General features: G+C 30.2%; 4 protein-coding genes, 2 long non-coding RNA genes and 4 pseudogenes across 33 annotated transcripts; 5 read left to right on the top strand and 5 right to left on the bottom strand.

Moving 5' to 3' along the window:
• The first annotated feature begins 10176 nt into the window (after positions 1–10176).
• LOC149894340 (uncharacterized) lies at positions 10177–21889 on the top strand. Of its 25 annotated transcripts, XM_090085747.1 has the most exons (15): positions 10177–10353; positions 10643–10763; positions 11059–11172; positions 11599–11755; positions 19569–19591; positions 19675–19692; positions 19899–19922; positions 20251–20274; positions 20504–20527; positions 20617–20640; positions 20746–20766; positions 21169–21198; positions 21272–21292; positions 21494–21517; positions 21600–21889. In XM_090085747.1, exons 4-15 carry the CDS (start codon positions 11682–11684, stop codon positions 21797–21799), a joined length of 507 nt encoding a protein of 168 aa, XP_089941873.1. In that variant the 5' UTR covers positions 10177–10353; positions 10643–10763; positions 11059–11172; positions 11599–11681; the 3' UTR covers positions 21800–21889. The 25 variants fall into 25 exon arrangements, 24 of the variants coding, with proteins under 24 accessions (XP_089941873.1, XP_089941865.1, XP_089941884.1 ...); XM_090085739.1 differs by lacking the exon at positions 11059–11172 and having other exon boundaries at positions 10181–10353; XM_090085758.1 differs by lacking the exons at positions 11059–11172; positions 20746–20766 and having other exon boundaries at positions 10182–10353.
• Positions 11918–17901, top strand: LOC149894341 (uncharacterized). Its single transcript, XM_090085724.1, has 3 exons — positions 11918–17523; positions 17641–17733; positions 17824–17901. The coding sequence occupies exon 1, from the start codon at positions 12244–12246 to the stop codon at positions 16792–16794; it is 4551 nt and encodes a 1516-aa protein (XP_089941850.1). The 5' UTR covers positions 11918–12243; the 3' UTR covers positions 16795–17523; positions 17641–17733; positions 17824–17901.
• A 3685-nt stretch (positions 21890–25574) lies between the features above and the next one.
• On the top strand, positions 25575–43910 carry LOC149894342 (uncharacterized; annotated as a pseudogene).
• On the top strand, positions 29148–35438 carry LOC149894343 (uncharacterized). 3 transcript variants are annotated; one of them, XM_090092300.1, is made up of 16 exons: positions 29148–29792; positions 30107–30221; positions 30994–31214; positions 31320–31369; positions 31590–31644; positions 31839–32015; positions 32135–32280; positions 32377–32491; positions 32772–32864; positions 32986–33166; positions 33282–33371; positions 33540–33614; positions 33701–33770; positions 34071–34136; positions 34266–34453; positions 34635–35438. In XM_090092300.1, exons 1-16 carry the CDS (start codon positions 29301–29303, stop codon positions 35276–35278), a joined length of 2778 nt encoding a protein of 925 aa, XP_089948426.1. In that variant the 5' UTR covers positions 29148–29300; the 3' UTR covers positions 35279–35438. The 3 variants fall into 3 exon arrangements, 2 of the variants coding, with proteins under 2 accessions (XP_089948426.1, XP_089948432.1); XR_016453927.1 differs by lacking the exon at positions 34635–35438 and having other exon boundaries at positions 33540–33613; positions 33699–33770; positions 34266–34396; XM_090092306.1 differs by lacking the exon at positions 30107–30221 and having other exon boundaries at positions 29149–29792.
• LOC149894344 (uncharacterized) lies at positions 35397–35987 on the bottom strand. Its single transcript, XR_016453934.1, has 3 exons — positions 35899–35987; positions 35740–35805; positions 35397–35610 (listed from the first exon to the last, which is right to left on the bottom strand). It is a non-coding gene; the product is annotated as an uncharacterized LOC149894344 (long non-coding RNA).
• On the bottom strand, positions 39164–43781 carry LOC149894345 (uncharacterized). Its single transcript, XR_016453933.1, has 3 exons — positions 43471–43781; positions 42174–42253; positions 39164–39371 (listed from the first exon to the last, which is right to left on the bottom strand). It is a non-coding gene; the product is annotated as an uncharacterized LOC149894345 (long non-coding RNA).
• Positions 43911–44782: 872 nt separating the features above from the next.
• LOC149894346 (uncharacterized) lies at positions 44783–47528 on the top strand (annotated as a pseudogene). Its single transcript, XR_016449262.1, has 2 exons — positions 44783–44939; positions 45100–47528. The product of XR_016449262.1 is annotated as an uncharacterized LOC149894346 (transcript).
• Positions 47529–56312: 8784 nt separating this feature from the next.
• On the bottom strand, positions 56313–57550 carry LOC145199329 (CXXC-type zinc finger protein 1-like). Its single transcript, XM_090071036.1, has 3 exons — positions 57193–57550; positions 56820–56858; positions 56313–56626 (listed from the first exon to the last, which is right to left on the bottom strand). The coding sequence occupies exons 1-3, from the start codon at positions 57195–57197 to the stop codon at positions 56470–56472; spliced, it is 201 nt and encodes a 66-aa protein (XP_089927162.1). The 5' UTR covers positions 57198–57550; the 3' UTR covers positions 56313–56469.
• A 4606-nt stretch (positions 57551–62156) lies between these two features.
• LOC149894347 (uncharacterized) lies at positions 62157–64697 on the bottom strand (annotated as a pseudogene).
• Positions 64698–64780: 83 nt separating this feature from the next.
• Positions 64781–65344, bottom strand: LOC149894348 (uncharacterized; annotated as a pseudogene).
• Between the last annotated feature and the right edge of the window lie 6456 nt (positions 65345–71800).

Consider the following 71800-nt stretch of genomic DNA (forward strand, 5'->3'; position numbering starts at 1 on the left):
CTTACAACACAGACAGACAATTCTGTATGTTGTAATGGACACAACAAATGTTTAATTTTTTGTCCTTGTTGTGTCTATCAAACACAACAAGGACAAAAATTTTGATTGTGTCCTAAGATTGCTTAGTTAAAAAATAATTTTCACTTCATAAGTATACAAAGCATAATTTTTTGTCTATTTGGTGTCTATGATTTTGTCTAAATTTACTTGATTTCATAAAACCAGAAATATTGATTTTTGCCAATAAAATCTAAATTACCCAAAAAATCCCTTAGAAACAAAAAAGAAAATATACGATACATTATATTTGAATTTTATTTCATGGTAAAAATGACTATTATGGTGACAAATTTAAAGTGGTGACAAATTTTAGGACGGAATATGACAATAATGTTTACACAAATAGTTGATTTTCCAAAATTTAGATCCAATCATAGTCAGATTCACAGTCTGAGGATAGAATGTTAAGAAAATCAGGATTTATTAGATTCTTTTCCTGCAGGCCTGCCAAGGGCTTCCTGTGAATAAGTCCCTCCAGACCAGGTGTTGCTTCAAAAAATGAAGGAGATTCAGCTTCTTCATCTGAGGTTTCATCCTTCTCATTCATGTCACTTTTACTAAAGTACCATTTTTCCACATAGGGGACCAGAGTTGAGAAGTTAGTTTTCACAAAAATGCATTTGCTGGCAAGATCAGGAGACAAATTGTATCTTTCGTCTGTAATAACTTGCCCTGCTTGAGAGAAGGCTCTTTCAGATGGAGCTGAAGACACTGGCATGCCTAAATACCCTCTTAGGAGCTCTGTTAACAATGGTAGTTTTGGGGCATTGATCATCCACCACTTCAGAGGTGGAACTGAAGAATCAGGCCTAGGCATGGAGAGGAAAGTGTTGAATTCTTCTTGTAGTGGAGGAATACCACTGGAATGACGATCCTGCACAAATCCATCTAGATTATTTATCTCATTGATCATTAAGTCATATGCAGCCATCATACCATCCCTTGGCTCTGGTTGTGAAACTGGTGAAGGTGGTTCGGCAAGCAGGCTCTCAGACGAGTCAGTATCCATTGATTGTGATTGAAATTGAGCTGTAGTTTTGTGGCTTTACACCAAGGTTCGAACTACATTGTGAATCTCTGGTCCAAGACCCTTGAAGTATGGGTGCAGTAAATTTCCAACAGCCATAGGGAAAATTCCAACCCCTCTTTGAGGAAATTTTTCATGCAGGTTATTTAGAAACTCAGTAAAGAAAGCTTTAGCAGTGTTGCTGCTTTGTGATGAGGTGCACATCTTCTCAGCACATGCAAACAGACAGAAAACTCTGACCAAAGCTTGGTCCATCCTAGGCTCACTGTCATTTGAAAAACATTCACTGAGTTGTTTTACTTCTGTTAAGAATGGTAGGAGCTCCTCAAACAAATCCATTTCCTCAAGGCTGGGGACAATTTTTCCAAAGTCTTTGTTTTCAGAGCTGAGCTTCAGTAAAGGAACTCTCATCCTTATAACAGCATCAAGAATTTTCTGGTGACCATTCCACCGAGTTAGGCTGAGAGTTGGAATTTTAATGGCTCTTACATCACTTAGCCTGCAAGCTCTTCTCAGCTTTTTGTTTTTCTTTCCTGATTGATGCATGTTTGATGCCAAATTTCTGGCTTTGTCAAAAGCTTTTTCAAAAACAGGATCTTTAACAATAGATTTCCTCAGGCATGTGTTGAGCTTGTGATCCAAACATTGCATACTGCCATCTTCAAGAGACTCCACATATTTGCTTTTCCTTAGGCCAACTGCCATATTACTTGCTTGATCAACAACAGCAGTTATTGTGATATCTTGTAGTTCTTTTTGTTTTTCAATGATAGCATCAACTGTTGTGGCAATATTGTCACCAGTATGGTCCTCAGGAAAAAGTTTCACTTCATAAACTATCTTGTTCAATCTGTAATATAAAATAAACATCGATATAAAAATTATTTAAGGACCAATATAACCAGCATATAACTCAGTAAGAACGAATTTCGCGGACCAAAAACAAAAAAAAGTAAAAACTCGGACATAACTACAAGATGAATTCTATTTAGTGAGCATAACTGGCTCTGGTGCGAGCGCACCCGAGTTCGAGTCCCAGTCCATCCAAACTCGACCATTCATTAAAAACTAACAAAACAAAAATGCTTTTCAACTTACTTGAAGTTTTTGTCCATGTAATGCAAGGTTACACCAAGATAGGAATCTGTTGTCACTGAGGGCCAATGATCCATAGTCAAGGTGGCCATTTTGCAATCTTTCAGGTCTGTTTCCAGTTTTTTTTGTAATGCATTTTCAAGTGTCAGGTAAAGCAAGGGCACTTTATATTTTGCAAAGGTTGTAGAGTGCTTCAAATTTGCTTTTGGTGCTAAGTACGTCATCACCCTTTTATAGGCAGGAGTGTCCACAGCTCCAAAGGGATAGCCATCACAAACAAGCCATACTGTGATTTCCATGTCAAACTCCAACTGTTTTGCACTTTTAACAGGATATTTAGACACTTGCTTCAAATCAGTTTTAAGCGAAGTAATCAGGGCTTCTCTGGCTGCCTTTTCATCTTTTCTCTCTTTGAATTTCCCAATCAGATCAAGATATTTATTATTATGTTTGGATTTCAGATGATTTTTGATGTTGGTAGTATTGCAGTTCTTAATTTTAACACTTTTTTCACAGAGCAGGCACTGTGGGTCATTCCCTTAAAGAAAAATCATAAAAATATTTTAGATTTGTGTGGCAGGTATAAGTTAGTAAAGCTAATACTTTTGTAGTGGTGTAAAGTTTGCACATTTAGGGATACGAATCCTCTTTAAAAATAAAACTCTTCAATAATAGCCTGCGTTTGGCACTTTGATAAGCTAAATATCATTTTGATCTTTCATTACCGTATTATTTGAAGATTGTTATGTAGTAAATTTATAATATTAAAAAAATATTGAAACGACATCAAAACTCCAAATGACGATCATTGCTCATGATTAATTATTGTTTAAAACTTGCGTACATATTCATCAATAAAATGAAAGTAAAAAACATTTTTCTTTTTCACTATTGTTTTATTCACAAACCTAAATAAATTTTAACACCTATTGGAATCTTCTACTTACTAATCCACATTTTATAAAGGACAACTCCTTGATCACATATTTTTAAAATAATTTTATTGAAGGTGATAAAGATTTTAGTGACTAAGGAATATTTTTTAAATGATAAACTTACCTTCAACTTTTTTGAATTAATCCCAAACTGGAGAGGGCATTTTAAAAATAAATTTTCATGCACATTCACTGAGAATTGAAAAACAACTGAACTGAGTAATTAATGAACTTCAATTGAGCACAAAATAGTCCATTTTGAGGTTTTTAAATAGACATTAACTTTTTAATCAACAGCACACGCTGGACAAAAAATCAAAAAATGAACTTCTGTTAGAAAAATTGTATTTTTAATTTTGTGCTCGTTTTCAGTTTTTGAAACGATGCTGCAGTGAAAATTTAATTACTCGTTATAAGTCCAAATTATATATGAAATAGATCTTCTATACCTCATTAAAAAATCGAGATTGTTCATTTAGTGTCCGTTTTTAAAATGATTGTCTAGAAAGACAAACATTTTTTATAGACAATTCATTTTTGATAGTTGTAATTAAAATTGTTGCAATTAGTGCTTTGTCGAAGTCTATTTTTGTCCTTTTATGATAAGGCCATTAGAGATTGTCTGGTTGCTATTTATAGCTAAGTTTAGATTTTTTTAATAAATGTGAGTAATATGTCTAGTATTTTACTTTAGATGCAAGGAAATTACAAACAAATATCAAATTGGTAGGAGCCTAAACCTCATCCAATTAAGATGTTATTTTGAATCTGATAGTTATTCACTCTAAACAATATAGTAAAATATTTTAAAATCAAGTTAGCTGTGGAAAATCAATTTCAATAAACTGCTTGCACTGCTTATATTTTGACAAACAATGTAAGTATGTTATTAATAAGAAACACGAAGATTATGTCGACATATGTCTTCACCGAGCCTCTGCTATGAATTAAGTGTTAAAAAGAAGTCAAATTATAAAGTAAGTAGAATAAAACTTCTTTCAAAATTTTCATTTGTAAAAAGCATAGAGAATCTTCAACAAAAGCTTAAATAAACGATCAGATTCCAAATATTGGATAGGTCTCTCCATTGCTATAAAAAAATGCCAGCAAAAAGAGAATGCAAGCAACTGTTACACAAATTTATTTATTGTTTAGTTTCTTCTTGTGTATCTATTGTATATACTATGCCTATAATCATCTTTTATTTTCACATTTTTAGCATTTATTTGTTTATTCATTTAGTTGTGTTTTAGTTAAGATAACTTAGTATTTGAACTAAAAAAAAAAAACAATTAAAATTATTTTCCAAACTTAACCTTAACATTTCATTCTTGAAAAACCTGTAAAACCTCACTTTTAGATTTTATTTTAAGCTAGTTTTTATTTTATCCTAAATAACCATAGCTAATAAACACAAGCAAGTGTTTTTACTATCGTTCCAAAAATTGTTTTCAGCGCAATTATTACTATATTGTAATAAAATTACTAATAATTATCACTATATTGTAATAAAATTACTAATAACTATTATTATATTGTAATAAAATCACTAATAATTATTACTATATAGTAATAAAAAACATTTGCTTGTGTTTATTAGTTACGTTTATAAGTTATTTAGGATGAAATAAAAACTTAAAATAAAATATAATAAAGTAAAGTATTTGATTAGACTTTTAACTGTATGATTTTAATTATGATACAAACATTCAACTGTATGATTTTAATTATTATAAAGATATTTAGCTGTATGATTTTATTATGATACAAAAATTTGACTGTATGATTTTAATTATTATAAAAACATTTAACTGTATGAGATTAATGAGCTAGCAAGTAAAAAACTTACTTTGAATAAATGTAGTTACCTTTTTGTTATTATTAAGAATTAAGGTTTTTTTATTTATTTTTATGTTCAGTTTTTATTATCATCTTGTTGTTGTCAAAACTACTAAAATTTAGGTTTATTTCAGAATAATAAAAATGAATAAACAAGAGAAAAATCAATACTTGAGGGAATGGCGGCAAAGTAATTGAGCCTTAAACAATCTTCTTGTAAATGGAGAAATTGACAACTCATTGCATGTCAAATCCAATATTAATGAAGTGGAGAGTAGCGTTGATTTCCAAAACATTGATATTGAGAACTATAACGATTTTTGTGTGTCTGATCATAAAGATACTTCTGGAACTGAGAGTTCTGACCTTGACTCTGAGGTTCTTATGAGTGATGATAATGAAGATCTAAATATGTCAATATTGTTCTGTCTATCTCTTCTTCCTTATATATGTTTTGTATACTTAGATATATCTTAGTCTTGAATCTTAAAAGTTAGCGTTAAGAAAAAATCAAGCAACTAGTCAGTTATAAGAAAAATGTATTTTTAACTGTTTTTTTTAACATCCCATTAACAGTATCCCATGTTGTATTTTAGAAGTCATCCTGCTAATGCACGAGTCTTTGACGGAAGCACAAATAAAAGGTTAAATAGGATGCATCTTAAAGTTCTCACCATTTGTAAATGGATGCAAAAAAAACTATTTGAGGAAGCAAGTGATTGTTGAACAATTATTAGTTTTCAGTTTTTTTTGTAAATTTATTATATATGCTATATAATATACAAAAGAATACATAATACATCTTTAAATAAAGTCTTTAAAAACATTTATTGTATTTTTAGTTTGAGTATCGCCGAAACTGTTTTTCTAACGCCTTGTAAGGGATTAGAAACTCTTTTATTAACGTTGAATATTGATTGTAATTGTGTTAAACATTTAATGTTAGTATGTTAACATTAAAGGTATATATAAACCGTTTACATACGGTTATATTCATATAAAAAACATGACACGAAGCCATAGGCTTCGGCAGGTTTTTATGAATATATCAGTATATTAATATTAAATATTAAATACAATTACAATCAATATTTTACGTTAATATAAAACGCCAATAATTTTCCAACTTAAATTTATGTTAGTGTAACGTTAATCTAACATTAGAATTTAACGTTTGTGTAACGTTATTATCTAACGTAAATCTAACGTAAGAATTTTACGTTACAAAACCTTTCCATTTTGCCGAACCGGCAACGTTGTACTAACTTAAAATCTAACGTAAATACAACGTTAATACAACGTTGTGTGCCGGCTGGGGTGGGCCTGTTTCCCTCGTCAAAGTTACACCTTTGCCACAGGAATCTTGGTTTCTAGTTTGGGTAATGTAGAGACAGTTATTGAGAATATAACTACATCTAATAAGATAATACAGTCATTTTATTGACAATGCTTATTTAAAGTCTTAACTAAAATTAAAAATGTTGTTGTTACAAAAATATGATGATGATGATGATGCTGATATGATGATGATGATGATGATGATGATGATGATGATGATGATGATGATGATGATGATAGCGATGGGGCTGATTGTGCTATTATTAATGATTTATCAAGGCAGATGCACTTATAATTAATATCTAAATATATTCTTCGATTGAATTAAACTTTTTTTTACATATACATGAAACAGTCAACATGATTAATAGAGAATTTGTTTTAGTACTGGATATCAAATCTTCAGGTAAAATAAGCTGTTTATATTTTGTACATAACGTTTCATTGAGTTGGTTAACCTTTATATTTTCCACAAGACAGAAAAAAAAAAAGTGTTCACATTTTTTTGAGTTGCTGGTTGTTTTGGTATTTTACCACAAAAATTACACTGGTAAAGCTGTAAATGAGGATTGATTTCTTTTTTTAGTTCTTCAATATCTATTTCTAAGTCATGTGCTGTCACAATGCTTTTTTAAATGGTGGCAATCACGGAAGATGACCACATTTTTTTACCAATACTAGGGCGACCAATAAGCTTTTTATTTTTGTTTTAGTGATTTAGTAACATTAAAACTTTTACTGAGTTTTTCTACCGGCTGACAACAATAGCATTCATCACAATTAGTTTTCCAGTTCATATTTAAAAGAAGTGATGTTGATTTCATTCTTTTGATTACATCCTTTATAGTATCATTACGGTTTGAAAAACTTTAGATGAGTGTACATTTTCTAAATCTGGCAACATGACATGGAATACATATTTCAATGTTATTTTTTTGATTTATTCCAATAGGATACTATTTTTCCCTACCAAATAACCAGACCCTGTAAATAAGATTCAAATATTTGTAATGGATTTTCATCTAAAAATAATAAAACGATTTGGATAGTTCTTGTGAATAACCATAAAACTTAACCACATGCATTATTTAGTGTTTATAATCATGAAGTAAATTAAGCTAATAAATCAATAATAAACTGCATATAAAGAGAAAGATTTTATTTAAAATTATTAGAAACATTTAGTCAAATTTTTTACATAAGGACAATTTTTATTTCACAAACGATATAAATAAAATTTTATCAATTTAGGACAATTGTTAGATGTAAATTTTGAACAAGAAAAAAAATTGAGTGCTAAGATTTTTTATAAGTAAAAAAAAGTTTAAGGATTCATATAAGTAAAAGTAGAAAAAGTTTTAAGTTTTATCGCTCAAAAAAATTAAAAAAAGACTTCCGAATTTGTAAACAAATCAAAGAAAAAGTTTTTTTAGGTAGATCCTCTTCAGCCATAAAATAATATTCCCCTTTCACTTCTTAATAAAATTTTGTTACCGAAACACTGCTAACAGCCTAAAAGCTGGTTATCAACGTAGACGATTTTAAAAAACACGATAGGTAATGAAAAGTTGGTCGCTAAGTAAAAATTCATTCTGTAACGAAGGTCCGTAGCCATTTAGAAAGTTCTAAAATTTTCATAATCCAACTGCGCTTGCGCGCAATAACCTGTCGCTTATTAACAGAGTTTCAACAACCGTGAGTTAAAAACATCTATATCAGAAAGACCTGTATAAAATTAATTTTTTTTTGTTGTCTTTTATTAGTTTAAAAGTAGGCTCATCAATTTGATTTTTCAATATTTTGTTTTTCTTGACGAGTGCAGTATTTATGTCTTAAAGTTTTTTTATAATGTATTTAGATTTTATATTTTCCTTTTGAAAAAGTTCAATTTCTGCGTTACTGTCTTTTATTAGTTTTTAAATTGAAATTTTAAACTTCTTGTTTTCTTCTCATAACTCCTTTATAATTTTGACAGTTTCGGATTCTTCAACAATTTCTTCTTGTAAACAGCTGTTAATACTATTTTCTTCAATAAGCACTTTTTCAGCATTCCTCTTCTTTAAACAATTCGATCTTTCTGAATTTATTTTTGTTGATGAATGACATGTCATTAAATTCAATATGTATACTGATATTGTTTCTGTTAACTTTTTTAATGGAGGGAACAAAGTCAGCATGAGTTTTATTATCATTTTTTCTTCCTAAAAAATAAACATTTACATATATATATATATATATATATATATATATATATATATATATATATATATATATATATATATATATATATGTATATATGTATATATACATACATATATATGTATTGTTGTATATAAATATATATGCATGTATTTATATGTAAATTCATAAGTGCCCTTGTGTTTATGGAATTAACATTTAATATATCAGGCAAGAAAACTTGACTTACCAGTAATAAAATGTTCACCACAAATCTAAGCAAACTCCAAATTCCAAAACTCTTTCTATTTAAGAAAGCAATCCATAACCTCCGTTGCTCTTCTTCTTTCGGATACTTATGAAAAGGAATTTTGTTGCCTTTAATTTTTCTGTTTTCACAGTATGATGCGCAACAGCTTTTTACCGTTTTTACATTTGTTTACATCTTTTTGCCACCTATCATGGGGGATATAAAATTTTGCGGACGTTCGGCGCTCGTATGGATATCATGAATTTTTAATTTCTTCACTATTTTCTTCACAACCATTTTAATAGTTGTTAAGCTTAAAATTTAAAAAGTTAATTAGTGGTGAAAACGACGTTCATCTTCTAAACAAATTACTTTCACTTTTTAAATACGCCATCGTGTTGAAAAAATGGCGAAGTGCGCCAATGAAAGCAGTATGGCGGAAAATCCTAACCACTTGGAAAGAATCAGAACATGGAAGAAATCTGGAAAATATTCCAAAAGATATATTCCCTAGACTGCTAAAAGAGCTGATTGATAGACTTTATGCAGAAAAAGGAAACAATATTTATTCAGGATTTAGAAAAACTGGTATTTATCCACTCTGCAAAGAAAATGTTTTTAAAAGACTTCCACAGAAAGAAGTGGACTCCAGCATTGTCAGTGAAACCTTTATTGAACACATTTCTAAGAAAAGAGATGAGTGTAAAAGTAACACAAAAGAGAAGAGGAAGCGAAAGAAATTGAATGCACCACCTGGCAAAAGCATTTGCTATGAAGATTTGTTACTCGAGGAAAACGTCCCTTCAACGAACAATGGAGGCAAAAGTAAAAAAACCGAGAAAGATTATCTGTGAAGAAGAAATTGACAGTCCTGATAGCATTAGTGATAATGACTCAATTATGTCACTCCACGACATGTCAGATAATTTGAACTTTTCAGAAAGTGAAGATAATACTGGACTTGAAAGACAGGATTTTCCTACAATGAGCTTGGACGAAAAGAAGTGTTTGAAGGACGGCGATTTTGTAGTGGTGTTGTATGACAAAAACTACTATGCAGGACTCATTGACAAGATGTCTGATGTAAATGAAGAAGGGCCAACAATTGATTGCATGGAGAAGAAAAGCAAGTGCTGGATTTGGCCCCAGAAGAAAGACAAGTTAATTTACAGTTGGAAGGATGTCATTTCAAAAATTGAGCCTCCAAAACTATTGAACAAAAGAGGACATTTTAAAGTTCCTGAACTGGATGTTTTTTTTCCTTTTTAAGTTTTTAGTTTGCAACTAAAATCTTTTAGTTTAGAATTTACTTGACAGGTGTCAGTTTTACATGTGTAACCAATTTTTTCAATTAAGTTCAATGTCGTGTTTTTCTTCTAATGTTTTATTAATATAATTAGCACAGAAACGTTTAACGTTTAACGTTTAATGTTTAATGTTTAACGTCGTTTCGTCATTAGTTACTAGGCTTTGAAAAAGCGCGTTCTCTAAATGCACGCGGCCATTGGAGAAAGATCTCTTCAGCGAGTTGAAACTCTTTTCCTTTTGAAATCTAATCATTAGTTTAGATATATTACATAAAGAATCATATTAAGAGAAATGATAATCGTTAAGATCATATTATATTTGAAGTAAGTATATAAAATAGTTATATATACATTTTTATTAGCTAAAGTAGAAAGGATTTAAATTTTTATCAGAAAAAGTAGAAAGGATTTTAATCTTTTAAATCGTTTGTATTTTGTTTGTTTTAGCTTTTCTTTTAGCAGTTTTATTTTTGATATTTTATTTTTTAGAAGGAAAATAAGGGTATGGATGTTATTTAAAGTTATACTAATGCTATTTCCATAAATAAAACTTTGAAATCATTACTACTTTGAAATTTCTGTGATGCTATTAACTATTATTGTTCTTTTTTAGAAAATTTAGAAAAGTAAATTAAAATTTTGTGCCAACACTGACATGGCATGTCACATGTTACTGTATGTAAAGATTAAATTTTGTTGTGAGGATTACAGTTCTTATGAAAAAAAAAAAGAAGGTAAAGAGTATTGTTTGTAAATATATATTTTGTATCTTTTTTTAATTTTCTGGCATCATTTTTAAAATTTTTATTTGCACACTTATAGCGTTTTATCAATGTGTTTTTAAAATAATGTAAAGTGTTTTTTTATTGTTTGTGTATGTGTTGATATGTGTTATATAATTGTTTTAAAAATTTGTTTAAATATGTATATGAGGTATATATATTTAACTTTATATATATATTTAAACACATTTATTGTGTTTATAGTTGGTACATATGTTTATATTATGTTGTTTCCGTGTTTTCAAAGTGCTGTGACTTGGTAAACGTGTAGAGCAAGATTTGTCAACTTTGCCAGCCAAGTGATGTACTTTTAACAGAGGGTTACACGATAGTTATTAGTGTCAAACTGTTACTGCTTTAGGTCTTGCTGTTTTCAAGCCTTTATTAATAAAGATTAAGATTATTCTTTTATTAAGATTAATAAAGATTAAGATTTCTATTAAGATTAATAAAGATTAAGATTATTCTAAAAATACATAATAATGTATTTTAATAACATTTTGCATAATGTTGTTACTTATGTTTTGTTATATATGAATGTTATCTTACTTAAGTTATTATCTACATATATTATATTAACTTATGGTGTGTGCTATTGTTGTGTGCTGTTGCTGTGATGTTTTTTGTTATCTTTTGAGTTAGTAGACATTTGGCTTATCTTCATGTTGGTGTCTATTGTTAAAAATGGATAGGTAGTTTTATTAAAAATCAATAATCTAAAAGTCAATACAAATTATTTTGCCATATATACAATTTGATTTATCTCAATTTGATTTTTTGTCTTTAGCGCTGTTTACTACATGATTTTGCTATAAATATTCTGGAATCATGATGTTTCAGCATGAATTATTTTGTAAAAGCTAACATAAAATGTTAATATTTTACAACTCCTCTGGTAAATCATTACAGCTTTTCTCTATAAGGTTCATGGATTTTCATTTTTTGTATGTAATGTTTTTCTTATTTATTTACTTATTCATTACATTTTTTTATTTTAGATTTATCAGATGATGTATTTATGTGGTATAGAAGAACAAAATATTGTAGAGTTTTGTGAATTTTTAAAAAATGTTTGCTAATAATTTTTTTTGAAGAAATGTTTAAATTTGCAAAAAAGGGTTTACAATGTTTTGTTTTTTTTTTTTAATTTTTCTTTGTTAGCAGTATGTTTATTATTAGAATTGCATGTTTTTAATAATTTTTTTAATTATTTGCTAAGCTAATGTTTTTCAAACATCTCCCAGCTGATATATATATTTTTTTATAGTCATAAGATTATTGTATAATTTAATTTAAATGACAGTCTGTTATATTTAAAAATTATTTGTGTGTGCTATTTAGAGTAGAAAGGAAATTATATAGGAAAGATCGCGATCTTCAGGATTCGTTTCTTTTCTGATTCGTATAACTTTCAATTGAAAGTGAAGTTTAAATGGATGATATTAGGCTAGAAGCAGATATTAGTTTAGAAAATGGAAATGTTAATAGGCAAGTTAATTGTCGCAGAAATGAAAGAGATAGGCTCAGGCAAGATGAAATTAATAATCGACAAAATGCTAGAAACGCTGCTCGGCAAGCAGCAAATAATTCAAACCCAAATGAGGAGAGCTTAATTAGGCGAATTGAAAATAATCGTCGCAGAAATGAAAGAGATAGACTTAGGCGAGATGAAATTAATAATCGACAAAATGCTAGAAATGCTGCTCGGCAAGCAGCAAATAATTCAAACCCAAATGAGGAGAGGTTAATTAGGCGAATTGAAAATAATCGTCGCAGAAATGAAAGAGATAGGCTCAGGCAAGATGAAATTAATAATCGACAAAATGCTAGAAATGCTGCTAGATATGAAAGAATGTATTGTATAGCAAGAAGCAATACTATTCCAGATTATAATTATTTAGGAGAAATGAATTATGTTTGTCAGCATTGTGGTGCTAAGAAATTTCCTGATGAAACACATTTTTTATGTTGCCATAATGGAAAGGTAGTTTTGTCGCAACCTTCATCATTTCCACAAGATTTAGAAGATTTATTTAAAGGAAACTATGCAGATAGAAATGCAAATCTGAATTTTTTAAAATATATTAGAAATTATAATGCCTGTCTATCTTTTGCTTCATTTGAAGCTAATGTAGTTCAACCCATGAACCATGGGCCGCCATGTTTTAGAATATGTGGTCAAGTTTTTCATCGTATAGGTAATCTAAGACCAAATCAAGGTGTTCTGCCAACATATTGTCAACTATACATCTATGATCCACTTGCAGCAGTAAATTTTAGAATGCAACAACGTGGTAATGATCTTTGCTTAAATGATTTAATGTTTCGATTGCAAACTATTATTAGTGAAGAGAACCCATTTGCTCTTGCATTTAAAAACATGGCTGAAGTGGAAGATGAAGAAGTTCGTCGAGCAGCTCTAGAAGGGCGCTCAGTGTCAGTTGTAAAAATGTCTTTACTTGAAGGGCAAGATAGACGTCGCTATAACCTCCCTTCACATAACGAAGTTGCAGTTGTATTTGTTGGTGAAGATGGTGCACCACCTGCTTCCAGGGAAGTTGTTATTTACCCAAGAGGTCATCCTCTTAAAACTATATCAAGTTTGTCTGCCAACTTAGATCCTATGGTTTATCCTCTATTTTTTCCAAGGGGTGATGCTGGTTGGCATAATCAATTGGTTCACAACCCTGAGCGTGCTACATTGGTTAGAAATCATGTTACATTATCTCAGTATTACAATTATAAACTTTCAGTTAGACACTTTTTTTCTTCACTCTTTTATGGCAAAAAACTGTTTCAGCAATATGCTGTTGATGCGTATGTTAAAATTGAAGGCCAGCGCCTTGCTTTCATCAGAAATAACCAAAACAAACTGAGAAGTGAGCAGTATGATGTCTTACACGACCATGTAAACAACCTCAGAAATGATCATAATGTTAGACCAGGGCGTGTTGTAGTTTTGCCATCAACTTATGTAGGAAGTCCTAGAGCTTTAAAAGAAAACTTTGAAGATGCTATGGCTATAATTAAAAAGTATGGTAAACCAGATCTTTTTATTACTTTCACTTGCAACCCAAAATGGCGCGAGATAACTGAAAATTTATATCCAGGTCAGACAGCAAATGATAGACCTGACTTGGTTATTCGAGTATTTAAACTCAAATTAAATAACCTTCTTAATGACATTTTTAAGCATGGTGTATTAGGGAAAGTTGTAACACATGTTCAGGTTATTGAGTTTCAAAAGCGTGGTTTGCCACATGTTCATATTTTATTTCACTTTGCAAATGATGATAAGCTTGAAACAGCACATGATATCAATAATTTAATATCTGCAGAAATTCCAGATCCGATTGTTAATCGAGACCTTTATGACGTTGTTAAAACTTGCATGATTCACGGTCCATGTGGCATACTGAATCCAAATTCTCCCTGCATGAAAGATGGGGTGTGCAGCAAAAACTATCCTAAAGAATTTAATGCTAACACAGTACCAGTTCATAATGGTTATCCGCGATATAGACGACGTGATAATGGTTTGGTTATAAATATTAAAGGTAACAATGTAGATAACCGCTGGGTGGTACCTTACAATCCATGGTTATCAAAGAAATATCAAGCTCACATTAATGTTGAAGCTTGCATGTCTGTTAAGGCTGTTAAATATTTGTACAAATACATATACAAGGGTCACGACTGTGCCAATATTTTAATAAGTGAACAAATTAATCATGATGAAGTAAACACTTTTTTAGATTGTCGTTATGTTAGTGCACCTGAAGCATTGTGGCGAATTTTTGAGTATCCAATAAGTCATATGTCACACACTATTATACGCCTTAAAGTTCATCTACCTGAAAATCAGTTAGTGTATTTTAGAGAAGGAGCAGAACAAATGGCTTTAGATCGTGCAGCTCAACGTGATACGCACCTAACAGCATGGTTTAAGTTAAATACTGAAAATGAAAGAGCACATTGCTATTCGTATGTAGACATTCCTTATCACTTTGTATTTGATGATAAACATTGTAAATGGAAGATTAGACAAAGGGGTGGTGATAAGGTGATAGTAAGAATGTATAAAGTTAATCCAACTGGAGAATTGTTTTTTCTTAGACTGTTACTTTTGCAAGTAAAAGGAGCAACATCTTGGGAGGATGTGCGTACTGTTAATGGTATTGTCCTTGAAACGTTTCGTGAAGCATGTGTTTTGAAAGGTTTGTTGCAAGATGACACTGAATGGCAGAATACTCTTTCTGAGGCGGTTTTAACACATATGCCAAAGCAAATTAGACAGTTGTTTTCAATTATTTTAACCTTTTGTGAACCTGACAATCCTTTACATCTCTGGAATACATACAAAGCTTTTATGATGGAAGATTTCATTCACCGCTCAGTCCCACTTCTAATAGCTGAACAAGCTACTCTTCATCAAATTGAGAAGATTATTAATCAAAGTGGTAAAACGCTGGCTGATTACAATCTGCCTGTTATTGATGAGTTTATAGGCTTAAATCTAGAAAATTTTAATGAAAATGTTCAACAATCTATTGACGAAGCCAATCGAATGAGACTGTTGCTTAATGTCAATCAATTAAATGTATGTAATGCTATTCTTGCTGCACTGAATGAGCAACCAAGTGTAGAAAATCAACATTCTAGATTGTTTTTCATGGATGGACCAGCTGGTAGTGGAAAAACCTTTACTTATAATTATTTGATTGCTGAAACCATAAGTAGGGGCTTTAAATCTGCTACAGCTGCATGGACTGGCATAGCAGCAACTCTTCTTTCAAATGGATCTACATTGCATGGCTTATTCAAACTTCCTGTTCCAATATTAGATAATAGCACATGTAATGTAACTCCTAACTCTATGCACGGGGATTTTTTAAGACAAGTTAGTTTGTTTTTGCTTGATGAAACATCCATGATACCTAAACATGCCTTAAATGCAATTGATAGGTTGTTAAAAGATATTTGCAACAACAACTATCCGTTCGGAGGAAAAATCATTCTTTTTGGTGGTGACTTTAGGCAAATTCTGCCTGTTGTGAAAAGAGGACAACCAGCTGAAATAGTGGAATCGTGTATAAAATGTTCTTTGCATTGGCAATGGGTGCAGAAGTTTGCATTAACTGAAAATATGAGAGTACAAGATGGGGAAGGTGAATTTTCCCAATGGCTATTAAAACTTGGGAATGGAACAATACCTGTCAAAGAAGAGGATCCTTTTAAAGGATGCATTGAAATACCAAATCAGTGCATTATTAGAGAAAATGAATCGATTGTTGAAAAGATTTTTGGAGATGCTGATCAAAATGATTATTCTAAACGTGTGATTTTAACACCAACCTATTTTGATTCATTATCAATCAATGAAGAAGTGCTTGAATGTCTGCCGGGTGAGGTCAAAATTTATTTAAGTGCTGATCAAATTGATACTGATGACCCTAATGAAAGAAATAACTTTCCTGTTGAGTTTTTGAACAGCTTAACTCCTTCAGGTATGCCACCTCATTGTTTAAAATTGAAAATTGGTTGTGTAATTATGCTACTTAGAAATTTAGATCTCAAAGCTGGGTTATGCAATGGTACTCGAATGAAGGTTTGTGCTCTTCAAAATAATTATATTGATGCAGAGGTTTTGACAGGTGTTTCTGGTGGTAAACGGGTTTTTGTTCCTCGAATTCAATTGGCTCCATCAGATTCTAATTTACCTTTTGTTCTAAAACGTCGTCAGTTTCCTGTCAGATTGGCTTATTCAATGACAATTAACAAAAGTCAAGGTCAAACATTTGATAGAGTTGGGGTATATCTCAAAAAACCGTGTTTCTCTCATGGTCAACTATATGTTGCATGTTCAAGAACTAGAGCATTTAATAGTTTGTTTTTCAAAATTGATAAACATCTCATTCAAGGTATGGTAGGTGAAAAGTGTTACACAAATAATGTTATATTTTCTAATGTTCTTAATTTATAGTCTTTAGATTTTCATTTCGAAAATTTACTGTTTGTAGGTTGTGAGCATATTTTGTATGTATAACTTTATTTATTATTTTAATATTTTTTTTCATAGTTTTTGATAAATATATCTGTCATTTAATATTGTTATAAAATGTGTTTATATGTGTTATATACCACCATATTTGTTTATAGTCGTATATATGTTTAAATTATGTTGTTTCCATGTTTTCAAAGTGGTGTGACTTGGCATTATGTTGAGCAAGATTGATAATCTTGCCAGCCAAGCGGTGTACTTATAGCAGAGGTGTGACTTGGCAGCATTTAGTGCCAGGCGGTGTTACTGCTTTAGAGCTAGGTGTTGTCTAGCCTTTTTTAATTATTCTGGAAACACATAATAATGTCTGTTAATGTTTAGCGTAATGTGTATGAGAGAGTATGCAACCTTGATCTTTAAATCTAGGGTGTTTTAATGTCCTAAATTTGAAGTAATTGAATAACTAATATTGAACGTAAAAACAAATATACTTTTATGTAGTTATATGTTGAGTAAAAAGATAAATATATAGTTAACTTTAAATTGGTTTTCTAATTTTGCCTTTCATATTTTAATTTGGTTTGTTATTTTCGCTGGATTTTAGGATCAAGGGTGTAAATATTCTATTGTTATGTGTTATTGTTGTGCTGTTTTGTGTTGATAGACTACTTGGCTTACCTTCACGTTGGTGTCTATTGTTAAAAATGAATAGTAGGTAGTTTCATTATTGGAACTTACTGCTTTTGTTCATTTACTAAAAGCCAAGGCATCATTATGCCAAAAATGCAACTTATATCTTAATTTGATTTTTTTTTTTTTTTTTTTTAGAATTGTTAATCCTTTTGTACTTCGAAACAGATTTTATAGTTACATTTTCATGTTTAAAATGAACTGTTATTTCAATAAGGTTACTATAAATAGGTAAATTGATTTTCAGTTTTTATGTGGTGGTTTTTTTTTTTGTGTGTAATTATGGTATCATAATTTCTTTTTTTTTTTTTTTTCTTTAAGATTTACGATTGACGCTGATTTCTTTTTATTGTAAACTTTTGTCAGTTAAAATGATATAAATATATGCAATTAGTTCAATTATTTTAAAATTTTCTCTATTTTATCTCTAATAATTTGTTGTACCTAATTTAGGGGATCCTTTTACACGGGGGGTCGCAACTAAAAACCTTTAAAAACATGAATATGGTAGTTTTGCGCATTTGTCAAATATCGAGTTACTTAAATTTTATAAGGTGTTTAACTAATTAATGAGCTTAGTTTGTATTTGCAACACTTTTGAGGAAAGAAAAAATTCTTATATATGTTAAATTCTTATTTATACTAAATTTTTATATATATTAAAGAGAAAAACTCTTTTACATGGAAATCATTGTTTTACATTTCATTATTTTGGTAAAAGGTCTTCATCAAAAACTTCGTTTCTCTTAATAAAAATAACTATTCTCCTGGCCACCATTAAAGCAAAAACGGGGAAGGGAGGTCCTTTATTAGTGTCAAAATATTTAAGAGAATTAAATTTCGAGTAACAAAAGGAATTTTTAGTAAATGGTAGCAAATTACCGTTTACCAAAAACTATTGAAACAAAGAGGCCACAACACTGATCTCTATAACAACTGGATAGCGCAACTCCGAGCAAAACTTCTTATTTTTTGACGCCAAAATCGCCATATTGGAAAGCCCCAAAAATTTTAATCCCGTAAGCTTTAAGTTCTGTTTTTCGGCTTATCGCTTTATCGCTTTATCGCACATATCAGATTTCATTGTTCTGGGGCTTTCCAACATGGCGATTTTGGCGTCAATTTTGATATTAGAGATGCGCTATCCAGTTATTATAGAGATCAGTGGTAAAAATACTATTTTAAGATTTTTTGGCTCATAAAAGAGATTTAAGACTTAATCGATTGTGGTTTCCTATTAAACCGCAATAAACAACGATTAGAAAGCAATATGGCCCAGACGGAATATGCGACATAAATATCAAATTTGTATTTTACTCATTCACAAAAAATGGAGTTAACACAAATTGGCTCTCATGTCCAGATATGTTTACTGCACATATTAGTAAATAAACTAATTATTTGCGTAATGAGTTAGACGCATTGATGAGTTATTTTAGGCATTGATTAAAATTGCTAAACACAATGCAATTAATTGAATATGCTAATGGTAATGTAATTTGTAATAATGTAATGCTAAAGTTAAATGCGCTTTTACTTTTTAGTTACTCTTGGTTGTTTTGTTACGCTTAGTGAAGGACAGGTTTTGTTTGTGCGCTGTTAGTTTTTCTTCTGTTCTGGAATTTTGAGATTGGAATTTCCAGTTATTTAAAAAAGCACGTTTCTATTATATCTGTTCTATTACATCTTATCATATCTTTCAAGTAGGTTATATTCTGTTGTAATTAGCGTAAAAATTGCATTATTGTATCGCGCATCAGAAGGAGCGTTGTGCGTGCGTCATATATTTATTGTAAAGAAATTCATTGTACACAATGAATTTTCATTGTACACAATGAATATTCATTGTACACAATGAATTTGGAAAACATATAAATTGTAAAAGCTGAGAAGAAAGGAGAGAATTTTATAAATTGTTATTGTAATGACAACACGGTCATCTTGATTTTACATACTCTTTTATCACTTAAATCGTTTACATTTTTTTTTTTTTATATCTTAATATGTCTATTTTTATATTAAATTTGTTTCTTATATTTCTTTTTATTTTTATATCGAATTGATAGAATGTCCCAAATCGTCGATGAAGGTTTGTATTTATTTTGATGTGTGTCATGTTACTGATTCGTATCATGTTAGGTAGTTAGTTCTTAAAGATATGTTTATTTTTAGTCGCTGAATTACTAAGAAGTAAGTTTTGTTCCCTTTTGTTATAATGAAATGTTACAAATTGCAGTTCGTTTATGTTTGTTGATTTAAATTAACTTTACAATAACAAATTGGTTTAGACGAAAATCTATGTAATCCAGAAAGATTAAATAATTATTTTAATATTGAAGTAATTAAAGAGGTTTAAGAAAGAATCGAATTCAATATTTGTTTGCTTTTCTGTTTAGATGACAACAGTATAATTGAAGAAAGTAAGTTTTAAAAAGGAAAAAAAAAAACTTTTTAATGTGTTTTTTTTTTTGAAGTAGGTTTAAAATTTCAGGTTTTTAAAATCTTATATTGTTAAATATTTTATAATTAAAAAATATCTATGCTAAATTTTTAAAATCTTATAATCTTAAATATTTTATAATTAAAAAATATCTATGTTAAATTACACCAGGTTGTAGAAAATAGTTATAGTTTAATGATAAGGTTGTAAACAGTTAGAGCCGATTGAATAGATCAAAGATCGATTTAATCTACTTAACCTACTACCATAGTGAAAATTCACTATCAATTGTTTGTTTTTCTGTTTAGATGGCAACAATGTAGAGAGAGATAGTAAGTTTTAAAGGATTTATTTTTTTAAAAAGTAACTAAAATGTTTTTTAAAAAAACGTTGTTGACTTTAAAGTAAAATAGTAGGTTTTTATAATTTTTACAATAAGCCCAAGAACATAGGTCCTACTTAAAATTGTCAGTAATAAAGAGAAGAAATTTAAAATTCTCAATAAAAAAGCTTTTTATTATATTATATCAAGTAAGTTTAATTAAGATTTATTTTCTTTAGTTGATAAAGAAAGAGCTAATAATGGTATTAATTACATTAGTTAAATGAGTTTATTTTTAAAAAGTTAAGTAGATATTTTACCGTCTATACATTTAAGTGCTTTGATTATTTAGATACCGAAGTCAAGGAAGAATTAAGTCAGTGTTTTTTGCTATTAGATATTTGTTAACAGGAATTTGTTTATTTGTACTGTAACTGGAATTTTAAAACTTCAAGTACTTAAGCTTTATTTTTTCTTTTAGGAGAGTTGGAAAAAAAACTAAGTATAAATTACATGATTATGATTAGTATAGTTAAGTAAATGAAGTATTTATATCTGTACCTCAAAAGTCCAAGGTCAGTTTTCACACTGTAGAAATTGTCCAGGAGAGAAAAAATAGTAAAATAATTAGTCTTTATTGTCTTATTCTTGATGGTTAAATTTGTTATTTTTTCGTGTTTTATTTAATTTTTCTTGAGGCACATTAAATATATTTTTGAAAAAAATTAAAAATAAAAAATTAAAAAAAGTGAAAAACCATTTCTGAACAATCAACCTTTGTCTTCTGAGGTACAGATACTAAGATTTAAAGTTCATTTTAGTTTATACTTTTGGTTTAGTTTATAGTCAATTTTGGTTTAGTTTTTGTTTGTTTTAGCTTCAGTTGTCTTTTTTCTTACTTTAGACAACTTTATGGAGGAAATGAAAGGGTTAGGTAAAAAAAATTATAATATATTAATGTAAATATTATTTTATCAATTATTTTGAGGTATATTTTTTATCTTTAGTGTCTGGTAGAAGTACAACTGGTAGGACTGTGTTTTAAATTTTAAGTATTTTTTCTGGAGAAATATGTGTTATAGCTGAAAGAATTATTTAATTTATTAATATTATTAAGATAAATTCAAATATGACATCTTTAAACTTCGCATTTTACTCATTTTTATTAAGATTAAATTTTTTACCAGTTTAACTCTTTCTTATTTTTTTTATTTTTTAAACATTTTTAGCATCCTCTTCATCCTGTGAAAATGGTGAGGATATGCTTTATATTTTGATTATATAAAATTGCAAATATTTTTAATTTTTATTATATCCTTCTATTTGTAATTTTAGATCTGTTAACTTTTGAGCAGTACAAAAGATATCGCTCCCAACACCCAGGGCCTCTCTCGGAGAGGTCCTTTAATAAGTGGCGTTCCAATGGCGGTATAGATGAGCCATCCTTTAAATGGAGGGCCCATCCATACCGGGGTGTTGGGAGACACCGAAGAAAAAACAGCAACCAAAAGGTTGTAAATGTCTTCTATCAGTGAAGATATTTATAACCTTTTTGTTGCCGCTTTTCACTTTTTTTTTATTATTGTAATTTTTTATTAATTTTCTTTAATAAAATATTTTGTTTATATGGTTTGTTTTTGTCTTTTTTAATTAAAATCTTATTTTTACCAATTAAACTTATTAATTAAACTTAGATATAGTTAACTTGAACCATTACTCAATCAGCATAACATGATATCATAAAATCACATTCTTTATAATGTAACATTCTTCATAATATAACAATATTTTGTTAAAAATAATTCATTGGTAGTTTAATTTATTGAACTCTCTGCTTTTAAAATTTTCTATAAGCCAAGACAATATGTTTTGCTATATAAATGCAGTTTATCTATATCTCAATTTGATTTTATCTTTTTTTATCGATTTATTGTTAGGCTATTTGAAGCATTAGTTATTTTGTTTTTTAGTTAGTATTTTAAATCTATTGTAATGTCTTTTAAATTAAACTAATTAAACTAAATACTACTAAAAGCCAACATGAAATAACGTCATAAAACAACACCGACAAGCTGCATGACAGTAGCTTAAGTACAACAACAGGTTACCGAAACTCAGGTATATTGTCTTTCAGTTTGTTTGGTTTTTTTTTTTCTTTCTCTCCCTCTCTCTTCATTCTATGTCTACTTATATTTTACAATTTTTTATTTAGGCTTATCGTATGACGCATTAATGCAATATAAAAGATGAAAGTTTACATATTTTTAAATTTTTTATACACATGTTTGATTGTAAATTAACTTTTTTTTGTTTAAAACGTATTTGTACTCAATGGCTTAGTTATTTTTTATAAATTTATTAAGTAATGTGTATTTAACGTTTTAAAGTCGATTTCCTTTGTTAAAGAAACATGTAACAAGTAGCTACTAAATAATTAATAAATCAAGTATAAATTACGTTCGTTTTACGTTAATGTGATTAAATAAACTACATGATATAAAAATATAACAATATTTCCGATTTATTTTTTCGTCAATTTAAAGCATGTTGATGCGTTATTATTTTGTGTTAGTAACTAAAAACGCAATATGTTGAATTAAGTAATGTAGAGGAAAATGGTTTTGCCCTACTCTGATATGACTCATCTCATGTAAATTACGAAAATAATGTTAAATAATTGGTAAATTATTTTACCTCCGCAAATTTTTTATTTTCTTTTTACAGATGGTTTAATCTTTACAATTTAAAGGGCAAAACCTTAACTAATACCCTAAAAGGGTATTAGTTAAGGTGTTGCAACTTAAAAATTGTGGAAAACAGCCACTATAAATTAAGTAACAGACCGACCATAACCCGTATTACGGGTTGCTTTTTGCTAGTGTTTTATAAATAAGATTTTGAATTTTTAAATTTGTTTATTACTTTCCTTTGGGCCATAGTTACTCAATGGGTGGGGTATCTTTGTACTAGAATATTTTTACAATGCATTTTATATGAGAAAACAACAAGTGGTCAAAGTAACCCCAAACCCTGGGTAACTTTGGCCAAACTTTTAAAATAACCAAAAATAAATATATTATTTTAAAATATTTAAAAAAGTGGTATGGATGGATAGGGAATTTTTTATTTAATAGTTTAAAAATGTTTTTACTAACTTACTACAATTCATATTAAATATAACATTACAAAAGTGTTAAGGTGCAAGTTTTTTGGCCAAAGTAACCCCCTTTGACGGTACTGAACTCGTAGTTTTATTCGTCTTATTACTTTCTAAATTATGAAGTGGTATTGCAGCTCGTATTTGTGTTTCAACAACTTTAGATCTAAAAATAGTGAGGGAAATCATATAACAGCTTATAGATTGCCAAGATGTGAAAATATTCAGAAAATCTACATGAAGCTTTTAAAACTTCTGGAATGAATTGGCAAAAAGGACATATATGTTCTGCTCATTGGAGTAGGAACACTAGAGATAACACCGACTATTTACCAGATACTATTAATCCTCCAGATCAGTTGGAAAAGTTTAATATAGAGCTATAAATTTAAAAAAAAACTATATTAACGCAACTTCGACAACAAATAAAGCAAATAATATTTTAGTATTTAAAAATGCTGCAAGAAGATATAAAACTGCTCTATCAATAGTCCAAAATATAAATAGTTATAAAAATAGATGAACCATGGTAGTTCGTACTTAAACAAACTATTAAAAAAACTAGAGAATGTTCAAAAGTGAGTTGAAAAAACAACTTTAATCCTTAAAAGCAATCAAATTATTGCAAACTGTTATCAAAGAAAAAGACAATTTCATAACCAAATTTGAAAATAAAATACTTGAGCAAAGTGTAAAAATTCAAGAGTTAGAAGTTGAAGTTATGCATCTCTCTAGCATAGTTAATCGCAGAACATATTACAAATATAACAAACTCCTATAGGACCAAAGAATAAATTATGTAATTGATAAAAAATATTTCAAAAACAGAAATAGAGTTATAAGTAAAAATATATTATTTTTGAATAGTAAAATCAATATCCTCTCCAAAGTTTAATAAAACTTTTGATATTGTGTATTTCTTGAGAATATTTCGAACCGGTTTCAGGTTTTCAAAGTTTAGTTCTTTGGCGAGCAATTTTTCTCCGAGCAAGCAAAATTTTTTGTTTTCATAATAGTTCCATTCTAAACATTTTGCATCTGAAATAAATTGTTGTAAAAAAAATATTGTCAAAAATGTCTAATAATATATTAATTTAGTAGATTATTGATTTCAATTTAAAAAATATCCCACTCGCAGACTCTGGATGAAAAGATAATAAAATACAAAATTCAGCGTCAGCGCGAGGCATTTGCAAATGGCATTGTATATAATAATGTGGAAATCGATCTAGCGATTGAAGGGGTCCATCACAGTTTTCTGCCCTCGTTTTAACCTCTAAAAGGAAGCCACCAGCAGCAAGAGCATCTGGGCTTGCTCCGTAGCGTACTTTTGTAGGGTGTGTAAAGAAACCAAATTTAATTATTTTTGATTGAGAAACTTTTTCAAAATAAGAAATAGCAGTTTTTTCAAACTTTACTCCTCTTTTGATATTTTTAATGGCTAAAAGTTTGTCATCTTCCCTTTTAGCAGTTTTTACAGTACTCCAGCATTCCATAAATTTATTTTTTTTCTGAAGTCCAAATAAAAGAGGCAATCGAGTTCCAATAATTTTAAATCTACGTAACTGATACAACTCTTCAGTATTTTGTGTTACATCTATATAATAGGCTACATGTGGTTTTGATGAGTTTTAAAGTCTTATGCCTATATAAACTTTTGCTTTTGGTTTAATTAGTAATTGTTTCTTTTTACTGTTCTTAATATTTCATTTATTATTATCTTTTTTAGTATAAGTACACTTTATTACTTCAAATGGTAAAATATCTTGTGTCAAAATTTCTTCAGAGTTTGCAATACTAATTTGTATATTTGAAGCAGAATTGTTGAAATTTAAAAAAGTAAAAGTTAAAAATAATATTTGGCGTCTTTAATGTGTACAAGTAGTGAGTTGTTAACATATAAGGGGCGCCAAAGTTGATATGCTAGACTATTGATTTTGAAAATATTTGCTCAGCACTTCAATGAAAAAAATAATTAAATCAAAAAGTAGTAGTTAGGTGATTATTTGAAAGAATAAGTTTGTTACTCTATTGTTTATTTAAATCGTGTTTTTGTGTGTTAAATGTTTATTGTAACTGTATATTTACATATTAGGGGCGCCAAAGTTTATTTTTTAAACCATTGATTTTGTAAGTATTTGCTTAGCACTTAAATGAAAAAACAATTACAGCTAAAAGTAATCGTTAGCTAAATATTTGAATAAATAAGTGGGTGAGTTATTATGGCAGAAAAAAAAGAAACCTTCGGGTTTCTTTTATAGAAAACGCAAATAAGAAACGGAGAGAGGAGACAAAAAACAAGCAAAGGCATTGAGTAAACTTTCCTCTGCGTTAGAAAAACAATATCTAAACGATAATCAGTATCAATTTCAGGTAAAAAAAAATACAAGAGTGCATTTATTATTATCAAGTTAGTTAACAAATACAATATTAATAATTCAGAGAGATAATAGACCGTTAGTTAAGCCTTAATAACCATTGTGTGCTTCTTTTACAACATTTTTTTTTATTGATATTGGGTGTTGGGTGTACTTTCAACCTTATTTAAAAGTAATAATAAAAAAATAAAATAACTTGTACTCTAGGAGCAGAAGATGTCAGAAGAAAATCCACAGTCTCAAATTTTAAAAGACATTCCTGTAGAAGCAGTTGAATCTTTTTCTCTAAGAAAACGCTTATATTACCAACCAAGTACGAGTACGTCAAGTTCACCATCTTCAATTAAGGTTTGTGTTTGATTTTGAATTTGTTAGTTTATATGCATTTTGTTGAAAAAAAAAATTACATACAATATACAGTGAAAGGTTTTCGAAAGTACCGTGATCGGGGGTGACTATGAACAGCGGGGTGAAATTGAACACCAGTACTAGTTTTACTAAATGATGAAGTAGCACATTAAATATAGCCAAAAATTGAATTTTTTTACTCACTTGCCTTAAAAATAATCTGTTGAAGATAATTTTCGGCTGCCCTCAAAATTATCTTTTCCCGCTTTTTCTCCATCGCATATAAACATTGCAAGTTACGTGGTTAGAGCAATTAACTCACTTATCAAGGAATATCTTAAGAACCCCACATTTAAACGTCATTAAAGTTGGCTCGCATCACGTTCAGGTACATAATGTTTTAATAAAATAATAATTTAAGGTATAGCTTGCCTGTATCCGATTAAAAGCTCATTTTAAAATGATATTTTTTTTAATACGAAATTAGGCTTTTCATTGTAAATTTTAGGATCTATGCCTCGAAATTACAAAAGAAAGGAAAACAGTCGTGGTTATAAAACAAGCTACACAAAAAAAGACATAGAAACAGCTGTAATTAAAGTAAAAAACCATGGATTCACCATAAGGAAGTCTTCAAAAATGTACAATATTCCATTAGGAACATTACATAAAAAAGTAAAGCTTGGGGATCAAGTTCCTAAAAAGCATGGCGGACAAACCAGACTTGATAGTAAAATTGAAAATTTATTTGTCCAAGCAATTATTCATATGACTGACTGGAGAGTACCATTTGATTCGTTGGACATAAGACTTTTAGTCAAATCTTATTGTGATAAAGTGAAGATAAATGACGCTCGATTCAAAAATAATATGCCTGGGGTAGATTGGGTTCAGTCTTTCATGAAGAGACATTGTTGAACAAATAGGGTTGCAGACAATGTGAAACATAGTAGAGCCGTGGTAAACGAAGAAACCCTTAACAAATATTTTGATAATTTGTACCTAGAGTTAAAGGATATACCTCCAGAAAATATTTACAACTATGATGAGACCAATATAACAGATAATCCAGAGTCCAAATCCGTTATTGCTCGTCGTGGCCATGGAAACCGTGTTGAAAAAAAAACAATATTCAAAGCAGTCGACCAGTTTAATGTTTTCTGGCAATGCTGTCGGAAAGTTTTTGCCGCCCATGGTTGTTTATAAAGCAAAGAATCTTTACCAGGGTTGGACTCAAGGTGGACCACCTGGAACTGTTTATGACATCACTCCTAATGGGTGGTTTGATAGTAGAACATTTACTAGATGGTTTATGGAAATATACTTACCTTTTGCTATTTCAAAAGCCGGAACAGCATTGTTAATTGGGGATAATCTTGGTTCACATTTTTCTCCTGAAGCTATTGAAGCCACGATTCAACATAACATCAAGTTTATAACAATGCCCCCAAATGCAACTCATCTCTGTCAACCACTAAATGTTGCTGTATTTAGAGGATTAAAGCAGTCGTGGAGGAGTATTCTTTTGAAGTGGAGAGTAGAAAGTCGTATCAAAGGAGCAATCCCAAAGGAAAACTTACCTACGCTTTTAAATAAATTGAATAACACTTTGCGGCCAGAAGCTCTGATTAGCGAATTTCGAGCAACGGGGATCTACCCTATGGACAAAACAGAGGTTATAAAACGCCTTCCAGGAAAATATAAAGATCCTGGTGGTAAAGACACCGTAAAGATTCTTAACGAATCAGTTTTAGATATTTTAAAAAATAATTTAGGATTAGGCGCAAATCCACCTGCAAAACGCAAACCACGTGGTCCAAAGGTGGAACCAGGTAAAAGAATTCATTTTTTAGAAAAGTCAATGCCATCAAGTTCAACAGAGCTTAACAACAACACAGATAGTAATTGGTACTGTGCTTTATGTAACAAAAAGTGGGTAGAGTTAAGCAATGATGTATGGATTCAATGCGACAATTGCAGTACACCATATCACCTCCAGTGTTGTGGCCTCATTTATGATAAAGATTATTTTTATGAGCTCAATATTGAAAATATCAACTTTGTATGCAGCATGTGTGAATCATTTGAGAAATTGAAGGATAGTTACAGTTGATGTGCTATTTTATGTATGCTTTGTAAATATTGTGATACAAGTAAATATATTAAAAAAACTAGGTTTTAAAAGTAGTATGTTAATTTTTTAACATGAATTGAATTTTAAAAAAAATTGTTCTATTTACAATAAACTTTCTGTTATCTGTTTGATCTTTAACAGTACTTTCCCCCATTGTATTATTGTAATATAGCCTTAATTTAGGATATGAAAACGATGTGTAGTGTTCAAAGTCACCCCAAATCGGCTGTTCATTTTCACCCCGTTTCGGAAATACGTATATACTCGTGAAAAACCAGAAAACTAAGGCATTTACTTCATAGTGTTGATCAGGCTTACAACTTTTACAAAAAGCTGAAAAGTATAATGTTCTGTTGCAAAAAAAAATGGTAGTGATAAGGCAAACAGTTTTTTTCCATGATGCAAAAATGTTCAAAAAGCGTTCATAGTCACCCCCATTCACGGTACCAATTCTTGTTTTAAAATAAAAACTTTAATTTTAACTCCTCTCCAATGAAATCTATTTTGAATTTAGTTAAAAAAATCTGCCGGAAGGATGATTATTACAAAGGTTTTTAGCTGATTTTTTGGAAAAGATCAACTAAAAACCTTTGTAAAAATCATGCTTCATCCACTATTAAAAATGAACTTTTAAAATTATTTTACTAATGGTGTTTTTGAAAAAAACCTCATTTAGAAAAATAATCATCGTTATTACTTCAGAACTTTGGTGCCGAGGAAAATGCGGTAACTTCGTCACTATCATGGGACTCGCTTGAAGATTGCGGAATGTGGCCAGCCAGAATCACAGATAACATTCTTCAAGTGCTTGTTGTAAAAGGACCAGTGCAGGCACCCGTTCCGCATCTTCTAAAGGGGTTGAATCTATTATTCTAAATTTTAGAATATGGGTTGTATCCACGCTAGATGATGCTTTTTCTCATCCGATGATTTAGATTAATGGGTTTTTACACTAATTCTAAACTCGCGCTGATTTCTCTAAAAATTCAAATTTTAGGAATGCATTTGCGAAAAACAAAATGGCACCTAATAAACGATTTCACAGCTTTAAAAAAACAATCAAAATAAGAGGACCAGGAATATCAAAAACCAAAAAAATTTTTTTTAGTTTGTTAAGCCCAGCTTTAGTTTCTACTCAAGAAAATAGTTCAAACTCAAATGCTGTATCGATAAACAATAACTTAAGTGATAATGAGAGAGACTTGCAAGCCGAGAAAAGTGGTTCCTCAGAAATATGTTCTCAGCCTTCAATAACAAGCTATTTAAAACGAAAACTTAAAGAGGATGATGATTGGGAGAAAGTGAGAGAGAAACTAAAGTTAGTATTTATTGAGAATCAGTTTTTAGCAAGCGATGCTTTATGCACAATATGCATAAAAAATAATCAAGTTCCTCCAAGAAAAGCAGTTAGTCGTTGTGAAGATTGTGGATGGCAACAGTACTTCTGTTTAGAATGTGCAACATCGCATCATAGCAGTTGTAATATGTTTCATGTACTGCAGCTATGGAAGGTAAATGGGTGCATATATATATATATATATATATATATATATATATATATATATATATATATATATATATATATATATATATATATATATACACATATATATATTACACACATATATACACACACACTCCGACCCACACACACACACACACACACACACACACACACACACACACACACACACACACACACACACACACACACACACACACGCACACACACACACATAGCTATAGAGTTATAAAAGCATAATGAATGAATTATAAATAAATCATTATACATATTATAAAGTCAGTTTTTTAAAATTTGAAACAGGATGGAAAGTTTGTTCCAATGTTTCCAAATAATCAACTTATTATTCCAAATGGTCATGAGCATTGTAACTCCTTTCTTCAAAACGTAAAGTCAATAGTTTTTATTGATTTGCAAGGTATACTGATTGTTATATTTACATATTAATATATATTGTATAGTTGAAAATATTCACGTGCACTTCAGTTTTTTTTATTCCTTTTAATATGCAAATAATACAAAAAAAAAAATTGAAAATGAACAGTGAAGTTTGAGTACTGGTTCAGAGGGCTTCAAGTTTTATATAAACAGCAATGGCTTTAATTCCTGACTCAAGTACCATATGTGACAACCAATTGTATTTAATCTGGATCTAGACACAGCTTTTGAAGTGGACTAGTAATTTTGCAGCAATCATATTAAATTCAGATTTTTGAAAGGAGCATTAGAAGTATTCGGAAAATTCATCCAATGCTTACATGTATTAGCACTACAATGAGTGCAAGACAAGATTTCTTGCCCAAATCTTGTCTTGCAGCTATTTGAGATCACATCTTAGAAATTATTCACTTGTAGAGAGAAAGAAAGATATATTACAGGAATTACTAAAACATGGTGAATTAAAAAAACAAAAATGGTAGTTTTACTAAATACTGTATTTAAAACTGCACTACTGAATACACCACTTGACAAGAATCCATTACATTCAGAGGGGTTGAGGCCTTCCTAAACATTTCCTGATTGGAAAATTAATTTAGGGTGATGAGCTACTTACTTAAATTAGTAAAAAAAAAATTGCCTCCAGAAAATAAAAAATAACATAATGTGTGTGTGTGTGTGTGTGTCTATATATATATATATATATATATATATATATATATATATATATATATATATATATATACTTTTAGGGCGTCAGCATTTAAAGAAAGTGGTTTTTTGTTCATGTCAGAGTGAGGCAGAGACACTTGTTTCTGTTGGATTTTGGCCCGGTTCAGCAAATAAGCCAGTCACAGCTTATGATATGAGACTGCTTAACATGCTCTCTGATCTTTTGTTGGAGTGTCATTGTTCCCTAGATAAACTTTGCGCAACTATCTCCTTGTGGAATGGATCTTTGTTACCAACATATGTAAGCATTAAAAGATTTTATTATTCATTTGAATTAAATTTATATAAATGTAATTTCATATTTTACAAAATCAGTATAGTACTAAAAACATTTTTATACATGTAGATAAAAAGTATCTATAAAATCTTGAACAACTCATCCTTTGAAGAATACAGGTTAGTGGTTTACTGTGTGAAATTCTTTTTTCTCAGCTCATGAATCTGTCAAATAAATTTCAGCAGTATTTTGTATAAATAAAGAATGCTTCACAAGAATGGTAGTTAATATATATTAATACAATTTTTAAGTTATTTTTTGGATATAAAATTGAAAGCCTAAAATATAACTTAAATTATTTGGAATGTCATTTTATATTCTACTGATGTTTTTACATAGGTTTTTCAGGCATTCAATAGAGATTCAAGTTGAAAAATGCACACTTTGTCCAAAGGTAATTGCAACATAATTATTTTATTAAAATTAGTATTTAAGTTATATTTTTTTGGAGGTTTTATACCCTATTTATAATATGTTCATAGAAAATGTGTTAACACATTACTTGTTAATCACAAATATAGGTATTTAAATAATTTTTGTTTTTAAAGTTACAAACATCCTAAATATTAATAAATCTACCTATTTTAGCCTAATTCTAATGGAGTACTCATTGAATGTATGGATGCATGCTTTGGATTTGTGCGGAAGAAAACTGCTGGCTCCAGTTTTAATAATCCTAAATATAAATCACTGTTATTTGCTGATCAGGATGATGTAGATAACTTTATTGAGGCACATTCAAAAGAGATTAAGAAGTCTGACAATGTATATTTTAGTAAAATATCTTAAAAATGTATCAAACTATAAAGCAATAAATATTATTTTATTACTATATACTTGCATGTTATATTTTACTTTTTTTCTCTTTTTCTTTCATTTTGTAGAATTGTAGTCAATACAGAGCTGGAGAAATAATTGAAAACATACGATCAAAAGGAAGAAACGAAAAGTATGATGAAAAAGGTGTTTTTGGTAGAATTTGTCGACATGGTTTTCCAAAAGGATTTGTTAATTTGAAGCATGGTGAAAGGCAAGCTCATTTTTTATTTTAGTTATTCATAAAATTGAACTTTATTTTTTAAACTTGAATTTGTCTAGTTTTTTTTTTTTTTTTTTTTAATTTTAGGATATCATATGCTGTTTATGAGTTAAAGCGGATGATTGAACCATATGTTGGCTCAACTAATATTGAAATCAAATGCATGTATGATATAGCTTGCATTCTTCATAACCACCTTCAGGTAATATATTTGGTTAAGCTTCTTTTTGTATTTTTTATAAATAAGCAAATATTGTTTTGCTTTGTGATAAAATTAAAACCTAAGTTACAAGTATTCTTTTGTTGAAGAAACTACTACAGATGATGTATAAGGTAAAATGAAATATTTAATTAGTATAAAAGAAAACTCCTTTTCTTGTATTTTATAATATCATTTACTGTACCAAGAGAATTCCGAAATATATTTAATGGTGTAATGTATTAATATAAATGTTATATAGGTTAGTCTTTTCAAATTTTAGAATAATAACTGTTACAACCTTGGCAGTTGTTTAGACAAAGTTCAATTTGGTATACCCATTTTTCATGCATATGTTCATATCTCTAAATGTCAGGTAGTTATAATTTCAATTATAATAGCATTTATTGGTCTTTTTTAAACCATGAAAAAAAATATAAAATTTTGTTGTTGAAATACTAATAACAGAGTAATGAAGGTTTTCCTTCAATGTTCAGATGACCTATTCTCCTCGGCGTGTTAAAGGATTTGGTTTAACAGATGGAGAAGGTATAGAGAGAATGTGGTCATATTTAAGAAAGTTTTGTTACATGACAAAAGAAATGACTGCCAGCAGAAGAACTGATTTACTAACAGAAGCTTTATTACATTATGCACAAAGAGTGAGTCGAAATCAAGGTATTGTTTATGCTTTTTTTTTTTTTTTTTTTTTTAAGATTGGCTTTGTATAAAAAAAATCTCTATTAATGATCAGTAAATGTTTTTTTTTTTTCACAATAGCTTTTTCTTTCAGGCAGGTATTTGGAATGTAACTTAAAAAAGACAAAAATTTTAAAAGAAAAATCTTTAGCAGAACTGCAAGAACTGACTGGGAAACTACCATGTAAGTTTTATTTTAAATTATTTTGTTGATTTGAACAATTAAATTAATTTTTATATGTACTATAGAAATCAACACCTATCTAATTATCATAGAAATGAGTTAGGTTGGATGCAAAAAGAGTGGTTGGCTGAATCATAAATTTATACATAACATTTTTTCTCTTGACAGCCGAAATTATTGTTACTGATTCACTTGTAGAGGAATGGAAAAGAGAGCAGATTGAACTTTTAGAGGCAAAAAAAGGTACCTTAAATTTTTATTAAAGTTTTTTTTTATGAAGTCAAATAATTTTTTAATATATACGTGTATAATATAAGATATATCTTTAGTATCATGTTACACAACGTCTTCCTGGGAAGTTGACTATGCTCGTCTGTTATGGGATCACTTTCAGTTGAGGTGGTAGTTAGTCATTTGTTGAGTTTTAATGTAAAACTGTTTAAAAATATTTTTAAAGTTGTATTTTTCATGACAATATTTGTGATTTAAATGGTTAAAAAACATGATTATGCTTCATTTCTTTTAATTTCAATGAAGATACTTTTAAATAAATTTAATAACATTTTATAAAATTTTTTTGAAGTGTACAGTGTAATGTGTTTTTTTTTTTCTTTAAATGCATGTAAAGAATAATCCTCCCTAATTTAACAATAATCTCCCAAAAAATTATAATTTCCCAAAATTCCCTTTTTTTTGTAGAAACTCAATTGCATCATCACAGTTAAATGGAAAAAATCATAGAGATCTGATTACTAAAGCATGCAGGTATAAGGTTACTTAAGGTTTAAGATAATGTGATGATTAAGGACTTTTTTTTGGTCTTTTTTACTAAAACTTAGTTTTGTTTTATTTCAGTTTCTGCAGAGTGAATAATCAAGTTATTGGTATTTTTAGGTTGGATGAGAGACTTTCAAAAATTGAAAGAAAAAATAATGTCAAGGAAAGATGGAAAAACTCAAATCCCACTTTTATATTAGGAGTTAAAGTTGTTGAAGAAGAAAGAAGAGATTCTATTCTCATGAAGCTGCATTCATTGTCAATGGAACGCCACCTCAAGTTGATGTTAAAAGACAGATACTCTGGTAATATTTTTTTAGTAATTATTTACAAAGTTTAGTTTTAAAACACATTAGAGGTTTAGATAACTTAATGAAGTTGTAAAAATGATCTACGATTGGTTTTACCTAAAACTAATTATACGAAAAACTAACTTTTCACTTAGTAAATCATTTTTTATGCATTTTTATTTGCTTTGTCATGTAGTTGGACAGAAGCAAGCTATTCGACTGGCACAGCGTGTTAACCAGCAAACAAAAAAAATGAAGATAGAGTTATCAAAGTATAATGCACAGTTGTCTCTTATTAAAGAGCATGTTGACCTTGCTCTGGAACCATTAACTTTTGAAAGTGTAAAGGATCCAAACTCCAAAATATTTTATAAATTCGCAACTAGAACGCTATCACAACAAATCTCTTTTGATATAAAAAGTCGTATTATTGAATTAAAAGAACTTTTATTGCGATCTGAAGAAGAACGGTCTTTGCTTCAAACTGAGTGTCAAAGTCTTTTGGATTCAAAATTAGAATTACTTTCTGTACTTACGCAAAAGTGTGAAGTACTATCATTTAACATTGACAATTATTCTAAGGGTTTATCGGCATTATTAAAAAACAAATTAATGCAAGTGGAACATGAAATTGACACTGATAAAAATGTGTATGAGAAATTTGGTATCAAGCTCCCCATTGCTCTTAGTGCTCCACAGTGTGAATATCTTGGCAGCATCAATACTAACGTTATTTTACCTAGCGAGTCTAACCAATCTGATAGTGAAGAGTCGCTGGAACTTTCTAACTCAGAATCTTCTGACTCTGAATCAGATTATAACTTTTGTACTAATTATTAGAGAGTAATTGTTTTTTATTGTTCAATATGTAAATATTTGTGTATAACTTATAATACTCTAGTAATTCTTTTAAAATGTAAAATTTCTTTTGAGCCTCATGAAGTCCATGTAAAACTTCCTTTAACAATAAATAATATGTCATTTTTCATTAATAACAAAAGTTATTTGTTCTTTTATCTTCATGATTTTATTTATTTGTTTCTTTCCGTAATCGCACGGCTTTTTAATGCTGCCATCTTTTTTTCTCCACTCAATATCCTCTGGGATCCCTTGAATAATAAAGTTCCCTTTTAAATAAGGAACCTTTGCAGTTTTGCAATTGATTGCTTTAGCTGAAAGCAAGGTAAAGTTTAGTTAGAATTGTGGCACGTTCACAAAAATTTACTTCTAAATCAAATTTGATGAATTATATACCACAAAGTCGATGTATAATATCTTAAAAATAAACAATTTTACTATACCATACGATTTGTTGAACAGATCCTGCAAATCTTGATAAGAATAGGATGGCTCCTTTTCTTTAATCTCTAACATGATATAAAAGAAAAAAACTAATAAGAAGGCTGATGAAATTTGCGATATTAGAATAAAATGACTTCGTTAATTTTTATAAAACTTACCAAAGAACTTCCTAATCTCAATATCAATTTTGATGTTGCTGTTTAGGCATTCTATCCCTCGTTTAGACCCATAATAAGAAATCTCATTGTTCTCATCAACTAATATGTTAGCACTATCAACGCCAAGTTGTTCAAGAACAGTTATCTAAATAAAAAAGAAAATTCTAATGTAAACAATAGCTTTAAAATCTATTAATGATTATAAACTTTAACTACAAAAACTTTAAATTTTTCAAAAATAAGAAAAACCAATTGAAGATAAAACTAACTTCATTTAGAAGTCTCTTTTTGTGCTTCTTTAACAGATGTTTTTTTTCACTTTCTGACATACTTCTGACGTCGACTTCGTTAAATTCGTTTCGCTTCTTCTTCGCATCTTTCTTTCTTTGATGGGCTCAACTTTTTCCATTCATTGGAAACCAATGTGTTTCTCATAGAATTGCCAAGACCGTTTAACCTACCTTAGTAAACAATATTTGTGAAATTGTAGATTAAGTCGGTAGTTATAGTGAAAAGTAATTTAGAAACAGTAAGCCATCACAAACTATACACAATAAATTAAAATATTACCTTCTCTAGACAATTGGCTGTAAAACATATTCTGTGCAGTAAGCCGTCTGTCTCCAGCCTTTTTTTTGTAACTATATTCTTCTTCGCAGGAAACATTCTCAGGCTGTTTCCTCTTTTTCCCTAGTTTGGCATTTTGATTACCAATCCATTTCTATTAAAAATACATTACATGATGCGAGATATAATATGGTGTGAAAAACTTTAGTTTATTGTTAAATGTTTTTTGTTAAATGTTTTCAACTGGAAAAAACATTATTTACCTTTACTTTTTCTATTGGAAGGTTTGTTTCAGCAGCTGCTGCTTTGACTTTGTCTTCCATTAAGGTAGATGTCATACCTGATTCATAATGTTGAGTTAAAATAACCTTTACCTCATCATCCATTTTTGCATATTTTTCTGGCCTCTTGTTAGCCATGCCTTAGGTCATTTACAATTTCTGCAAATTTTTACAATAGGTATTATTTGTTTGATGGGTTTTACCTTAAATTATTTCTACGTTACTTAACCAACGTTACTAAATTCATCTTAACTTCTTTTTTTTTTTAATTGCTAATTAATTGTCAGTTGCCGATGCCATGAAAGATTACGAATGAAGGTTATAACGGTTAAATCACTTATCCGAGTTCAACCTAGCCCTCTCACGTACCTTTAAAAAGCAATAACTTTGTATTAGATTTGGTCACAAGATTTTTATAAAGTTTATTTGGTCAAATTAGTACTAAGTTACTTTTCGACAAGAAACTTATTTCATTAAGAGTACGAGGATTATTTCCTAGTTTGTGTTCTGTTCAGGGACCTGAGGATTATATTACATTGAATGATATTAATAGAATTCAAATAATTTTAGACTGTAAAACATTTTATCTTAGTTGTTAACATGTTTTCAAACTGCATTTTATGTACTTTTTCTGTCTTTTGATACTTAAGAAATTCTAACCCTAACTTTTAGTACCAGAGTTGTAAAAAAGTATCCTTAAAGTAAGAAACTTTTTAATGCTAGTTCATTTGCTTAGTTTCTTATAAAAAAAAAAAAAAAAAAACGTGTATAAAGTTTAAAGGAATAGAAAAAGGAAAGGAAACAAACCATCTTTAAAAGCAATTAACTATCAATACTAATAGTTACGAACAAAATAATTCGTTTACACTCAATTAGCCTGTATGTCTTCATTAAGTATAAACTGGTTGGTATTAACACCTTTTTGTTTCATTATAAATTTCGAATTTTTTTATAATAAATCATTAATTTTTTTTATGCTGCGCAAATTACATCGCTATATCAAATTCGCTCAATACATTGCTGCCATAAGATAAGTTCAACATGCATTTCATTATGTTTCTTGAATACAAACTTAGAAGAACCAAAACACGTTAATTTCTTTTTTTTTGCGCTTTAACTGTAGGGACTGTAGGATGGTTTCTTCATGTAAAGATTTTTTCAATACAGATTAAAGAGAATATCAATTTAAAGTGCAATTAAAACTGTACATTAATTTCTAAGTAATGTGAAATTTTAATTGCATTTTAAATTGATATTCTCTTTCAGTCATTCTTTTAAATAGCTTCTGTAATAGAACTACTAACTGCAGAAAGGGATCGTGTCCATGTTTTAAAAAAATGTTCTACACTTAAAACAAAATACATTAAAAAAATTATGTATTTACCTTACGCACTTACCGTTGAATAGCTAGGAAAAAATTGAAAAACCTAAGTTTGAAAATAAAGTGTCAAAATAGTTTTTTGTCTTTCTTGTAAAATCCGGATTTGTGGACTTGTAACCTTTCTGCAGTTAGCGATTCAGTTATACAACATGTTTATCTTCTTTTCTTATACTTTGTTCTCGGAAGAAAACCATAAATAATAGAAACCATATCAAAATAAACAATCTATTTTAGGAATGATTTGGAAAATGTTCTTGAAAAGAATGAGAACGAAACCGATACACCAATTAAACGATGAAATGCAGCAAAAATAGGATTTTAAGCAAAGATTGTAGTCACCACATATCCTATTATCAATTATTAATTAAATATTAATGAAAAACCTGGTCGCTGATTTCACCTCTTTACAGAAAACAAGGAAAAAATTGAAAAACCTAAGTTTGAGCTAACTGCAGATTTAAGCTAAGCAGCTTAAGCTGGATCAACACGACACACAACGCTCGGCACTTTTCCCAACCACCGCAAGTTTAATTTAATGGCACTTTTCCTAACCACCATCTAATTTAATTGAAGCGCTGCGTTGTTCGTTATTGTGGCTCCCGTTACCCTCAAGCAATAAAAGTACTCGAATACATCAGCTGATTAATTTTAGCTCATTAGAAAATTTAAAAGAAAAAAAAACTAGAGACCGCCGATTCGTAACTGTTTATCGGATTGCGGATTGTGCACCGAATTATCTATGCTAAACGGTTCAAATAACTTAAGAATTGATTTGATCCGAAAATAATGAATCGGAAAATAATTAGTTAAAATTTTTTCGGATTGCAATCCGATTCGATACTTTCGGATCGGATTGCAATTTTTTCGAATTGGAATCTGAACCGATATTATTTATACGGATTTATACGGATTCAGAATAAGGAATGCTTTTGAAATAAGATTCATTTTTATTTATTTATATTTTTTGGCTGGGTTTTTGATGCCTAAAAAAAACCCGTAAGGTAATTTTAATAAAGATATAAAGAAAACAAAAAAATACAGCAAGCATAATATATCTTTGAATCGTAACGTTATAAAATATTTGAGAAACAAAAAACAATACAAGTTTTGGTGAAAACTGTTGAGCCACTTTAAAAAAACAAAATATTTCAGATGATATATGAGAAAGGATTTCTGATGCTTCAGTTGTTTCTTGCACCAAATTTTTTTAACAACGATTTCTACAGTTGTATTTTGTTAATCACCTAAATATAAAAAAAGAAAAATTATACGATGTCAGAGGAGGTATTTTTCTTATAAAAACCTTTGCACTTTTGTAAAATGTTTGTATTAAAAAACAATAAACTGGTTAAATCAACTTTCGTACAGAAACTTGCGCAATTGTTATTCGCAGGTTTTCCAAAAATACCTAATAGACTTTTTATTTTTATTAACTATAGTAGAGTGAACTGAAGAGTTTACGTTGGTGAAATGGCACCTTGGAAGAGGAAATTAGGTTAACAATATCAGTAACATAATCATCTTCCATCAACATAAAGACGGAAAACATACATCCAAAAAAATTTAAGCTCTAATATGAAAGTAACTACATATAAGTGTTATCATAACCTATTTCCAATTCAAGATATATAATAGATATTGTATCCAAAGATTGGATGTAGAATAAAAGATGATTTTAAAGATGCTGCAAGGGAAACTTGGAACAAAATCAATAGGGAAGAGGAGGGAGCATTGGTAGACTTGCAAATATTCAGCCATTTTAAATCAATTTCAACTTTTGAATGCAGATACCAAATGTTGTTTATAATCATTTCTTTCACAGAAAATATTGTTAGGTTTTAAGCATTTGTTACCTGTAAATGTACCTTTTGTTTATTTTGCCGCCAGGTTGAATTTTTTTCACGTTTAACTGTGTATGGTGAATACAATACTTTTAAGTTAAGGGTGTTTTTTAATGTTTTAATTTTTTTAAACTAAAGTTTAAACCTAAAACTCATAAAAAATTAAAAAATTAAAAATTTTTTATTACAAATATTTCATTTTGAAGCACTCATTTGTAAAAGGTGAGGATTGGTACATTGAAATCGGGTAGCATTGGTACAGAATTTTTAATATCTGATTTGTAGATTACATATATACTTGGTACAGTGTAGTAAAATATACTTTTTACAATGTGGTTCTTATTCTCAAATGCTTTGCTAATGTATAAACTATGCACTATGCAATTTAAATATAATTGTTTAAATACTTGTTATTTAAATAAATTATCTTCATGTTTCTTTCTATGTTATAAAATATTTTATTCATTTTAAAATCTGTTTAATCTTTAGAAAATTCAAAAGTATTATACTTAACCATTAGTATTTCTGAACATAAATTATATTAAAACATAGCTAATGCATTTAAAAAATAGCGAAAGTTATTAACCTCCAATTTTTTCTGATATTCTTTTTGTTTTTTAATTTCTTGTTATAACGTGCCAATGCTCCCTCCTCTCCCCTACAGAAGATATGAAGTCAATTTCATCCCAAATTATTTAGCTGAAGTCAATAAATTTTGGGTAGCATAATGAAAATTAAATTCTTCCTTAAACACTTAAGAAAAGAATACAGACAAAAAAATACAACTATTACTTAATTAATACATCAATCTATCAGAAAATCCTTCTAACAAGATGTTACACTAACATGCAACATTCATACAGCATTAGAGAAGGTCCTGATAAAAATCAAATTTAATAACAGAGTAAAATACAAAATTAACCGATAAATATACTTTAAGTGAACTTCATCTCATAATTATAATACAACAGTGGTAAAATTTATTTAATAAATTTAATATATCTGGTACTTGCTTACTATCTAGATGTTGGCAGCGGTTCAAATGAACTACTACTTTTTTTGCAGGCTCTTCTGCACATGTCTATGTTTATCTCTGCACACGTTTGTTCAATCCACTCACAAATATCACCAATTTTATTGGGTCTGTCCTTATATACAATATTCTTCAAGTAGCCCCAAAGGAAGAAGTCTGGAGGAGAAAGAACCTTGTCTACCTTTTGATCAAGCCAGCTTCTTACTTGACAGGAATAAGGGGCAGATGCCCCATCTTGTTGAAAGTACATACCATGTTGTTTAACTTGAGGCCATAAAAACTCTTCAAGCATTTGTAGATATATACCAACTGTGACTGAAATGTCAACAAAGTATGGACCAATTAGACCACTTGAATATTATTCCACAACACACTTTAACTCCATTCTTTGAATTGGACAGAGTATCAGTTTGTGCTGATTAGAGTAGGCCTGATAAGAACAAATGATGGTTTGTAATACCATTCATCATGAAGTGTCTCGCATCTGAACAAGTAATATTGCTTAGCAAGTTGAAATTTCGAAAGTCATGAAGCCATGGTTTTTTTTATATATTTAAATTAATAATTAAACTTTATATATGTATAGATTTTAAATAAATATATTTGGTAATTAGGAGCATTTTAAAACCAAAAGCATGTACAAAATTTATGAAACACCATGTACAATTCTCATTAAAAAGTTTTTTTTGCAGAAACGTCTTGTAAAAATCAGGTGTGATTGATAAATTTATAACTATGTATTACATAATTATAAATCTATTAACTACACCCTGTAATAAATAAATTTATAATTATATAAATAAATCATTACATAAAATAATTATAACTAGTTCTTCTGTTGTCAAGCTTCTATTTCTATCAACAACTAACCATATAGAATAAAGTAAATGCGGTAGTTAATTTTATTTTTGTTACAAATAAGTTTAAATAATTAAAAAAAACAAAAAACAACCAAACAAAACAAATCACAATTTAAAATTTTGAAAGGAAATGTGTTCAGCTTCACACAATTTATAAGGTACTTAACTAAAGATTTAACTTAAAGATTTTTTAAATAATAAAGTTCTATTTTAAGAAATTCTCTCCAAAGATTAAATATCAGATTAACCCACAAGAAACAGATATAGGGGATTCAATAAAAGCCACAGAGAAGATGAGACAGTTCTACTTACTATGGTTCCCTTTGAAGAGCTTTGTTCCCAACATGCTTCCCACTGATAGTGAATTACTTAAGAGAAATTACTGGCTCAATCTGAACAAAAACATCAGGTACATAAGATTAAAAATCTAATTTTAGTATTTGTTAAATAAGTATATTTAAGTGTATACATAAATACATAAAATTTATTACAGGCTGTATTTGACAGCACGTTAATTGTCACTGAACAGAGCATCAAGATGGTCAATAATTACTACACCCTAAAAATGCTTAACACTCTGGATCTACCTTAGCTGCTACAAGAAGATGAAACATTTTTTGATGGAGAGCTGTGTCCTGTTTTCCATTCACAAGATAAATATCTTTGACTTTATCAAAAGTGAAACAGACAGGGATAATGAGGCCAAGAGGGAAAATGTAAAATTCCTGAAATAATGCCTAAGGAGAGACAAAAAGTAACCAAAGATTTTGAGAAAATGTTTGCTTTTGGAAGGGAGAAGCTAAAGAAAATGGCACAAGCAACAACGCAGAAAAAAAAGAGGAAGAAACAAGAGGGTGACCATATGGGTAGAACTAGAGTTATCAGGCAGTGACAACCAGACAGAACTTGCCTCCAGCTTAAGTCCAGCAGAAGTAGAAGAGGATTCCAACTGATTACTTTTCAGCTAGAGATAGTATATGAATTGAAAGAGTTTGTTTCCCTAAAAAAAAAGAATTCCTCAGCTAGTAATTTTTGCTCTTAAGGACATGGAAATGGAAACAGAGTCAAGACCAAGATGCTAAAGAAGTCATATGATGCTCTAGAAACTAAAGATCTGAAGAATAAGAAGCTTAATACTCAGATTAATATTGTTCTGTCAGCACTGGAGAGTTTGTCAATGAGCAGTCATACCTTTTTTATGTTGGAGATCACAGAGAAAGTGCTAGGAGGTTTGTGAAAAATACATGGAAACTTGTCAAAAGCTTCAGCCTTTTACTTCTCTAAATGTGTCAGTCAGCCTAACTTTTACACTATCCTGCTGATTTAATACTACCTTATCTTCAAACCTAACCCAAACCTCAACTTTAAGACTACTAGATAATAAGGCAAGTTAAAAGTGAACATTAACAAAAACAAGATCAAGGCATCATAAATAGAATCTCACCAAATTATAAAAAATACAATTACCATTGAAGAAAAATTTTACTTTCATAATTTAAAAACTAAATGTAAAACTGTTCTTAAATCATCATAGTATTGTAAACAAAACAAAAAATAAAAAGCATTTTTAGTATATAGAGCAAAGAGTGTAGCTAAGCAGTATACTTACTTGGAACTGCAACAGTTAAAGAGAATTTTATAACATAATGATTGGGAAATATTAGTTTCAATAAGAATACATTACATAAATTGATCTGAATACAAAGTTCAAAAACGTATTCGATTAACTGTTTTCCTATTAATTGTTGAAAAAATTTTTTTTTAGTGAAATTTAGTTCCAGACCCCGCGCTCATTTCGGTAAATTTAGAATTAGTGTAAAAACCCATTAATCTAAATCATCGGATGAGAAAAAGCATCATCTGGCGTGGATACAACCCACATTCTAAAATTTAGAATAATAGATTCAACCCATTTAGAAGATGCGGAACTGGTGGTGCAGGTTAAAAATATTAACTTTCTTATTGACAGTAGTTCAGGCAGACGGTCCACAGTTGTCAATTACAAAACTAAGTTGCTAAATGGAGAAGACATCGACAGGGATTGGCTAGTGTATTCAATATCTAAAAATTCAGTATTTTGTTTTTTTTGCAAGCTATTTAGTACTGCCCAAACAAAATTTTACGTACTAAATGCGTATTCAAGCAAAATAATACGTAAGATACGTAAATTTACAAATAGAGTACCCTATTTAATAGTACGAATTTCTTAATCCGTATCTATACGTTTTATTACGTATTTAAACTTACAAAATATATTTCAAGGTTAAAATACGTATTTTTAGGTATTTTAAAATGCTTAGGTTTTTATTTTTTTTTATCGGTTACCGTTAGTTAAATATGGCCAGCACGCTTTGCTTTTTTTATATAAACGAGCAGATTCAGAAAGTTTAGAATTTATTATTTATATTGTCAGTACATCACTTTTATAAGTTTTTATAAGTTGTTATTATAAAAAAATGGGAATCAAAATTATAGATTTAAGCAATTTTCGGTGAATTAAAAGCAACTTTTTTATGTCATAAATTATGATATTATTCTATCTTTCTAATACAAAATTTGCATTTAAAAAGTGTTAAATGCTGACCTTGTTATAATGTCAGTATATACAATTATTGTATATATGCTGAATGTAAGTTTAACTTCTAAATTTATTTTTTTTTATCTCTTGATATTCTATATTTATTTAGTATTTTATATTTAAGTTTTTTTATTAAAGAATGTTCAATATATATAAAAGTTTTATATTTTGAAATATAAATACTAAGTTAACTATATAATGGACCATAAAGAGTTAACTTATGATAAATTTATATATGTATATATATATATATATATATATATATATATATATATATATATATATATATATATATATATATATATATATATATATATATATATATATATATGATTACTTTTAATGATAATAAATTATTTAAACTTCCTTATCATTGTTACATTAGCATTTATGTTAGAATAATTTAATCAAGTAACAAATATTAAATAACATGTCTTCTTCAAGAAATATTCGTAGAAAAGTTGCCATTGCAGTCAGTAGCTGTTTGAATATAACAGACGGTTTGTTTTATTAATAGTTTCAAATGCTTTGATATAAAATCTTTTTTTTTAAATCAGTGTTATTACTTATATTAGTAGTTATTTGAATTTTATTTAAAGTATTATGTTGTTATATTATTATTTGTGTTACTTTTTTAACTGTGTTTACCATTAATTTTAGGATATCAATATGAAGATTCATATTTGGAGAAGTCTGATAATCTTATTTTTGATTCCAATTCTTCAATTTCAGAATCTATTTCTGATTTTGAGCCTTTATTATGTTCTTCAAGTGATGAAGTTTCTACCAGCAGATTCTGGGGAAAAAAATCCAAGTGAATTTGAGTTGCTAATTAAGTTACGGGATTGTGCAATTGAAAACAATATACCTTTTTCAACAATGGACAAACTGTTATTGATTTTAAAACCTTATCATCCTCATTTGCCAAATTGTTTCAAAACCTTATTGAACTCAAAATCTGCAACAATTAGAAATGTATCTAATGGAGAATTTTTGTATCTTGGTGTTGAACCATTTCTTCAAACACTTAGTGTTTCTAGCCCATCAATTATATCTTTGCAATTTAATATTGATGGTCTTCCACTTTATAACAATTCTGAAATATCATTTTGGCCTATTCAAGTTAAAAAAGTTAGTGATTCAATGTCGCCAAAAGTTGTTGCCATTTTTTGTGGAAAAGGAAAACCCAGTTTATATGATTTTTTTTCCCAATTTGTGACAGAAATAAATTATATTAAAACCAATGGTGTTACAATCAACTCACACTTATGCAGTATTCATATAACTAATTTTGTATGTGATGCCCCTGCACGTGCATTTATTAAGTGCATAAAGTACCATTCAGGCTATTCCAGCTGTGATAAGTGTACTGTAGAGGTTGAGTGGCATAGCAAGGTTGTATTTTTACAACCAGATGCACCCCTTAGAACATTAGAAAGTTTCATTTCGAAAGAAGATGAAAGTCATCATAATGGGGACACACCTTTATTAGAAATTCCTATTCATCCGATTAATAGCTTTCCAAATGACTATATGCATTCTGTATGTTTGGGGGTTGTTCGAAGACTTCTGAATTTTTTTTCTTCTGGACCATTCAGTGTCAAGTTATCTTCACAATCACTGAAAACTATATCAGATCGCCTAATCCATATTTCGTCATTCTTTCCTTCTGATTTTAACAGACGGCCTCGTTCATTAAAGAGTATGAAGAAGTGGAAAGCTACAGAATTCCGATCATTTCTCCTTTATTCAGGACCTATTGTTTTGTGTGATATTCTCAGTCAACCAGTTTATGAGCATTTTCTTATTTTACATAGTTCAATATTTTTATTATGCAGATCTCAAGAACACAAAGTTATTAATTTTTGTGGTCAGCTGTTAAAAATATTTGTTACAAAGGCTATTACCTTGTATGGAAAATCATTTATAACATATAATGTGCATTCCCTTATACATCTCCACAACGACTGTTTGCAATATGGATCCCTTGGCAATTTTTGTGCTTTTCCCTTTGAAAATGCACTAAGACACCTAAAAAGAAGAATTCGAAGTGGGTATTTGCCTCTTCAGCAAATTGCTTCCAGACTTGCTGATTACAAAGCTGAACATACACAAAAAATGCATACTGATGGAGTTTTCCTTCAATATTGTGGTGGACCATTACCAAATCATGGTAATTTTTTACAATATAAAGTCTGCCATTACAAAGGTTTTCAAGTGGTTTGCGTGATAGCTTGGTAATGATTGAACACAAATGTTATCAAATTGTTAACATCCTAGTAGAAGATTTAAGAAATCCATTACTCTTAGCCAGACATTTTACAGTGCAAACAGATTTTTATGACGTGCCACTTGCTAGTTCAAATCTCTCTATTTTCAAAGTTAGTTGTCTCAGTGACACCTTGCATACAGTTCCATTCTCTGATGGTGTTATTAAATGTTGTTGCCTCCCATATTCTTCCTCCTTTGTTGTTTTCCCATTATCAGACATTTGAATTCCTATTATATTTTAGATTTCTATACTTCTTGACAATATGAACTAAAAAATAAATTTTTATTATATTATAATTGTTTTTAATATATATCATATACAACATGTTTATTATTCTTTTTTGGTTTATTTTGCTTACAAGTGCTATAATTTATTTGTGCAGATTTAGCAGTTTATTATGTAAAATTGTTAACTGCAAATTCATTATTTCTTTATTGTAAAGTTTAAATTTACAGAAAAGGCCGCTCTTGATCATATAACTTGAGTTACATTTACTTAATTATATCTTACTCAATTTCTTGTCTATATATCAGAGTTAGACATTGCAATTGTAATGTCTAACTGATATATAGACAAGAAATTGAGTAATATATAATTAAGTAAATGTTTGCTTTAAATTATTTTTTTTAGTATTTAAAATTTTTATTCATTAAATATGTCTTATGCAGTTGTTGTTTTTACTAATGACAATGAAGTGGCAACAGTGTCCAGCAAGTGGTTTAAAGCTCCTGGGTGTGTTTTGTGGCCCAATTGTAGAGTAGGAAAAAAACTCCAAAATATGTTGTTAAATCACAAGGAACCAGAAGCTAATTGGATTTCCTACAAAGTACGAGTGTTGTCCAGCAACATATGTATACTTTTTACTGTCAATGTTATTGTAAAAATTTCATTTTACCAAAGGAGAATGTTTGACAGTCAGAAATTACAGATTTCTCTGCTGTTTGGTCATTTGGTATGATTTTTTGTTCAAAATTAATTTAGTAAACAAAACACTTCAGATTCAAAACTGTTGATTTGCAGAGCGCTTTGAAACTAATTGAAAGTGTTAAGTATTTTTTGGAGAACTTGAGATCAGAAAATGGACTGAATAACGTTATTACAGATGCAAAGGAACTAACCGAAAAACTGGACATCAATCGAAATTTCTCTGATGAAGTAGTGGTTAGGCCAAGAAAGATCAAAAGGCAATTTTCCTATGAAAGTAAAGATGAACCTGTGAAGTCGGCAAAAGAGTCTTCAAAGTAAATTTCTTTTTTGTAACTTTAGACACTGCAATTAATTCATTGTCAGAAAGATTTGAACTGATGGAAAATCACAGCAAACATTTCGAATTCCTCTATAACTTGAAAAAAATAGAAAAATGTGAAATATATGCAATTAAAGAAAAGTGAAAAAACCTGCAATCCATTTTGACAGCTGATGAAAAGAGTGAGATTAATGGGAATGAACTGTTTTGTGGAATTGTGATTTTTGCAATTCCACAAAACAGTTCATTCCAATTAATCTCACTCTTGTCATATATACATACATATATATATATATATATATATATATATATATATATATATATATATATATATATATATATATATACACATATATATATTAATGTATCTTGTTGTTAACTTCTTTGTTTAAAAATTGATTTCACGGAGCTTTCAATTATGTATTCAGTTTTTAAGTAATGTACGGTAAACATTTAATAGGATATTATGTTTGTAATATATTCTAAGGGTTTTAATAAGTATGCGCAATTTACCGAAAACACATTTTATGATAAGTTAATGATACGCATACTATTGTATTTTGATTTTTTTATTTCAACTGTCGTAAAAAATTATTGGTTTATTTATAAAACCTACTCTACAAAATATATTTGATTGTTCATTTAATTTTTAAGAAACAATCACATACAAATACACTCATCTTATTATTTAAAAGCATAAAAAAAATATTTAACCGTAAAAATACTTTTTAGAGTTTCAAATGACAACACTTTTTTTTATAATAAGGGGCGCCAAACCTTGATCTCGCACATACAAAAAAAAAATCCTTAAACTGGCCCTGCATGATTAGCAAGGCAAATTGCCTTTTTTTTTTCCCCCATTTTGCAGGTTTTGGTGGTATTATAAAAGGATCTAAACTGCATTCAAATTTGAAATTTCGATTAGCCCGGCCGTTAATTTTGTTGAGCAAATTCGGATAGCGATTAGGCTTTTTAATTTGATTTAGAAGTACATCCTTTGTGCCTGAAGTTGGCAGTTGCAGTTTTTATAACCATCTGGTAGCTTCTTCTAATGTGATCTGATCAATTTTACAAGCTTTTTCTATTATAAAAGAAAGTTATTAACAGACGTTCAATATATGTTGTGTATATAGTTGTTTGAACATAAACTGCGCTTGAAAATAATGTCCCTTAAAGAAACTATTAGTTACCAGGTCTGACGCGGTTTGAAAAAGGCTAATTAGCGTTTTCGTATGAGGTTTTAATTTTTTCAGATTGAATTCAGAGTTCATAAGGTTGGTCTAAGAGTATTGTTTCTCACACGGTTTCTTCATTTTAGAAGACGGTCTTTCATAATCTGCAATAAAAATAGGGGCTGCGAAAGTAAAATAGATAAACATATAAGAACTAGCGAGCAGAAAATGTGAATCAATTGCTATTGTAAAAGATAATCATACAAGAATTAGCGAGCAGGAAATTTAGCTATTGTAAAAAAAAAAACTATTGTAAAAGATAAACATACAAGAATTGGCGAGCAGAAAATGTGAATCAACTACTAAACAATACAGTATTCTTTTAATAAATTGGATATAAACCTTGTACGACGGCTTTTTAATCAGTCAAGTGAAAATTAAGTACTGTAAGGCGATGAGGAGTAATTGAAAGAAGATAAATGTTTAAACATAAGCAATAATGAAGCTTTAAAAAAATTCTTTTTGAATTTTAGTTTTTTTTAATTATTAAAAGAGTGATGCGCTTTTAAACTTTGTCCCATTTTTAGTTGTAACCCTTTGAATTCATGCAGAAATTTTATTTTATTTAGAAGTGCAATTATAAATTAACCTGAGAGTATTTAGAAAAAACTGAATAGTTTTATTATCTGATCTAGCCAGAAGAGTAAAAGTTATTAACTATTATCATATTTATTTGTATAAAATTACCCTTACAAAAGAACTTAAAAAGTAACTTTTTGAAGCATGTTTGCTCACCCCTAATCTACAGAGGAATTATGCAAGTTGGAATTTGTTAGTTGACTCAATTAGTTGACAAAATTCGGAAGTATTTCTAATATTAAATGAAAGTAAATGGACACATATTATACTAAGTGTTTTCTTCATCTCAGATCTTTTCAAACCTTTTCACGATTTAAATTGTATCACACTTCCTATAAGTTTGTAATGACCATAATTTATAAAGGTAATGTAATTAAATATTATAAGAGTTAGTAAAAAGGAAAAAAAAAAAATAATAATTAAAAAAAAAAAAAAAATAGAAACTTTAGTCAAAAAAATAGTTATAAGCAAGTAACGATGCAAACCATTCGACGTATGAATTCAAACGTGTTTTATGTAATGTGACAACAATCAACATATTTTTTTTTCTTTTTAAATAGTAGCTGTTCAAAAAATTATTATGCTAAGACACCAAATTCTAAAAAGTTGAAAGAGGATTTACTAAGTTATATTTGATAGTGAGACGAAAAATTGAAACTTTGTCAAAATTTATTATAAGGCTTTAAATGCAAAGTGTAAGCACATTTTGCACCTTTTTAAAGACTTTTTTGGATCTTAAAAGGTTTTTCATTATTGGCTAACTGACTTTCAGCTTTCCCATTCTATGAGCAATAATACTATTTCTCTTTAAATTTAAAACTTTCGTGTCAGTAAACTCATGTAATCCAGGAAATGGGGAAGGTTAATGAGTTTCTGATTGTAGTCTCCATAAAATATTGATGCTTTTTTTCTTTTTTTCCACACGATGTAAAGATATTTAATTCTAGAAAGGTTCAGGAGAAGCTGTTCCTATAACAAATTTCAATAAAAAATGAATTGTTTACAACTTTTAATACAAGCTCTATCGATAGATGCATTGTTTAAATATCGCAAAACTTCACTATATGTCTTTATGAAATGATAACTTTCTGTACTCAATACACATATTTATTTTAAACTTAGGCCTCTCTTTTAATTTAGTTCCACATGATTAACAACAATTGCAGCAATTTATGTCATTTATGAAACAAAATGCCTGTAAAGATTTTCAAACAGATTTCGGGTGGACTTTTCGGGCTTTTTCGATTTTCTCTTTTTTTTTGGTGGGTTTTTAAATTTTTTAAGCACTTCCCATATCATTCGCATTGGTTACTTTCACAACTATGCCCAACTACAGAGAAAAAAACATATCTTAAGCGAACTAAATATAATATTAGGGTAATTACGCCAATTACTGGCCACACCTTTACAAGAAACGTCCGTTACAGAAAAATACTCAAGTATATATTACATATCCTTTATCAATTTATAGAGAATTAAAAGCTGTCAGTCTAAGTAAAAAGTTTCGTTATTATAATAACACAAAAATATATATAAAACAGATAATAAAGGTAAACAGTTTCACCAAATACTGGCAATCTTAACCATTTATTGGCCGTTGGCCAAAAATTAGGAAACACATTGAACCGATGAATAGGGATACTTTAAATTGGCTTATTATCATAAAATTAAAAAATAAATCAAACCAAATCAAAAAAGTGCAGCATAAAGTCAAGATAACTTGTTTAATTTAAATTTATTATAAAATCAATAAAGTGAATTAACATCCTCAAAAAAAAACTAAAAAAACTATTGCTAAAAATATCTTTTTTTTCCATTCATCTTGGTCAATTCCTTTAAGGTGGCTACCCACTATTTTAAAAAAATATTGATAGAATCGCTTTTTTACCTCACACTTAAACATTTTAGTAGCATAGGAATCAAAACAGATAAATAAATACAAAATTTTCATATATTCAACATTACATCATTAATTATGTGCATAATTAACTTAAAAACAGCATATTTTTCAACAAGGATAACTAACTGCCAAATTTTTCAAATTAAGTCAAACTTTTCAAAAACATTGTTTATTGTATGAACTATGTGCTGAGTCAAAAAAAAAATTATATTTTTTTTAATGCTCTGGAATTTGCAATTTAGTGTAATGCTTAAATTAAATACCAAAATAGCCCAAGTTTCCCAAATTTTTATTTGAATAGGATACCTTAGTGTAAATATATTTAACTCAGCACATTCACCTAACTACATTTTATCTCTGTAAAAAATTTCAAAGAAAAGTATTAAACCAAACTAAAGATATCTTTGTTAGAAGATCGAAAATCTTTAAATGGAGAAAAACACAAAAACAAATAAAATTAAGTCAAAAAATAGCATAGAGTTTAAGTAAAAGAACCAGAGGCATAAAATTCATCCTCATTTTCATTTGTTTCATCACTGTAACCTTTTTTAATTGATCTTAGCTTTCTTCTTCGTTTTTTGGCTGACTCTGCTGACATTTTGTTCATCTCTCTAACGCGTTTAACATCAATATTTTGCTGTATACTTTCCAGGTACAATACCGATCTTTAAAAATATAGGGAGTAGTCCCTGGGAACCTTCATTAAAGCAAATAACAGCAGATGCTGCAGCCATCTCTAATGAATCTTTTCCTGTAAGAACTCTTTTTGAACATTTGGTCCATATCATACCATTCAGAGATTCATTTGCATTTTGTGTTTTACCATGCAAACATTTTTCCGGGAGCTTTTTGTTTGCAAGATCCTGATATGAAAAGATTGGCTTCTTTTTAGCAGATATTTCTTTTTTTCTTTCAAAATCTTTTGTTTTTCAATTTTTTTCTTTTCACAAGTAACCTTTGCAGCCCTATCCTCAAGCTTTGCATTATAAGCCTCCTCTGAGGTCAGAACTAAAAGGCGCTACTCGACTTTCGCACCCCCGCCCCCCTTTTTTTTTTTTTTTATGATTGATTCTGATAGAGAATTTTATGCTGATTAAGAATCGCATAAAAACATAGGTCTTAAAATCAACTGAAAGTGCTCTAATCTGAAGTTGAAATTACAAAAAAATGCGACAAATCCCTAATATTCGCTATCTTGAATAAACTAACTTAACGGTTTATTTTGTTTTCTAAAGCAAAAAATTGCTGACCTGGTTTTTATAATAAAAAAGTGTTTTTTGATGCGAATGCTCTTTCGAGTGTAATCAGACAGAGAGGCGAGCTTTAAAACATGTTACTCTTGTGAAACATATAATTCCTTTTGGGAATTTTAATTTTTATAACAGAATTTTAAGTTATTTTTTCATTAAAAATTGTTACCTAATATATAAAGCCCAAAGTTTGTGTGTACTTTATAAAAATCTAGTTTTAATCCGAATCACAGCAAATTTTGTACAGACGCCTCATTTTACCAGGAGAAGATCAAAGACTGCTTTTCGTCCCTGAAATTTGACCCTAGGGGTACTTTATTTACTAGGATTCCCCCTTATTTACTACATTGGATATCCCTAGGAGGCAAAATCTCACAAAGTATCTGTAGCAAAAGTTGTAATTGTGTCTTTTCTATAATATCTTTTTAAGTATATTTTGGAGATTTTCTTTTTTATCCCAGAGAGCGCCGGATACTAACCAGCTAGCTATTGTTTAAAAAGGTTATAGAAAAGAACTTTCATCAAATAGTAAAAATGGGATTCCTAAATATTCTTTGCAAAAATGTTTTTAATTAATTTGTGTGACTATGAAAGTAGCCGATTTTGAAATACAAAATCCTCGGCATGAACTATAAATGTATGATACGTTCGATGCACACAAAAAGCTATAAATGGTAGCAGTCAAACAGGATATGCTATAACAACCTAATCCCAAAAGTGAAAAATCCGATATTCGGGAAACCTCTGCATCCACATAAATTCGGATAAATAATCAGCTACCATTTCGCGGATAATTGGCCCCATCATTGATTTAAACTTAGATTTGGCTCGACACCACATAGCTTCCACGTGTTTTGTTGTCACGCCTGTCTGCGGATCTACAAAATTGAGGATATGGTTGACGATCCCATGTAAATATGCAAGAGCTTGCATATCATTATATTATCTCTACATGTCACTCCAGACAATAGAACCAGGAAGTATCCATTGATGTATGATAGGAATCAATGTTGCAGCACCGCGATTTTGGACAGGAACTAAAAAGCCTTTCTTTGGTTGCAGGTTCATACCCACCAAATATCCACTTCTGCGGGATTATTCTACCAACTGTTATTTTTCTTCGACAGAAAACAGATTCATCTACTTCAACAATACACCCTGGACCGCCAATTGGATCAGGGTTATTGAGGAAATATGAGACGCAAATATCTCTGCAAAATTGATTCCAATCAACAATGATGTCATCGCTTCCAATATTTAGTTCTTGCCTTATATCGACAATTGATAATCCCCGACTCCGCACTTCTACTCCAAACGTATGTTAATACTAATACTTGCCACAAGTGTTGATGGGATTTCTCAAACTAGCGCCTTTTCTTATACTGAAATTCTTTTGCAGCGCTTAACTGGACATCTCCAAATGACTTGATCGATTGATCCATTATGTACTTGTTGTGTGCTGGGCAAGTCACATGCACTACAATTCATACTTTCAGCGAGTAAACCATAAATTCTGCACCAACGAATTGTAGCTGTTAAATTGTATTTGAATTTTGCTCCTATTTCTGTTGAGGAAAGAGAGTCAAAATCGTTTATTGTTGGTCTTCGAAGGGCCATGATATTTATGTAAACAAATTTACAAGAAATCTTTTTATGAAACATTCTTTTTTATTCGACAGGCACAATGAAAATAAATTTTTACGGGGGTATTAACGAGAAGTATGAGAAAAAAAAGTCAACAATTCTAAATATAAATATTTTTAATATAAAATTTCAAAATATATTTTAGACAACAAAGTAATAATCCTAGTTAAAGCAAATTTGCGTGATAATTTAATAGTAAAGAATTATTAAAAAAAAAAAATTACCTCATATCTGAAATTGATTTGCTTTCTTTCTTATTTATTTATTGCATATAGGCTCAATACACAACATAACTCATAGTTGAATTGAATAATTTGAGGGAAATTTTGTCTTAGTCACAAAAGTATTTAATCTATTAAAATGTATCAATCATACATGTTTTATACATTTTAATAGATTAAATACTTTTGTGACAAGACACGCCTTCTACAAATTTAATAACGATATGTCCTTTTGCAAACTGCAATTACTTTAAAATCGCTCTGGAATAATGTCTCATACATTATGTAAGTCTTGCCTATAAAATTTTATATAACTAAAGTCGTTGGACTATGATCAAATATTAGTGTTGGCCTTACCTTTCCAGCCTCAGGCGAAATTTTATAAACAAATACCATATATAGATGAAAATGATAGCCGATAAAGACTTAATTTGGTTCAGTTACTTAAAGTTTTAGTATTTTATAACGGAAGTTTTTGTAACTAAATGCGAGCAGACTACCAATAAATGATAGTCGGAAATTCAAATTTGAAAGTTCTCAAATTTCTTTCAAAGGTCTTACAGAAGGTAATTATTGCTTAGCTATCTATCTCGAGAAACAAGGGTAAGGGAATCATTTTATTGCTTGATGAGATTTGTATTTTAAAAACATTGTTATATCTTGCTACATTATTTGGAAATGCAATAGATGACAAGTATAAACAACCATCATAGCGCATCAAAAAAATTTGCAAACACTGGCAAAAGAGCAAACGTAAAAATAAAGTACATTCGACAACTGATATGTATACACTCGCAGAATAATGTTCACTAATGGGCTTAGAAAAAGCTAGTTAAAAACGTTTAACGCACTTACAGCAGCTCAAAAATTACTAAAATTGAGTTCTTTCATGATTGTTATATTGTATCTTATTGCAAATTTGTAATTTTAACTTGTTGAAAAAAAAAGGTTTATTTGATGAAAAAGCAAAATAAATCAGCATTTTCAGACGTTAGCATTAGCTGTAATGAGCATAGTTTACATCAACATTATTACGCACATAAAAACCATAACAAAAGCAACCCTTAGGATTTGTGTGTTCACATTGCCTAATTAATGGATCATACGGAATTTACACAATATGCCGTTGACCATGCAACTATGTTACAAGGGCTTTTGACATGTTACAAAGATCCAAAAGGTGTAATATATGTTTTTATAATAAAATTAAATTTTTTTGTATCAATTTTCTTGAAAACTGTTAAAAATACTAGAAATTGATTAAAATACCTCTTTCATATAAAAACTTTCAAAACATTAAAAATACAAATATAAAATTGTAAGCAAATATAAAAATCTAATGCTGTTGCAGTTCTAATGAATTCTAAACTCATATTCTAATGGATTCTAAACTTATATTCTGATGAATTCTAAACTCATATTTAATGGATTCTAAACTTATATTTTAATAGGTTCTAAACTCATATTCTGATGAATTTTAAACTCATATTCTAATGGATTCTAAACTCGTATTTTAATGGATTCTAAACTAATACTTTTATTCTAATTGCAATTAGTTATATGGTTATAATATTTTTTACAACTGTTACATTTATTTTGTTTATTATTGTAATCAATATTTTATAAAACTTCAATAAAATAAAATATTAAAACACAAGAATAATTATTAGATAATCATGTCAATTACTACAAATATATTAATAGCAACTGCAAACTGTACATTACTAAACAGTCTGGACACGACCATTCAAGAATCTCATTTTCCGAAACATTTTCCAGCAGGCCTTGACAAATACCATGAAACCAATCTTCACAGTTGTTACACTGTACTATATCCCTAAATCTATTAATATCAGTTTTCTATTATAATCATTATTTCATACTTCAAATCAATCATAACAAATTTTAATTCAACAACTATTCTATTATTAATAGTTAGTTCCTAATGAGACAGTAATTTTTAAAAAAACATTAAACCATAAATGAGACTTAAATGACTGATAAATAGACTTTAGATTAATTACCAACTGACTTACCTTTTTTTGTCAAATTTGTCTAAAGGCACCCACAACTGCCTACAAATACAATGTAAAGAAATAACTTTTTCCTTGCAAAACTTTACTGATTTTGTAGTCTAAGGAAAATCACATAAATGATTTTCTGTAATGTTTTGAAGTGCTTTCTCATCATATATGAATCAAATGCAACAAAAGAAGGATTTGAGCTAGTGCAAGCAATGTACTGTGCAAAAGCTAATGCAAATAAACCACAATCGATACCATTTATTTGCTGCTGCACTGGCAAAACACGTACCGTTTAAATATCTTTGGAACAGTTCACAATTGAACAAATTTGTCTGATAACATGCTTTTTTATGTTTCCATGAAACATACTATCTAAAACACATACCTCATCTTTAGCACATTTAAAAGTGCTGATTGTCAGCCAGTGTAAAGCACCGTCATGCAAAACTTGTATAAATGATTCATTAACAACTTTAAATGAGTAATTTTGTCCTAGAATCGGATCTTGTAACCCACAAACATTTTTCATCATTTTTTGAACTGTGTGAATCACGTTGTCTGATAACATCTTTTTGGCTGAAATATCTTGCAAATCAGCTGCAGAATGTTTAGATGTTAACAAGATGTCACAATTTTATGTAAAAAATTGATCCTCATTACTAAATGAAAGTTCAGTTGGATAGATAGTGCTAGATAAAAGATAAAACTTAAAAAACTTTGAGAATACAAAAATGCAACATCAAATTATAGATGTAACACTTGCAAGTAAACATTTAATTTCAAAATAGGAAACTTGTTGAAAAAGAAATATCTAACTGCACAATATTGAACAGTTTTATTTACATAAAACTTGATAACCTTTGATTGGATATTAAATTCATAGACTTCTTATTTAAACAGCTTTTGCAAAACCAAGCTTTGCTCTTTGAAGCAGCTTTTAAGTGAAGTAAATTGGTCACCCACATGAAATTATGATGCCATCTTGAGAGTTACTAAGGCGACGTATAGAAAATACACTTTTTACGGCGAAGTTACACGACGTACAGAAATTACACTTTTTACGGCGATCAGATGGTACAATCGCCGGACAAATAGTGCTAAAGATATTCGTCCGGTCGCCGGACGTCCAGACACTTCGTAATTTAAACATGAATGAATTCTCAAAACGTTCCATAATTGGAAATCTTTGTTCTAAAATATAAAAACCAGGTTGCTGTTACTTTAAAATAATAACTTTTAAAACATAAAAAGTCACTTTTCAATATGGCGAATATTAGGGATATTTTTGTACTTTCAACTTCAAATTAGAGCACTTTCCGTTGATTTTGAGACCTATGTTTTTATACGATTCTTAATCAGCATAAAACTCTCTATCAGAATCAATCATAAAAAAGGGTGTGCGAAAGTCAAGTAGCGCCGAACTAAAAACTTTAAATTAGAGTTTTTTGAGTTTTTTTGTTGTGTTTAATTTGTGGAGAAGGATATGCAAGAACATCTGAATCTTTGTCAAATGGACAAGATGAATTAGTAAATGGAAATGGAAAATCTGGTAATGTTTTGCAGAAAATAATTTTTTGATCATTTGAATCAAATGTTGATTCAATTACTTTCACTTCTTCAAGACTTGTTTCTGTATCAATATTTAATTTTTTTTTTTTTTTGCATAGCTGTGTTCTGTAACAATATTTGAATATTGCACAGAATTCCCTTGAATGAAAAAATCAATTAACTCATTTTCTTCTACTGGTTTGGTAAAAGATAATGAGTTGACTATATTGCTGTTCTATGATAGATCAGGCAATAATGGAAGGTTGCTTACAAATGACATGTCATATATTTTGAGTTGGGACAGTATCTGAAAAATGACTATATAAAATATTTGGAGAGTATGCCTCATTTGGAATAGCTTCTGGATTAAACGGATAAATTCCACAAGGTCGAAATCATCCTGAGCGTATATTTGCATCAATCATAACATTTCCAAGCTTTTGAAAATAAACCACAAAAGTTACAATGCGACAGTTGTCAGTAAGTTAAAAATTGTTCTGTCTCAAGGCAGCAACCAGTTGCTGGTGTGAGCTGGAAGCTCAACAATTTCAATTTGGTTTACAATAGCCAGCTCAAGCATTTCAACAAAATTGAGTCATGTCCATCTAGGATTAAATTCTGTTGTGTTGCTGAGCCAATATTTGGAAGAAATGTTTTCTCAAACAATAGCTTCGCAATATCTCGTTTTGTCTAGCTCTTTTCAGGCACACTCCATGTTGGTCCACTTGGAGTATTTTCGGTATTAAAACCATAAAGGTAGGTACAGTTTTTCCTTTCCCTATTATATGAGGTGGTATGACTTGACCAGCTGCATTTATGCAACATAAATTGTTCCACTCTGAATGTATTTTAAGTCTTTCCTGGCAACAACACGATTTGGTTTAACCTCTAGTTGCATCCCTGTTTCGTCCGCGTTCCACATACTTTCTGGATTGTCCAGTTCTTGTTTCGTAATAGAACTTCTAAAGAAATAAAATGTTTTGAAACTGTAACCCTATCCATACACATGTGTCGTATAGAAGCTGTAGCTTCTGGACGATGAAGACTTACACAACCATATCTCTTTTTATGTAGCTCACACCACTTTTAACTAGGTTAACCATTTTTAAAACTTATGTTATGTTTTTTAGCAAGCTTAGCAGCATAAATGATAAATGCTTTTTTTCCGAAACCAATTCCCATATGGGCAGGATTGCTAGCATAATCAATTTTTGTTTCATGATATTCTCAGTCCACAGCATGCATTCTTTTATTATCTTTTTTGAAAAAGTTGGTTTCATGGTAACATGTGATTTGTTTTCCAAAAGATTTTCACGTTTTTTTCATATTTAATATTGTTACCTACTAAAAAAATAAAAGTAATAAAACACATTCATAGGGTACTTTTATAAAAATCATAAATACTTTCACTTATGAAAAAATACTTTTGTAAAAATAAAGTTTTCAGAACATAATTAACTGTAATTATAACTATAACTTACTAAGCTCATTCTACTTTTCAAGTAGAATGAATTTTTAAACAACTTCCACATTTGAAATTAATTTCTGATTTTCTATCGGTTTAATATCTAACTTAACTTTTCTCACACATGAAAAATAACTAAGTGTGAGAAAATCCTATATAAAAATTTTAAACAATACTTTTATACTTGATACCATTTATTGGTCATGACTAGTAAACGGATTAAATAACCGGCCAGTAAATGGTATATTAGGAAAGGTTTAACCTAGTTCAGTTAAAACATTATATGTGAGGCATCAACTAAATAATTTTGTTTCAAAATGTACATGAGATATTTTTTATTTTTTATTTATTTCTCTTTCTGAATGGACTGCCACAAATACTTGCAATGCATAAAAAATGTCATTAAAGTATGAATTTTCGAAAACAAAAGCGTAAATTGTTACATGTAGTATGTAGATGTTTTTGACTTTCAGTTCTAGCGACAAAAACCTTCTAGAATTTTCCTGAAATAATAATTTTGGACAATTTGTGTCATAAATTTATGTGAGAAAAACTTTTAAAAGTGGCCTGTAAATGGTTTATGGCCAGCAATTGGCGTATTTACTCTACAAGTACAAATTAAAAGCATTCACAGAAAACTGGCATTTTGTGTTTTCATACTAGCGATTTATGTATTTATAAACATATATATCTATGTAATATGTATTTTTATATTTGTTAATAATAAATTTGACAACACCGTTGAGAATGTGTAAAGAAATCAGAGGTTAAGATTTATTTTTTTTTATGTTTTTATCCATTTATATGTATCTTTTTATATTTGTTTTTTTTTAACTTTATATTTGTCTGTCTACTTTTAAAACTTTTAACTGTTGCATTCTCGTATTGATTTATATAAATATTAAAAACAAATATTTGTATAAGCTTAGTATCAGCGTTTTTCTCTCCTTTCTATTACTTAAAAACGTATATAAATTCAACATTCCCATGAGGTTCATACTACAATAGCCATTAAAGAATACTCATAAATGAATGCGTGACTTTCATCACGTTTATCAACGTGACTTTTACGAAGTATACGTTTTTTAATTTTAACACTTTTAATTCACCAAATTTATTAGAACATGCCCTCTTGGTGAATTAACTCATAAGTCTAATCGTTGTGGGGCTCTTATCTTTTGTCTGTAGCGTTTTATCTTTTGTTCGTTGCATTCTTGAGAATCATTTCGAACTTGAACAGCATCTTCATTATATCTACTTTGACTGTTTTCGACTTCATTTTTTGGTATATCAAGACCATCGTTATAGGAGTCACTTATATTATGAGAGTCTGGAATACGACGGCGCAAGTGTGACATATGTCGTGGGAATACCCAATTTGCGGTTTCGACATCAAAAGACCAGGTATTTTGCTTTCGTATAATACCTGGTATCCACGACTGATCACATTTTGTTTCTTAAGGTGGTTTTACCCAAACATTTTCACCTTCCTTGAATATGTTGTCTACTTAAATTTTTTTGGCTTTCTTACGTCGACACCTGGGATAAACAACAATGGTTTTCGCTTAAGTTGCTGTGATGAACTTTCACTACAGTTTGATGATATTGTCTCATTGTATAGTAATACTTTCAGAGCGATTGAACAACGTCAGTGGGCGATTGTTCTTTTAATTGTTCCGTGTATGCGCTCAACGATACCATTATATTGCGCTCGATGGGCTGCTCGATATTCTAAATCCACGTCCCATTCGTCAGCAAACCTTATTAGCGTGTGTGAACTAAAGTATATTGTCCATTAGAAGGCAGACTGGTGGTCCAAACAAGGGGAATATTTCTTCCAACTTTCCGATGATTTCAGCCGCTGTTTTGGTTACCTGTTTACGCCACACCGTACAGTTTTTTGTCAATGTGAATTTGAAGGAAGGCTTTCTTAAGATCGATAATTTTGGCATTTTTTGTTTTTCTCCAACGACGCAGTTTCTCTTGACAAACGTTGGATTTGCTGAGAATATCTACAAATTCGTTGAGTGCACGAAAGTCTCCTACTGGGCATATCTTTCTACCTTTATTTTCTTGTACAACACATGACCGGTATCAAAACTTTAGGTGGTCCCAATGCTTGCCCGTTATACGGTACAAGAATGCCAGAGTTGATCCATTCATTTAGTTCTTTTCGGTAACTACGTCCATGCTCTTCGCGCATCTTGTATTCGCGGATCGTTGTAGTTGAACTTTTACCGACTTTTAAATTTACCGGTAAAACGGTAAAAAAAATCAAAATTTACCTGTAAAATCGGTAAAATCGGTAAAAAATAAAAAGGCATTAACAGAAGACCATAAAATGCAGTAATAAGTAAATAAAACACATTAATGTTAGGTTTGAGATTTATTTTTGGATAAAAAATGAGCTTTGAGAAAACAAAGTGTATCAAGTAAGTCGTCACTCATTCTGCATCGAATTTTTGTCACAAATAATCCAGCGGCAGAAAAGGCTCGCTCAGATTCGACACTTGTTGGTGGGATGGTTTCTAGTGCATTGAACAAAAGTTCAAGGTTTGCAGTTCTCTTTCCGGTTGCATCATAGACCAACATTTCTTTTGAAATGGCCTTGAATTCGTCGTTTGAATTGTGTCGCTGTTTTTTGGCCGAATGCTGAATGCTTCCTCGAGTTCCTCTTCAAGAGAAAGTGGGTTTTCGTCAAGAGTTTCTGAGCCATGCACTTCTTGAATAAACTCCAGGTCATCTGGATTTGTTGGAAAAAGCCTAGACAGCAAGTTTTTGGCGGTCTTTTGAAGTTCAGACTTCGGAGGCATATTGAAAATTTTATGTCCTTCAATGTCGGACAAGCATTCTGAATTGGAAAGATATCTGTACAAGCTTACAAGATTGCTCTGCCTTCTCTCTTCAAAATGTCTCAAAATTGCACTCTTCATTGCAATGCAAAGAGGTGAATCTTGTTGTTTCAGCCTGTTCACAAGAAACTTGAAAATTCCTTCAGCAGTAAGAAGAGTTGCATTTTGTCGGCAAAGTGCTTCTGCTGCTAATTTCACTGGTTCAAGAGCAACAACAATGTCGGATAAAATGTCTTCTTTATCATCACTGCAAATCAAATGTGGAGAAATGTCCTTCAATACTTTTCTGATTGAATGTTTGACTTTGAGGAACTGTTGAATCATTGATAGCAGACTGTTCCATCTTGTTCTGCAGTCAAGGATAAGTGAAACCTCTTTTCCGTGCTCTTTCTTAATTTGTTCTTGAAGGACGTCATTTTTGACGGGCGATTTTCGAAATAACTTGACAATTTTTCTGACTTTTGTGATGACAGATTGCAAGTGAACTTTCACTTTCGGAATGGGAATGTTTTCATCCATGGCGGCACCAAGAAAACTGACTTATTCAGATTCAGATTCGTCACTGCTGACTTCGTCGTCGTCGCTTGTTTCTTCAAATGAGTTTTGTTGGATTTGTTGAGAAGGCTTCTCGTACAGCACTTCTTGAACGGCCAAGTGCATTCCGTGGGTATAACAAGTTTGATGCTCGGTTGGAACCAATTTTCCGAACTTAACCATCATGGAAGCTCCGTCAGTAACTGAGCAGACAGTGCTTCAACCCAAATTCGCCTAGTTTCAACCCAAATTCTGCCACTTTTTTAGTGACAACAGCTGCAGCTTTTTCAGCCGGCAGAGATCCGGAAATTCGAGTCAAGCCCAGATTCCAGTGATTTTTTTGATTAATATTAATATTCATGTACCTTCGATTTTTCAAAGAAGTGTACTCATCCAATGTAATTGAAAAGCGTTTTCCCATTGTCACTAAAGAATTGAAAGTGTTTTTAAGGTCATTCCTTACGCCAGTTGCAAACTTTTTAACTGACTGGATTGCTTGTTTGTGATTTTTTGGGAAATCATAACCTTTTTCAGACATTACAGATCGAATGAAAGAGCTGTTAACAATGGCATTGAAACTAAATCTATCCAGTGCTGTAAGTCTTGAAATCACTTCTTCAATTGATTGCTTTTGAAAAAAAGTTGAAATCTTAGGCCTTTTTGATTGTGATGCAGCTTTTGGTGTCACTTTTTCCTGTGTTTCCTTTTTGATTCCATATTTCTTGTCTAAGTGATACCACATTCCAGTTGTGGAACTTGTGTATTGACTTGTATTTCCACATATTTTGCAAGTAACTGTTTTCCCTTTGTTTAAGGTGTAGTGTTTCCAAGCGTCCGACATTTTGCCAAAACGCAAATCAAATTTAGTGATAAAGACCACAATAAATATGAATGATGAAGACATTGCAATGACATCGCAAATGGCGGTCGCTTTTTTGAAACGGTGAAAAAGAAAGAAAAAAAAAATCTAGAAAAAAACAAAAACTATTAAAAGTAAAAAAGAAAAATATATATATATTAAAGAATAAATGAAAGCATTAACAAAATTAAGCCAAAAGAAAAAAAAGAAAAAAAAATGTCAATCAAATTAACAAAAAGATATCTTTAAATTAAAATGTATGAAAAAAAAAAAGAAGTTAAACGCTAAACAAAGTTAAGAAAAACATGGAACGTTTTTATAAATTCGAAAAGTCGAAGATGTAACAAAAATATATACTTTTTAAAATTTATTTCTATGTTTAAATGTTGTGTAATTTTATTTTTTCTGTGATTTTGTCCCTATTTTTCTTAAAGTGTTTAGACAAAACTAAACCAACAAAATCACTTTTCAAGCATAAGAAACAACAGCTTTGTTGACAGGAAAATGAAAATTAAATTTTTAATTAAATTTTTAATTTATTGGTTGAGCCATTTCAAGCATTCTAAAACATTTTCAAGCATCCTTCAACGTTATTAAAAAAAACAATACTTGCCGAAATTTACCGATATCATTTTACCGGTAAATCGGTAAAACAGTTTTACCGATTTCGGTAAAAGCTCAACCCTACGGATCGTATTATAATTTGCGGGCTCTTTATTCCAGTTCCACGATGCCGTCCACTTTTTTCCGTCAAACTTTGCCGTAAAGTCCTAATGTTTTATTTCGTTCTCTTCGTTTATTTCGTTCTCTTCGTTTATTTTGTTCACATCGTTTATTTCATTATCTTCGTTTATTTCGTTCTCTTCGTTTATTTCGTTCTTCTCACTTCTTATATCATTTACACTACATTTTGCTGTGTCACATGCTAACATTCGGACAGTACGGTTTTTATCACCATATATTACGGCTCCTCCGAGTTTTTCAATAGCATCCATTCCAACAATCAAATCAAACCCGAATGGTTTGTCTTTTACAATTTACGAATTCACTATCCGATATATTCCATCAATTTCTAGTTTGATTACCATTCCACCTAGTACTTGCACAGTTCCTCCCAAAGTTGTGATTAATTTTTGACTTTTTGAAACAAGTGCATGTGTAGACTCAGCATGAACTACTGTTATTGAGCATCCAGAATCAATTAATGCTGTTTGGAACATTCCTTTATTTTAAATTTTAGTGATGGCAACGCCGTTTCCGGGAGAAAACTGGATGCCATTATTTCCAAATTCTCCCTTTTCCTTTTAAACCTTGCGATCGTTTGATGCAGTCTTTGGCTTGATGATTGTGTGAACAGTTTTGCGTTTTTTTCTCGCAGTCATATGCATAATAACCAAATTTCCCACAATTAAAACATGCTATTTTATTTGTTCCGGTAAAGCCCGTGTGGGGAAGTAACGATGTTGCTGCAAGCATTACATTATCGGAGCCATCCAACTGTCGGGCTTCTTGAGTCACTCGTTTTAACGTAATAGTAGCCTCAACAGCCTTTGCAAATGTAAGTTCTTCAGGTTCCATTAACAGCCGTTTGATTGTGGCTCTATCGTTTAAGCCAGTAATATATAGGTCGCGCATCCTGTCATCCCTACCCACGACGGAGTTTTCACGACGGACTGCAAGAGCTGCTGAAGGATGCATATGTAAATATGCATATGTAAAGCTGCTGAAGGATGCATATGTAAATATGCATCCTTCAGCAGCTCTTGCAATCTATCGTGAAAATTCCGTCACACTCTCGTTACTTGCCTTTTTAATTGTTGTGAATTCAAAGCGTAGTATTAAAGATGACTTTGGTTTGAAAAGCCTCATAATATTTTCCTCGATCTCTTCGTAAGTCACTGAATCGTCTTCTGAGTATGCCGGCAAGCATAGATCTTCCAATGCAGAATAAATTTGTGGTGGCAAGCATATTAATGTTATTGTTTTTCTCTTCGTTTCGTCAATGTTCATCGCAGCAATATATGTTCGCAGTTGGAGAATAAACCGGTGAAGGTTGCCATCAAATACTGTTGGCATAATAGCCGAAATAGCTTATTGCATTCTCGTATTGATTTACGTATATATTAAAAACAAATATTTGTATAAACTCACACTGCTCCACAAAATCACAAGATACTACTTTGAGCTGTGCCAAGAAAATGACTTATATTGGCTGAAAGCCTTGTGCATCCAGACTCCAAAAATGTAAGAATTGAAATCTATTTTGTCCACAAGAGAAAATCAATTTCAAATTTTATTACCTTTAGCACATAGTGATGAAATGACAGCTTTTCAAAGTTTTGCATTTTTACAGCATTCAAAACAATTCCATTTCTATAAACAGCAGTTGAAACAATGCAACATATTCTGTTGTTACTTAAGGCTGAAAATACAGAATATTTTTACACTAAAATAATCTTCAAATTTCGAATTAGATCATATTCTTTTTATTCTGAAAATCTTTAGTCCTCATATTCTCGAGTTCTCTTCACAAGTGCTTACTGTTGTAGTCATTAATGCAGGCCAAAAGCTTTTGGCAATAGTCAGGATGACTAGGAGATACAAACACTTGAAATTTTCTCATGGTTTCCACAAAACCAAAAGCCTGGAAGGCAGAATCTTTCTCTGCAAGATGCTGAAGCAAGTCCAGATTGTTGAGGAGTTTGTAGCATTGATTGCCTGCAAAGTGTCCTCCATGGAAAGGTTCTCCATCAATATGAAGAGCAGCAGGCCATTGGCTGGCTTTGGGCCAAACGTTCTTTAAAGATTTGTACAGGTGATTTACACACCAAGCAGAAGATTGAGCTCCATTGGAGGTATCAGCTCTAAAGTCAATGAGTCAGAAGAACCAGTGATTATTGGCTCATGAATCATGTTGCCAAAAGATTTTGCCACTCTGACATTACCTCAAGCTCGTTTAAATGCTTGGTAGCAGTTCATCAATGATCCAAGTGTCCTAAGTGAGCTTGAAAGGCATTTTGAAACTACATCACACCATGTGCAAGGATGTGAGCTTACATGGTTTTGCAGCCCACACATGATGTTAGCCAACTTCAAATAACATGAAATGATGAACATTGATGAATTTGCTTGAATCAGTGACCAGATGTGCTTGACATTCAGATAGTTTTCAGGTAATTCTTTAGCAATTGCAACAATCAACTGTTGTTTGACACCACTGTCATTGGCTATTCTCTGAGTCAAGAGTTTCTTTGAAGGTGGGGAGCTGACATCCTCTCTCTGGCCCATTTCAATGATTCCAAGGCAAACCTTCAAAAAAACAACAACTTCATCAATCCCAACCTTCATCAAATGATGAGAGAAAACTTTTCTTGACAAGAGAGCCTCATCAACTAGCTCTTCTAAGCTTTTGCAATGAACAACAAGGTTCTCTGTCTGTTCAGTACTGTTTTCTGGTTTTGATGAAATTGTTGTCTGAGTGAAAAAGTCGGACAAAAGCTTTGACATTAGCTGAAACTTGGCTCGAAAGTTGGGTTCAACAATCCTTGATTTAGCAACTTGCTTAATAGTTGAGGCAAGCTTTTCCACTCCATTGTTTGATAGCCCAGTATTAAGCTGAACTTGAACCAGATTTTGTTGTCATGCTGGGCTCATGGAGTAACTTCTTTGCGCTGGATGGTCCTTAAACATAAAAAATATTTTATTACCATTTAGAAAAGAAAAATAATGATTAAGCACAATGTCAAAGTATTTTCAATTTGCAATTCAGATCTTCATTATGTTACCTGCTCTTACACGAAGTTGTCGACCTCCTTGAGTTTGAGAGATTTTGACTGATCCACCAGGAGTTGCATCTTTGGTTGTGATCACTTGTGAGGCAATTTGCTCTGCTGCTTTTGGGTCTTCAGATGCAAATTGTTTCAAATTCTGTCGGTACTGAAGCTGATTGCAAATATGTGTCAAACCTTTACCAATAAGGCTCAGGCAGTTAGAGCAACGTTTTTGTGGCTGACAATCCTTCATTTCCTTTGATTCTAATGGACTTCTTTCATTCAGCTTTAAGTGACCTATCTGGCATATTATGCAGTGACATTCTTGGTCTCTGGTTGCCATTTTCACATTGATAGACTTGAAGTTGAAAAGAGAGGGAAGCTCGACATCTTTCCCTTGTTCTTTTCTCAAAAGAGTAATCCGGCATGCTGAACAAATGCCTCTGGGCTTTCTTGGGTCTAGAAAGTCGAGATTTTCTTCAAAAACTTTTTTCACTCCGCTTGAAACTGAGTCAGCTCTCTAGTAGCCTTCTGCATGCACATAAAACAAACGGTTTTCCTGCAATCTTCATGATCTTTTGCTTTGTTAGGCATTTTGACGATTAAAAAATATCCCGCTACGGCCGCACATTTTACAAAACAAATAAAGGTTTTTCGTAAAATAATCTGTGGTTTTGCAAATTTGCAATAATTTTGACGTAATTGGGTTTGAAGTTTGGCTAAAAATTGGGTCAACAACTACAAGTAAGCATGAGTTTTTAATATTTACAGGATTAAAGGGCTCACTTATCTGTATCTTCAGCAACAATAATTGTTTATTATTATTATTATTATTCCTAAAAGTATGCAGGTCAGGTTTGTATGTTTCTGGAATATTTCGATGCAGTTTTGGTGCTGTAAAAATGCAAAATTTTGAAAGGCTGTCATTTCTTCATTTTGTGCAAAGTAGGTAAAAACTAAAACCTAACTTTATCCAACAGACAAAATAGGTGGATTTCAATTTTTACATTTTTGAAGTCTGGTTGCATAGGGCTTTCAACCTATGTAAGTCATTTTCTTGGCACAGCTCAAAGTAGTATCTTGAGATTTTGTGGAGCAGTGCTCAGTATCAGCGTTTTTCTCTCCTCTCTATTACATAAAATCGTATATAAATACAACGTTCTAGTTCCCATGAGGTTCATACTACAATAGCCATTAAAAAAATACTCATAAATGAATGCGTGACTTTCATCACTTTAATCTACGTGACTTTTACGACGTATACGTAACACTTTTAATTCACCAAATTTATTAGAACATTAACAGCATCTTTTCTTACAATGGCATTGACAAGGTTCTGCTTGTTGTTAAAAAAAGATATTAATTATGATTTTAGAAGCAATGCTAAAACCCCATTCTTTGTGTAAATCCTAGTTGTAAAACTAGTTGTTGGGAAGTATTTTGATAAAACAAAGATTGACATTTATTTCACATTAGCACTCTGTTTAGTAATTAAATTTGAAAGTTTATCTAAGGTTGCAAAACATCCACATGTGAAATCCTTAAGTGAAAGTGAATGTACAGTTAGACCACCTCTTGAAACTAATTGTAGATATGGACAAATAACTATATATTTTTTAAAAATAGTAAGAAAACCAGAAAAGTCTTTTCTTTCTGGAAAATAACTTTTAAAACTTGTAATTGTTATTTCTCCAAAAATGGACAGTACAAGAGAAACATTTTGCTTTCTGTTACCAGGGTAAAGCCTTTGATATGTGATTTTTGAAGCTTTTCAAAAATTACCCAGAAGTTGCTCATCTTTAGAATGTAATTGATGAAAATCTTCTCAGTAATATAACCAGCGCGACAACTATTATAATCATCCTTTATATTGTGTGTACGATGGAAAGACAAGTTTTTACAGTGCAATAAATTATTTCTGATAATTTTAAATATGTGAACACTGTGATAAAATAATTATATTCTATTAATCGGACTATCAGGATGATGAATAAACAAACCTGATTGGTTACCAAATTTAAAATGAAGCAAACTAAATGCAGTTCCATTAGCTTGATGATTGTCAGTAACAATTCCTCGAATTTTAAAACCAGATAGAGAAAGAGTACTAATAGAATCTGATACCTTATCTGAAAGCCATTTTCCACTTATGGTAACTTCAGGTAATGCTTTTATAATATAAGGAATGGATTTCTTTAAGCTAACTATCATAAATGCAAAAACTCCTTTGTACAGAGTACCCTCGTCATCTTCACCCACTTAAACACCATTACAATATTGTGCTTGCTTCTGAAGATAAAAATCATCTACAGTTAGTATTATATCTTCATGTATAAAGCTTTTCTCAAGCAGCGTTTTAGCAGCCTTTATTGCATCAACTCCACCTTGTTTTATTTTATTTAATAAAGAAATTGAAGGTAATGGAGAAAATTCAAGTGAAATTTTATATGATTGTTTAGGTGTATATCTTAATAATAAAGCATATCTAATCATATAGGCAGAATACTGTGGTTGACCCTTCGATTTATAGTATATTTCATCAAGAAGCGTATTTCTATTAGAAGCAGCAATGGTTTTTATGTATGAAGCAAGATTCACTGACATACTGAAATAAGTTAGTTTGGCATTATAACCCAGGGCCGGATTAAACAATTGTGTGGCCCTAGGGCACTGAAATTTGTGGGACCCTCGAGAAAGATTTTCAAGCAAGCATAGCTAACGTTTAGTACCGTTTACCGGTACTAAAATTGTATTGTGATGTAATGTGTTAAAATCTAAAGTAACTCCGCTTAAGGTTTGACCATAATAAATTCGGGGTAATGCTAAAGTGATGTATGGACAAATAAAAGCAATCAATAGACATGAAACATAATGATATAAACATGTATTTTGTTCAGCTTTGTAAAAATTTGTAAGATTATAAAGAAATGTAAGCCTTTCTAGCTTTTTGTAAAACAAATGTTTTCACAATATCTGAGAAATTAATCTCCCTTAGTAAATCGGATTCTATGCTCATTAGTGTCAAATAAGAAAGTCGGTCATGTTGGTCCTTAGTCTGTTTTTGATAAGTTTCAATTTGGAAAACGATCGTTCTCCGGAACAATTAGAGACCATTAGGACCAAGTACATCCTTAATAGGATTTCTACATTTCGAAAACTTGAGATGAAGTTATTCGCATTTAAAATTTTGTTAAAGAAAAGTTCTTTGGGTACATTTGCATTAGCATCATAGTCATCCATATAAAGCTTAAGAAGGGCTAAAAATTGAACAAGCTCATTTCCGAGTCTTTCTTCAAAGGCAGGCTTATACTTGTTAACCATATTGTTCGCAGACATCATTATTTCGTTTGGTTTCATTTCATCAAGGCGATTCAGAAAGCCAAAATACTCACATATATTCTTGTAAGCATTTATTCTGTCTTTAAGTGAGACATTAAATTGATCAATCACTGGGATAAAACTTGTTGTGCGAAACTGATCACTTGGGGATTGCTGAACTTCATCTCCAGTTTCATAACCCAATGGATTGAGGCGAACATTTCTATTCCGCTGACGACGTTGAACTTGGGAATATTCAGTTCAACCAGATAATTTCTTCGCACGTTCTTCATATTCAGCAAAACATTCTCGTTTTGATTCCACGAATGTTTTCAGTGAAGTAAGGGCATCTACTGCAGACTGCAATACCATTTCAGGACTCTGGAGTATCTTGTTTGTGGCATTGAATCGCTCCAATATCTCATTCCAAAACAATGAATATAGCGCAATTTCGATCTTGCACATTTGCTTGTGAAGACCAGCAGCATTGCGAACAATATCCCTTTCCTCCCTGTTAAATGAAATTTTTTCCAAAGCCACCTTAAACTTGTCATATCCAACAACAAGTGTCTTAACTGCATCATGGCTGCATGACCAACGAGTATCAATCAATCCTTTAGGTGTCAGCAGTTTTTTCTTGATTGTCT

Source organism: Hydra viridissima, unplaced genomic scaffold (assembly GCF_058129835.1).
Source record: "Hydra viridissima isolate aposymbiotic clone 2 unplaced genomic scaffold, HvirCarnegie_v1 scaffold_1, whole genome shotgun sequence".
Classification (NCBI taxonomy): Eukaryota; Metazoa; Cnidaria; class Hydrozoa; order Anthoathecata; family Hydridae; genus Hydra; species Hydra viridissima.

What these genes read in the sequence shown, in the direction of transcription:
- LOC145199329 (XM_090071036.1), bottom strand. An exon ending in GACAAATTTGACAAAAAAAG is followed by an intron (nt 56,627 to 56,819) that starts GTAAGTCAGTTG and finishes TGATATTAATAG; the next exon opens with ATTTAGGGATATAGTACAGT.
- LOC149894341 (XM_090085724.1), top strand. Translation starts at nt 12,244, where the DNA reads ATGGATGATATTAGGCTAGAAGCAGATATTAGTTTAGAAAATGGAAAT.
- LOC149894343 (XM_090092300.1), top strand. Translation starts at nt 29,301, where the DNA reads ATGGCACCTAATAAACGATTTCACAGCTTTAAAAAAACAATCAAAATA. An exon ending in AGTTTTTATTGATTTGCAAG is followed by an intron (nt 30,222 to 30,993) that starts GTATACTGATTG and finishes ATATACTTTTAG; the next exon opens with GGCGTCAGCATTTAAAGAAA. An exon ending in ACTTTTAGAGGCAAAAAAAG is followed by an intron (nt 33,615 to 33,700) that starts GTACCTTAAATT and finishes ATATATCTTTAG; the next exon opens with TATCATGTTACACAACGTCT.
- LOC149894340 (XM_090085747.1), top strand. Translation starts at nt 11,682, where the DNA reads ATGTTAATATTTTACAACTCCTCTGGTAAATCATTACAGCTTTTCTCT. An exon ending in CAACAGTATAATTGAAGAAA is followed by an intron (nt 19,923 to 20,250) that starts GTAAGTTTTAAA and finishes TTTTCTGTTTAG; the next exon opens with ATGGCAACAATGTAGAGAGA. An exon ending in CGAAGTCAAGGAAGAATTAA is followed by an intron (nt 20,641 to 20,745) that starts GTCAGTGTTTTT and finishes TTTTTCTTTTAG; the next exon opens with GAGAGTTGGAAAAAAAACTA.